This window comes from Leptosomus discolor, chromosome 7 (assembly GCF_034619465.1).
Source record: "Leptosomus discolor isolate bLepDis1 chromosome 7, bLepDis1.hap2, whole genome shotgun sequence".
Taxonomy (NCBI): Eukaryota; Metazoa; Chordata; class Aves; order Leptosomiformes; family Leptosomidae; genus Leptosomus; species Leptosomus discolor.
The window spans coordinates 62294920-62366724 of NC_141397.1; the positions used below are offsets into that span (position 1 = coordinate 62294920).

At 43.7% G+C, this 71805-nt stretch overlaps 2 protein-coding genes across 2 annotated transcripts; both read left to right on the plus strand.

The window, feature by feature from the left end:
- Window positions 1-7639: 7639 nt before the first annotated feature.
- SLITRK3 (SLIT and NTRK like family member 3) lies at window positions 7640-10522 on the plus strand. The gene has a single exon (XM_009957828.2). The coding sequence runs from the start codon at window positions 7640-7642 to the stop codon at window positions 10520-10522; it is 2883 nt and encodes a 960-aa protein (XP_009956130.2).
- Window positions 10523-35335: 24813 nt separating this feature from the next.
- Window positions 35336-52731, plus strand: LOC147415303 (sucrase-isomaltase, intestinal-like). Its single transcript, XM_086468616.1, has 6 exons — window positions 35336-35421; window positions 35517-35685; window positions 45304-45455; window positions 49147-49318; window positions 51849-51948; window positions 52610-52731. Exons 1-6 carry the CDS (start codon window positions 35336-35338, stop codon window positions 52729-52731), a joined length of 801 nt encoding a protein of 266 aa, XP_086324742.1.
- Window positions 52732-71805: the final 19074 nt, after the last annotated feature.

Consider the following 71805-nt stretch of genomic DNA (forward strand, 5'->3'; position numbering starts at 1 on the left):
TTCATCCACGCATGAAATTCTGGCTGCTGTCAAAGGAAGTTGTGCATGCCTAACCATGGCTGTATATCATTCTAATAAAGGCCAAAGAGAAGCTCATATATAAGTGGAGTGCGAAGTTTTTTGACACTGGCTATAATAAATATCAGCACATTTAGAAAAAAATGCGGGCTTACGTGCCTGAGGTGGGAAAAAAGCTATAGCTGTGCCTGATTTACTAGAAGGAAATAGTTAACGCTGTTGAATCATTAGGTGAAAAACTGATCTTGAAATGTCAGGAATCGGTGAGGATAACAGAGCTGTCAATTAAAAACTCCCTTTTATTTTGCCTACTTTTTTATTTTTAATAACAATCCATTAAAAATACTGTGCTCATGGTTTGCTGGTATTTGCTGTTCTATTTTAATCCTATCCATTAGTTCTTTCCACCTTTCTTTTTAATATTTACAGATATCATCAAATACTGGGGCAAAATTTCTCTCCTGAAAAAAAATCCCATGTGTAAAAATCCAGTTACATATCGCTTGTTACTGGGGCATGGCTGGGGTTTCCGTACAGCTTCAGTGTCCTATTGAGTTTAAAGTAGCTGAGGACCTTTACATTAGAAATAGTCCATGATAATATAATTTGATGCATTGTTATTTCTTCACTCCATCTAAAAATAATGCCTCAGTTATGGTGGATGTAACCGCCCTGGGAAAACTCAACATCTATTCCACAGGGTAATATATAGCTGATGATGAGGTGACTAACAGTAAAAATTGTGGCCAGGAGCATCAGTTTGACATAAGAAGCTCTCCAGCCTGCAGGATTCCAGTTGGAAAAGCCCAGTTTAAAATCCTTACATTTTCCTCCGTTTCATGTGTATTCACCAACGCTTATGCAGCTCGAATAATCTGTGCCTGTCCTTACATACAGCGTGTCAAAACCCAGGCCTGTGTGGAGAAAAGGATACCAGCCTGCAGCCGAGCAACCAGTAACAGGCTGAAGGTACCTTAGGGCCTCCTGCAGCTCCCCTTGAAGTCGAAAGAAGGACTGAGCCTCGGCCTGAGTTCTCACAGTCCAAACGCGATCCTCCAGCAGTCAATGAAACTTTCGCATCGACTTGAGGGGGATAGGACAGCCCTCTGCATCAAATTCGGATCCCCTCAAAATGAGTCTGAGTTGTTGATGCCGTAGCAAGAGAGGTCGTGATCCCTCAAACGGGACTGGGACAATAGGACATAGATTTTAACAGAAATATTCTCTTCCAAAGAAGGACTGTAGGTAAATTCCACCTGATAATTTTGTTTCTCTGTCTCTCTGTTTGATAAATAACAGAGTAACAGAGAGGGAGAAAGAAAAGTTAAGCCTCCCAAACTGCTTCGCTACCTGCTATGCAGAGAAGACTCTCTATTCTGATTTCCCTCTACCAACATTTGCAAAAACACTAAAATTTCTCAGTGTGAACAATTTATAATACGCAAACCCAAGAATATTTGAAATGTTCTTTAAAAAAAAAAAAAAAAAAGATGGGGCGGGACAGGGTGGGGGGGGTGGAGGATCTCAATGTTAAACGTATTTATCTGGATACACCAGACAAATGGAAATCTCATGGGGACACAAGAGGGGTCACCAGAGGAGCGAAGGAATTTTAAGCCTTTGCTCCGCGAGGCTCAGCTTTGAACCCAGCGCAGGCAGGCTGATGGCGGTATCAGACGTCTGCCTCCTGCAGCCTTTGCAGCCATAAATGCCTCTGCCCAGGACCCCTCTCTGCCTGCTGGAGACTTACAGCACTGTATTTCCCACAGCCCAGCGCTCCGGCCTTTCCTCCTGTTTCAAGGATTTCTACGTTACACCGACGAGATCCCCAAAGGCAGGGTGCCCCGCGGGAAGCCCCCTCCGAGCCACGGGCCTTGCTCTACACCCCGGTGGGGGGCACACGAGCATCCCTCCCCGGAGCACCCGCCTGGCAGCTCTCCCAAGCAAGTGCATGAGGGGGTTTGCGTCACGGATTAAGCAGCATCGCAGCATCGCTCGTGCCTCTCTGCTCCCCCTCGCGCACTTGGGGTCCCCCGTGTTCACCTGCCCCGATAAATGGCAGCTCGAGGCGATCCCCCCTCCTCGCCGGCGGCGGGCGGTGAGCTGGGCGTGAGCGCGTGGCAGGAGCTGGCTTTGCCAGGGCTTTTAGGCAGAAACGCAGCTGGAGCACAGGCACTGGCTGTATCTAAAACCTTTCAACACTCAGATCCAGAACCTCTAAACTACTCCCTGGCTTAAACAAAATACAAAGAGCCAGGAAGCAGCTCCCATCTATAATAATTACAAGAGAGTTTCCCTTGTCCTTGCACTATTTATTGCTTTTGCCCTTACCATAGATTGCTCGAGACAGAAGAGACTATTAAAGATCAGAATATTTCTTTCTGGACAGGCAGGGCGAGCTTTGGTAGAAAACTCCCTCCTTCTCTCAACCATTGCCACTTCTATGAGAAAGGGAAGGGGCTGGTTTACACTGCAGGCTGAATGAGGCATTAAATGACTGCGTTGCAACGACTGCAGTGGGGGGAATGGTCGCCTCCAGTGGAAACGGAGTGCTGTAAGGATACTTTTGGAAAGGTACAATAATGGTTCGAGCATCCTTTCCTCATTTGTCACAAAAGTTATCCGTGGCTCCTCTCTCCCTTATTTTCACAAGGCTGTCACGGGGGGAAAAGGTGCATTTCAGTAATTACAACTGAGGCTGGAAAGAGGCAGCCAGGGGGGCACCTGCCAGCTTCCCACCCAGATGACATGCATCTTCACAGCTCCAGGACAGGGTTTTGCAAGGAAATAGCTCGCTTGCCAATAATAATAATTATTAATAATAACCGAGTGACGTCCTAATCTTGGTTACATCAGTCCGCCGTACCCTTAGCCAGGGCTCCTGCCAATCACGCTGATCCTGTTCTCAGCAGGTTGTGCCGACACCACGAGCAGAGACAGAAAGGCTGCGAGCTGCTTGGGCTGGAGGGAGACGGGGGGGGGGGGGGGGGGGGAATGGCCCGCCGTGATTTCTGTCCCCTGGCTGGGGGGACGAGGGGACACAGGTCTTGCCACCCGGCCAAACCCAGGGAGAGCCGCCTCTCCGGCGAGCTGAGATCTCCTGGAGGACGCGTAAAGGATGGCAGCAGGAGGTGAGGGGCGACATCCCTCCTCTCCCGCTGAGGGCATCCCGCGGGGGGGGGGGGGGGGGTGGGCTGCCCCTGGGGGACAACCGAGCAGGAGGCGAGGGGCAGGGGCGTGCGGGCAGCGCAGCCCCCCACCCCGGGCAGGGCCGGGAGCCGGGGGGCTGCCCTTGGGATCTGCCAGCGAGCGGGGGACCCGGCGGGGACGCTGCCACCCCCGAGGAGCCCTGCAGCGCTCGCTGATTTGCATTCAAGGACCATCCCCTCCCAGCAGCTCCCCCCCCCCCCCACCCCCCCCACCCCCCCACCCCCCCCCCTCTTTTCCCCAGCCCATCTGCAAAACTTGAAGGCAGAAGCCCTGAAAAGGATGACGGGCGTCATTCGGTGGCATTTCGGAAAGTTGCCGGCCGGGAGAAGGGGCAGTGCAAGGGCAGGGCAGGATGGCTGCAGCCCCCCCACCCCTGCCCGCACGGAGCGCAGCGCCGGCCGCTGCCGCTGGGACCAGCATCGCCCCCCCCCCCCCCCCCCCCCAAATATCAGGGTGCAAGGCGAGGGGAGGGGGGGGAGCGCACAGGGTTCCCTGAGTTGCTGCTCAAGCCGCTTGTTACAAGAACAAACTGTTGTGATTTCCCCTTTCGCCTTTTTTTTCCCCGCCCCCCTCCCCCTTTCTTTTTTGTTTTACCGGGGGGGTGTCAGGTGCACGTTGCCTGCTGGTACCCCATGTCGCTCCCGCGTCAGAAAAATGAATGATGCAGCAATTTAATTAGGAAGGAGCGGTGCGTCCATATTGCACCGCTGAAGGAGAGCTTTCGGAGGCTGGGAAAGATGGTGCATGTCCGCGGGCGCGGAGTCAGCGCCCCTGCCCGCGGAGAGCGCCGTCGGGGCGGCAGGAGGCCGCGGGCCCCCCCGGGCTCCTCTCCCTCCCGCACCTGCGGCTTCGCCCGTCAACTTTTTGCTGCCGAACCGCGGTTCCAGTTAAGTCTCCTCCCGGCCGAGTGGGAAGGGGAGTTTGGGTTCAAGGGGAGAGCCGGGAGCGGGGAGCGGGGGGGGGGGGGGGGGGGGGGGGGGAGCTGCGGGCTGCCCCGGGCACTTACGCGGGGCGCGCAGCCTCTCGGCCCCGCTGTGCTCGGAGATACGCGCCTAGGTGTGCCCGGGGATGGGTGTGCGTGCCTGGGGATGGATGTGTGTGTGTGTGTGTGTGTGCGCGCACGGGTGCGCATGGGCGCGGATGGGTGCGGACGGCGGGGGATGCAAGAGGCACCGCGGGGGTCACCTCCCCTGCCCGCAGAACACCGCTCCCCCCCCCCCCCGACATTTCCCCCCCCCCCCGCCCTTCCGCGCATCTCGCCCGCCAACTTCGGGCGAACCCGCGCAAGCTTCCCGCTGCGCCCTTCTCCGCGGATCCGCCGCCCTCCGCGGACAGCTTCGCCCCCCCCCCCCCCCCCGCCGCGCAGCCCCGTTACCTGCCTGCGGCTCCCGGGGCGGGCAGATACCGGCCGGCGGCGCTGCCCTCCGCGGGCGCGGCCCTCCGCCTCCGCGCACACTCCGCGGGGGCGGCAGCGCCGGCTGGAAGGATGCGAAAGGTGCCGGGTCTCTCCCTCGAGAGATTTTTGGCTTCGTGGCGGGCGGGAGGCTGCTGGATCCCGGAGAGGCTGCGAGGCTGGAGGCACCGGGACAGGAGGGGAGGAAGAGGGACAGGGGGCGCGGAGGACGGAGAGGAGGAGGCGCCGGCGGCGCAGGGGTGCGCAGCGGGGGGAGCCGGGCCGGGACACCGCTGCCCCTCTCCGGGGCCCAGCGGGCTGCCCTCCGCCGCAGCCCCCGCAGCTCGGCTGGCGCTTGCAGTCAGAGCATCTTTGATTTCTTCCAGAGTTGGTCCTTTTTTTTTATTATTATTATTATCCCTTTTTTTTTTTCTTTTTTTTCTAGAAAGGGGGGTTGTGCAAAGTGTGACCCATCCCGGCGGCTTTTTCCTCTCTGATTCTTCTTCTTTTTTTTTTTTTTTTTCCTCCCCCATCTGCTCGTTTCCCACTTCCCTTCCTCTCCGCCAACCAGCCCCCTCCTTCCCTCTTAAAAAAAAAAAAAAAAAAAAAAAATTAAAAAGGCAGGGAGGGGGGGGGGAAAAAAAAAAGCAAACAAAAAAAAGAAAATGTACAGTCAGGGCTTCCCAAATGCGCGCCCCCGACCTGGTGCCAAGCGCGCCCCCTTCATTTGTTCCCCTTCTTGAAGCTCATTTTCATGACGTGGAAAAGCCTGATCCAGGGCAACAACATCACCACACACACACACACACACACACACTCACACTCACACACGCTCACACACACACACACACACACACACACGGAGAAGGAGCGAAGCCCGCGATCCTCCGCCGCGCCCCAGCCCTCCCGCTCCGCGCTGCCGGTGCCCGGAGAAGGCGGCGGCGGCGCTGGAGCCTGCAGCAGCCCCTCTCCTCCCTCCTCCATTGAGTGTGCCAAACAGCAGCTCTGCATCCTAAAGAAGATCATTGAGGGGCTCATTGCATTCCCAGCACGTCTCAGGCTTGCTTCTTTTTTTTTTTTTTTTTTTTTTTTTTTTTCCCTTCTTCTTTTTTTTTTTTTTTTTCCCTTTTGCCTCAGCTTCAGCAGGAGTAGAGAGAGAGAGAGAGAGGGAGAGAGAGACACAGAGAGGGAGAGACAGAGAGAAACCAGCAATCTTTAAACTCGAGCTTTTTTTTCCCCCTTCCCCTTTTTTTTTTTTTTTTTTTCTTTTTTTTTTTTTCGGTAACGATGTGCTAAAATCTCTCCTGCAAACCGGTAAGTACAACCTTTCTGGATCCTTTTGTTACCGCCTAGGGTCAAAGACAGCCCCTCTTCCAAAAAGAAGATATAATAATCCTCTTTATTTATTTTTTTTCTTATTTTTTATTACAGCCCTTGCAGAAGAGAAAGAACTTAAGTGGCTAATATTTTGCAAAGGAGACAGAGAGACTGATACTGCAATATAGCTCTCATCTCTCTCCCTTCTTCCCAATTAGACGCTGGTTTTAATTGCAGAGGGTATTTCTCTTTTCATGCTTTCAACCATCTCCTCTTTCCCACAGGGGAGGGTTTCATTTGCAAGTTGATCCGTAGGATTTCTCTTCCTCTGGCATTTCTCTCCCCTAAATGCATCTTTCTGCTCTTAAGTTTGCGGATGGGGGGCAAAATTCTCTAGTTCTTACACGAGGAAGGCAAAAAGGACCTTTTCTATTGAAAGATTAAGACTAAAAGCGACGATCGCTCCGAATAATTCTAATGGGCATTTCAGCGATTCAAGGAAGGCTGCATCACCGCCGTTATTATCACCATCCTTAGCATTTCTCTGTGCCCATACATTTAAAATATCTGGGGAAAGGAAGGGTGAAACCATATGTTGAAGGAGCTGCATCTCATTAGTACAGTATTATTTTCATCTGATTGGAGAAGAATGGTGTCCTCATTCGGAAACGTATATAGTAGGATAGATAATTTATCGGCTGGTAAGTGTCAAGGTATTTTTTCTTCCACTTTCAGCTTTTTAACCGGGTCTCCTGCTTGGTCCTGGGGGCGCAAAATACCCTAATCCAGGGCAGGCTGAGCGTTTCAGTCCTAGGTGCCTCTTTAGCTGTCACTTCCCTTTAGATCTGCTGATCGCATGGGCATGTGCTTTAGAAAGATTAATCATCTCTAAATGCTTTAATCAGCTAAAATGACTAATATGTGGTATGTATTTATCAGATAATATACCAGTTGCATTAATTTATCGGTGCATTTGAAAGGGGAAGGTTTTCTTTCGAATCAGGGTTGTTAACCATTTACTATTTTAAAGACACTGTGGGGATTTCTGAAGGGAACCGTTTTGCCAGGGACATCAGCAAACCTTGCACATTCCTTTGAACTTACGTATGGAATAGATGGAGCCGGGAGGGAGAGAGATTCGAGGACTGAGCTTCAGTAACTTTGGGAGTTTGCATGTACGAAAGATGGAGTGCGACACCGGAGAAATCTGCCCACCGGTATCTCCCACCCCACCCCCCCCCCCCCCCGCCGCCGCCGTAGTCGATGCGGGGCGACGGTGGCTACAGAGCTAAAATCGCCCACAAATGCGAGATACGGGTCGTTCTAACCACTGGTCCTGCGGTGGAAAACATGTAAAGACGCAACACGTTCAGCCCGTGTGCTCGTGTTGCTGTGTGGTCCGCATGTGCTGTCCTCTTTATAGGTGGCATTAACCAAAAGGGGGGGCGGGGGGGGGGGGATATGGGAGGCTGCTATCGCGGGATTCAACCTTCTAACATCTCTTAAGTACAAATCAGGGCAAGGCTCGCCCATCCGACCCCCCTAGAGTTGGTTGTGAACGTCTGCCCAACCACCGCTGAACTTTCCAGGAGCCTGACACGAGCCTAGCAGGTAGGGGCTTAGCAAAAGCAGTGGGGCAGGACAGAAATACTGAAATCTGCGTTTTTCTTCCCGTTGCAGTTTTGTAAACATCAACCAACGATGAAACCTTCCACGGCAGAGACGCTTCATAAAGGGAGGATGTTGTGGATAATTCTTCTAAGCACAATTGCTCTAGCATGGACTACACCAATTCCCTTGATAGAGGATTCGGAGGAACTCGATGAGCCCTGCTTTGATCCATGTTACTGTGAAGTGAAGGAGAGCCTTTTCCATATACATTGCGACAACAAAGGATTTATAAATATTAGTCAGATAACAGAGTCGTGGTCGAGACCTTTTAAACTTTATCTGCAGAGGAATTCCATGAGGAAATTGTACACCAACAGTTTTCTTCACTTGAACAATGCTGTGTCTATTAACCTTGGGAACAATGCACTGCAGGACATTCAGACGGGGGCTTTTAACGGGCTCCGAGTTCTGAAGAGGTTGTATTTGCACGAAAACAAATTGGACATTTTTAGAAACGACACTTTCCTGGGTTTGGAAAGTCTGGAATATCTGCAGGCAGATTACAATGTCATTAAACGGATTGAAAGCGGGGCATTTCGAAACCTAAGTAAATTGAGGGTCCTTATCCTAAATGACAATCTTATCCCCATGCTTCCCACCAACTTATTTAAGTCTGTGTCCTTAACCCACTTGGACTTGCGCGGGAACCGCCTAAAAGTCCTTTCGTACCGCGGGATGTTGGACCATATTGGCAGGAGCCTGATGGAGATCCAGCTGGAGGAGAACCCGTGGAACTGTACGTGCGAGATCGTGCAGCTGAAGAGCTGGCTGGAGCGCATCCCCTACACCGCCCTGGTGGGGGACATCACCTGCGAGACCCCCTTCCACTTCCACGGGAAGGACCTGCGGGAAATCAAACGAAGTAAGCTCTGCCCCATGCTGTCCGACTCCGAGGTGGAAGCCAGCCTGGGCATCCCTCAGCTGTCGTCCAGCAAGGAGAACGCGTGGCCTACGAAGCCTTCCTCCATGCTGTCCTCCTTCCATTTCACCGCTTCCTCGGTTGAGTACAAAACATCCAACAAGCAGCCCAAACCCACCAAGCAGCCCAGGGCGCCCCGGCCTCCCCCGACACCCCGCGGCCTGTACCCCGGGCCCAACCAACCGCCCGTGGCTGCCTACCAGACCCGGCCCCCCATCCCCATCATCTGCCCCACCGGGTGCTCTTGCAGTTTGCACATCAACGACCTGGGCCTGACGGTCAACTGCAAGGAGCGAGGGTTTCACAACATCTCCGAGCTCCTGCCCAGGCCCTTGAACGCCAAGAAGCTCTACCTGAGCGGGAATTTGATCCAGAAAATCTACCGCTCCGATTTCTGGAATTTTTCCTCCTTGGATCTCTTACACCTGGGGAACAACCGGATCTCCTACGTGCAGGACGGGGCTTTTATCAACCTGCCGAATCTCAAGAGCCTGTACCTGAACGGCAACGACATCGAGCGGCTCACCCCGGGCATGTTCCGGGGCCTGCAGAGTTTGCATTACCTGTACTTCGAGTACAACCTGATCAGGGAAATCCAGCCGGCGGCCTTCAGCCTCATGCCCAACCTGAAGCTCCTCTTCCTCAACGACAACCTGCTCCGCACCCTGCCCACCGACGCCTTCGCCGGCACCTCCCTGGCCCGCCTCAACCTGCGCAACAACCACTTCTTGGCGCTGCCGGTGGCCGGGGTGCTGGAGCACCTTCACGCCATCGTCCAGATCGACCTGAAGCTCAACCCTTGGGACTGCACCTGCGACCTGGTGCCGCTCAAGCAGTGGCTGGAGGCCCTCAGCTCCGTCAGCGTCGTGGGCGAGGTGCTGTGCGCCAGCCCCGAGCGCTTGGCCCGCCGCGACCTCCGCTCCCTGGAAATGGCCGCCCTCTGCCCCGCCGCCCTCCGCCCCGCCGCCGCCGCCGCCGCCGCCGCCTCGCCCCCCGCCGCCCCTCCGCCTCCCGCCGCCACCGGCGCCGCCGCCTACGAGCTGCCGCCGGCCTCCGCCGCCGTGCCGCTCTCCGTCCTCATCCTCAGCCTCCTCGTTCTCTTTTTTTCCGCCGTTTTGGTCGCCGCGGGGCTTTTCGCCTTCGTTTTGCGCCGTCGGAGGCGGAAGCTGCCGTTCCGCGGCCCGCGGGCGGAGGCGGCCGACCTGGGCGGCGTCCCGCTGCGCTGCCCGCGGCTCTTCGAGGAGGGCGGCGGCGGCGGCGGCGGCGGGAGCGGCGGCGGCGGCGGCGGCGGAGGGGGGGTGGGGGAGCGCTCCCCGGAGAAGGCGCCCCCGGCGGGCCACGTCTACGACTACATCCCGCACCCGGTGACCCAGATGTGCAACAACCCCATCTACAAGCCGCGGGAGGAGGAGGAGGAGGCGGCGGCGGCAGCGGGAGGCGGCGGCGGCGGCGGCGGTGGCGGGGAGGCGGCGGAGCTGCTGCGGGGCGGCGGCGATCGCTTTGCCCACGCCGCCGTCGCCGCCGCCGCCGCCGCGCAGGAACCGGGCAGCAACTACCGCACTTTGCTGGAGAAGGAGCAGGAGTGGAGCCTGGCCGTGTCCAGCTCGCAGCTCAACACCATCGTCGCCGTTCACCCCCAGCACCCCGCGGGCGGCGGGTTGGCGGCGGGCGGCGGAGGGCTCGGGGGGGCGGCGGCGGGAGGAGGAGGAGGAGCCCCGCGGGACCGTGACCGCCCGCCGCCCTGCGCCGTGGGCTTCGTGGACTGCTTGTACGGCACCGTGCCCAAGCTGAAGGAACTGCACGTCCACCCCCCTGGCATGCAATACCCGGACCTCCAGCAGGACGCCAGGCTGAAGGAAACCCTCCTCTTCGCGGCCGGTAAGGGCTTCTCAGACCACCAAACCCCCACAAGCGAATACCTCGAGTTAAGGGCCAAACTCCAAACCAAGCCGGATTACCTCGAAGTCCTGGAGAAGACCACGTACCGGTTCTGACCGCCGCCCCGCCGCCCGCCCCGGCACCGCCGCATGCGAGTAGAGGATACAGCTGTGTGCTCTCCCCCGCCAGATGTGCGCGCTGCGGGGAAGGGCCGTTCTCAGATCATTAATCGATGAAGTGCCTTCGCAGACTTTTGCCAGCAGATGTTAATCAATCATTATTTTTTATACTGAAACTGAGACTTTGACTGTGCCATGTCTAAGGTATATTATTATTATTATTATTATCGGGGATCTTTGTATTGATCCTGATTAAGTAAATTCTATGTGTGTCTCTCTCTCTTTTTCCTTTTTTTTTTCCCTTTTTTTTTTTTTTTTTTTCAGTTGCAGTAAACTTTCTTTATATTTTCCCTTGGAGGGGAGGGGGAGGGAAGATGGCATTTTGTGGCTTGCTTTCTTCTTGCCCATCATGGCACAGATTCTGTACATTTATTTAAAAAAAAAAAAAAATGCAAAGAAGCAAACGAGCGCAGTTTGCTGCATGCCTGGAAACTGCAAGAGGGAAGGGAGGGGAGGGTCTTGCTCGAATGTCTCACTCTTGTCTCTCTCCCTCCCTCGCACGCACACTCACCCTCACCGCCACCCCCCGCCGCCAGCCCGGCCCCTCCGCGCAGCGCCCGCCGCCGCGCAGCGCGGGGTCCCGCTGGCCGCGGAGGGGAATCCCGAGGGCTGGGGGAAGCCACCCGGAGCCGAGCAGCCCAAAGGATGTCACCACGTGGCGCACACACTTAGGGGATGCTCAGTGACACTTCATCATGACGCCATGGTTTTTTGGAGGACATCCGCACTTTCCTAATAAAAGCAACATGCAAATATACAGAAAAAGAAAGGAAAAAAAAAAAAAAAAAAAAGCTACTGGGCACCTGTCACTAACAGCTTTGTAGGAAGCACCTTTAATGTTTTCTCTCATACACACATACACGCACACACACAGACACAAAGGTACAACAATGTGCATATATTTATTCTGTAATTTCAAGTGAATATAAATTGTAAAGGTAATGTTTAATCATTGTACAGTGATGCGTCTGGTATAGCTTTCCTAATAAAACGTTTTGAAAAAATGCATATATATATATATATATAAACCCATATATATATATATAGGAATACAAAGCTTGAACCTGGAACTTCAGCTTCCCCCTACTGAGATTTCCTTCCCCCACCTGAACCTCGAAAGCTATTTTATTACTAACGGCTCGATGCACTGTGATGTTAACAGAGGAGAAAAAAAAAAAAAATAGAACAAAAAGCAAAACCCTGTACGGCTATTTTTGCCAAGATACCACCCGAGACTTTTCAAAATCCGGTTTCCAACGTGTGTTCCCACGTTGCACTGTACCCCTGGCGGTTCCCCTCTTGTTTAAAAACCGGCAGCAAAATTCAGACCGCGTCCTCGAGTGGCGGTTCCTGCAGGATCCCCGGCTCTCCGGCGCTGCTGTGGGTGCTTCTGCTGCTCGCGAGTGGCAGTAAATGCGGAGCGAGCAGGCGGAGGCGGGGTGGTGGGAGCGGGGAAATGAAAGCGCGTTTCCAGTTTGGAAAAGGGGTGTGTGTGTGGGGAGGGCGATCTGGGAAAGGATCCCCCGCTGCCCCGGCGCGGCCCTTTGCTCCCCGCTCGAACCGGAGCGAGACCAAAGACGATCGGATTTCCCTTCCCCGGGAAGGTCCCGGTTGGTATCTTGGCCCCCCCCCCGCCCCGGTGGGTAGCTCAGACCCGGCGGTCCCGGGCCGGTGGTGGCGGAGAGAGGCTCCGCGCGGCCGCCAGGTGGCGCCGTAGCTCCAGCGCTGGCGGCCGCGGCGGGGCGGGAGCGCGGGGAGGCCCGGGAAGGCCCGGACCAGGCCGCGGCCTCGGCCTCGGCCCCGCTCCCGCCCCGGCCCGGGCCCCGGCCCCGGCCCCGGCCCCGCTGAATGTACCCCCCCCGGGGCGCCTTATACCGGGGCAGAGCCCGTAGCCGGGCGCCCGTGTCGCCAAGGCATTCCCCCCAACCCTTTCAAACACAGAGTTTTATACAGAAATATCAAATATATCTATAAATGTCGTTTGTCTTAAGGGAAGAGCGGTAACGGTCGTGTATGCGGGTGAATGGAGGGTATGTGTTTCCCCCGCAATGTGTTGTAAAAGCATCGCCCCGGGGCGTTTCTGCTGTTGGGGGGCTCTGAGCAGAATTTCTGGAGCAGGGCAGGGGCTGCCCTCAGACCCAGCTCTCCTTCCATCCCCCAGGGAACGACTTGATTTCACCCAGCACAACCCATTTTAACGGAGATAAACCCATGACTACTTGTTCCCAAGCGTCCTGTGGACGGCTTCAGCCAAGACGCTTATTGCGGGCTTTATTTTTTTGGTCAGTCTGTCTTGGAGAGGCGCCTGGGTGTGACTGAGGTGATTTCCTGAGCCTTGGTAGTCGCCGTGTGTGTTTTGAGATGGAGGGACAGCTCCAAATGTCTGTAGGTCTCGCATCGGCTCCATGCTACCGCTGAAAATATTCTGCGTTTGAAGTTCCCAGGTGCCTCTGTTGAGCTGATAGTGTTCTGTTGCTGCTGCCTCCAGCTCTAATCTGTTGGGGTTTGTTCATTTGTGGGTTTGTTGTTTTTTTTTTTAATGCGTAGTGGAAGAGCATGCACGTGTTAAAAGTAATAAACATCAAAGTGCAAAGGCCAGGTCTTTCTTATGATAATCATAATAATGACGTTGATAAGACCACATGCAGGGAATGTGTGGAGCTGTATAAATCAGGTTAAAGTACAACCCCGAGTGAAAGTGGTGCTGTATACATTTGGTAATGTCACCAAACCCCCAAGTGTTCATACTTGTACCCAAATATAGTAAAGCCAGTTGCAAATAATGTTTATATTTTAATTAAACTGCAGAACGGCAAGAGAATTTCAGCGTAACTATAGGTAGTAATCTCACCCGCGAACGGTGAGGAAATCTATTTATTCAGTGGAAATAAATTTGTTCTATGAGAATGGAATTTTGTATTAAAAGAGATAATTTTTGGCTTACATTGAGTTATTTTTCTTTCCTTGTGTAGGAAACTTCCTCTTCCTTGTGTGCTGGAATCATTTGGGGATGATTCGCTCTGGATTTGTTGACGATATTTCACTGTGATATCTAATGTGTGTTGTGACGACTTCTATTTTGCTATTTCATTGTGTTGAGCTGAGGCTGAGTGGGTGGCAGCGTTACTTTCCACTGCAGGAACCAAAAGTGGATCCATCGTCTCTGATCTGTGGCGGGTGACTCTTTACATGCTTCAACCTGGGTTACTCCTAGTTGATAGGGAGTATTAATGATAATTATATAATTATCGGCAGTATTATTGGTAGAATTAACAATATTGGGAAGGAGTCAAATAAAGTCAAATGATCCGCATTTACACTGGAGCTGTTTGATGGGGTACTATTTTAAATAAATAGATGGTTTTTTAGCTTATTCCATTATTGTACAGCAAGTAGCTGGTATCGGCTTCAGCAGTTCAGCTTGTGCTCGGAACGTGGCGGTAAATCTTTCATCAGGTGTTTGTTTTACCCACTCATTGATTATATTGAAATTCTTCCGACAGGTGGAAAAGAAAAAAAGGCCAGGTAGGTCCCAGTCGTGGCCGCTAATGCCTGCGTATAGGAAAAGAGAAAGGATAATAATGGTGGTCAATTTTCAGTGCTCTTTTGTATTTCCTGAATATTGTCATTGATGTCACCATCATGTTCTACCTGGGTTAAAAGATTTGTTCGAGACTTGGAAATTGCTTCATCGATCTCTTGACAGTATTGATAGTGAGAGGAAGATGTTAAGTTTTATGGTACGAGTAACAGCCTTTGGAAAGCGATCCATCCCTGAGCGTCCGTCGCAGCACGCCAGGGCCCCTGCTGCTCTAGTCAGGCGAATATCGCAGACGGGTCATTTGTTACGGGATTCAGTGCACGTGAGCTAAGCTAAACTCAAGATTTTGTCAGAGACTTTGCCAGACAAAACCGCTTTGGAGCACGTCATCACAGCCGGCCTGGTTTTAAGCTAGAAACGTGCAGTTACGGTCAGCTCGTGTTCTCCGCTGTAAGCGTGTCCAGCAACAGGGCAGAAAGGTCTCTACAGAATGTCGATTTGCAGTGCTCTACGTTTCTGAAGCACTAACGGGTGCAAGCGGTGGCTCACGAGTGCGGTGCTGCTTCTCCTTGGTTCAGGTACCTCCTTCACACGAGCTGTTCACACGAACAGGACGTGATGAATTGGCTTTAGGTGTAACCGAAACCTTCACGTGAAAAAAGCGCGTAGAATTTGGCCGTAAGTTTGGAAGTTCATTGCTTGGCTACGTTACTTAACCAAAGAGTACGACTTCTGGCGGTGCTCCAGCCGCTTAGGTGCGAGCTCGTTCCGGAATTGTGCTTCTTCCAAGGCGTTTGCTTTCACAGCGTGGATTTCTGTACGCTCGGAAGTCAGGCTGCTGCGCCTTGCATATTCCTATTGCCTGAGTTTTCCAGGATTCTAAATCTGACTTCCTCGTAACCGAGTTTTGCAGTGAATTTATGTATGGGTTGTGCAGTACAAGGCGGTTGTTTCCCTGGGAGAGATGGAGAGTAAATTCAGCCAGTATGTACTTTCACAACTTCATAAGCTCTTTGTACAAAAATACGCTTTTTTAAAGATACATTGTAATGCTGAAGTGGAAATACATCTTTTTTTTTTCCCAATTCTTGAAAAAATTCTGGTTTATTTGGGCAAGTGTACCTATGCCCCAATTCGAAGCCTGTTTGAGCTAGTGGAAGAAGTGGAAGGAATGCTTGTGGAACAAACCCTTGTGTGGGTATGGACTGGAGGCCTAATTCTCCTCCTTGAAGCCAGTGACGAAATACCACGTTACTGCTCAGTTTTAGTCAACAGGCAGGAATGAAGAGCAAAGTCTGATCTCAAAAAGTTACAACATACCTTAAGTGGATTCAAGTATTTTGAGACAAGTACTCCACGTGACTATTTCAGAATAAAATGAGTAACAGTGTAGAGAAAATGGTTTTGCTATCAATTCAGTAATTTTTCTCATTGACTTCATTCACAAATTAATCGATCTTTAGCACTTTTTATTTTAAAATAAGAGCATTTGCATAAAGAGAAATATGACTGCATCTCAGCAGATTCAAGAAACGTAGATATTCGCACCAGAGTTTAGGCCTAATGTCATAGGTAGGAAACTAGCCACCAAGATTATTAATGCAACGATTGCAAATTATTTGGAAATATTTTATGAGTGTTATCCTTTTCTTTGAAAGCAAGAATATTAACAGGCACTGGCAACTGGTTTTTATACTTTTTTTTTTTTCCTAATGTCTTTTGCTTGATCCTTATGGTTCCTCACTTTTAAAATGATGTACTTCTATTTTCGTTTTTGTTTAGGGTGTTGGAGGAGTTAGGGGGGTTACTGGTGAGAGCGTTAACTTTACAGCACGTGGCTCCTGGGGTGAAGCTTGTAGGTTCTCTTTGATCACTGCGGGAGGGTTTGGAAACGCTCCCCCGTGGTGGCATTTTCTCTGTTAAGTTGGCCGATATTGTAGTGGTTTTCAGAACAGTGTCAGATGGCTCGGTTTTGTGGGAAAATGATAGGAGAAGGCTCCCAGGAAAGGAGCCACTGGCAGTGCTGTAGGAATTCTCTGTCCCACAGCTGTACTAGGTAGTCTCTGTAGAGTCGATGTTGCATCAGTCTTTGTATTTTTGAATGTTAAGGACATTAATCTTAAGTGTGGGATTATTTTTAGACATTAGGAAGATGCATGTGTATGCAATACTAAGATGTTGGGTGCCTTAACAAGAATAGATAATAATAGAGGGCATAGCACAATATAAAATATTAATAACTCAGTCATATGTCATGTACTGAATCTTTAATGTCCATTTACTTTTTCTAACATCTTTATTTTTCTACTAGAATTTTCTAAATCTCTCAAGAATATCCTCTATATTTTATGAATTGTGAAGAAATATTTTAAGTTAGCCAAGGGTCGAATCTCTTCATGTTTGGGAATGCAAACCGATACCACTAACTGTGGAGGAATATTCCAGTCCATGGCATGTGGCAAGGCAATTTGGCACGTTGTTGTAGCCCTGTGCCAGTAAGGGAGGTTCTCTGTAGCAATGAGATTTTGCAGTAGGGGTTGAATAATTTAAAGCAGGAGCTCCTGAATGGTGATAAATCACTATTGGACTGGCACAGACCTGAGACGTGCTGCTGCTTCTGATGGTGCTGCCATCCCTTCTGCTGATGCTGACCTGCAGCATTGCCAGTGGGGGCTCCTGTAACAGTAATTCTAAACAAACAAACAAACAAATTTAAAAAAAAAAAAAGAAAAAAAAAAAGCAGAGGAAAGGTTTGAGAGTCTTTATCGTACAGGGACCATCTCATCCGAAGTTAATGACTTTCCCCAAACGTTAGTGGCATTAGTATACTGATAATCAGAGAATGTTGGGGTTGTTTTTTCTTGCTTTCCTCAGCTTTACTCTGGTTTTCTGGAGACAGAAGCTGGCTTACATGTTAAAAGAACTGTAGGAATGTATATGTTAATATTTTTTCGGACCGTACTTGTTTGAAACAGTCAGTCACAACAGTAACTGTCCTAAACCAAGATGAGTTTTCTAGAAAGCCTTGGGGTTTGTACTTGGTCTCTGAGTTATTATTACGTGTATATATGTATAATGTCCATTATCTGAATAATCCTTGAACCGGTCTGTCATTGAACTTTGGAGGCTTTGGCTTTGCAAATCAAGGCTAATTAACGGGCGGGGTTTTTTTTTGTTCCACGATTGTTTGGTTTGCTTTTATTCAGAGTATGACTGGCGAGAGGAAAATACTGCAGTGTGAAAATTCTCACTAAACAGTACTTTTTAATAGGACTTTGATATGTAATTCTTTCTTCTTCTTTTTTTTTTTTTCCTTTGGAGAATGAAGGAGGCTATGCTCAAAAGAGCGTAGGAATTGCCACGCAGGCTTAGAGTTGAATTGCGTTCACTCTGCTGCGCCCAGGACTCACTCTTGGAGTGCCCAGGACCCAAAGGAAGATGTAATCAATTCCCATCAGTGAGATTACAGGGCCAGATGTGGCTGGCGAATCTGCTCCACCATTAGCTCTCACCCTGAGCAGTCGGGTACCTGGGGTACTGCACCGCTGGAGGTCCTGGTCGTGTGTGCACAGGGAGCGGGGGAGCGCTGAGCACGTCGAAATACCACGTGGTAGTGTTTCGGTGAAAGGTGAGCTGTAAAAAACTGGGCGTCGCTAACGGGTGCTGGCCATTTAAAAGTTTGTCTCGGCGTTCTGTAGAAAACTCATCCAGATGTTCCCGGGTGCTGTTAAACTGCCGTGCAAGGGCACGTCTGATCAGCCTTCATCAAAGCGCTGCTGAAAGGGCTGCTGGGCTAACGCGTTCTTCGTTAGAGAGCAGCGTTTCTTGTGGCACCGCTTCTGTTGCGGTTTCTTGCAGTGGCCCAAAAACCTGGCTGCTTTGGAAAGTGGATAGTATTGGCAAGCAAAGCGATACGGTAAAGTAAAGGTATTTTTTTAGTTCCAGTTTATGTTAGTGTTTTCTTCAAAGAAAGGGCAAGGCAAAGCTATTGGCTCCTTGTTCTGCAGCCCTCGCTGAGAATAAGTAAAGGCACCGATTTAGGCAAAGAGTCAGGCATCGTTCAGTCCGTGTTTAATTCTCCACTTTGTTTTTAAACCGACAAAGCAAGAAATGTGGATGTGTCTAATTTATGTATATATATAAATGTATAGATATTCCTCCTGTGAGCTATGAGGGGCCATGACACTGCAGCCGGCGGTGCTGATGGAAGGAATGGCCTTGGCATCGCTGGGGGACGGGTTAAGTTGTGACAAGCGGGAGCGGTGCCAAGGCTAACAACGCAAACGGCACCTCGGAGTCAAGCGTCTCCCTGGGTGAGAGACAGTGACAACATGCAATTCTTGTTGAAACTTCTCTTTTAAGAGCAGATAAACAAAAAACCTCACAGAATCCCTTTTTTCCTGCTTTTGGCCCAAGTTCTCAACCGGCCTGCAGATTGTTGGCGTTCTCAGCATTGCTTTTACCTATCTGCATGCACAGATATCCGTTTGGCTGACAATAAGCGTTAACACCCCGGGTTGGGCGTTGACCATGAGCATGAAATGGAGACCAGTGGAAAATACGGTTGTCTCTGTTGGGTTTTTCCGTAGAGCGGTGTTTTGCGCCTCGAGACTTCATTCTGTGGGATGTACCGACTGGGTTGCCTACCTGTAACTCAGCTTTGTAAGCAGCCTCCCGAGGTTAGCCGTGGTGGCGTGACGTACCTTGCGCTTTGCCAGCCCCTACAAGCCAGCCAAACTCTGCTAAAGCCTCCAGAGCACAAATCACTGATAAGATGGATCCCCAACAGGTCTGCATCAGGGATAAAGCGGAGACATTCCGTTTGCCACAACCTAAAGTTAGTCGCTGTTGACTCGAAGTGGTGGTGACTGCCTCCTGGGTCGTTACTTCTGCTGGAACGGGGTGGCTGACGTGTGTGATGGAAACACCTACACTAAGTGTGTACCATATGTACCCTGTGTATATATGTACGTTTATACAAGTATATGCTAGCATGCCGATGTGTAGAAGTCGATTTTTGGAAGGTTCTGGGAGATTCAAGAGTATGGCTTGCTTTGGACTGTTATTAAAAACAGGGGCCTTTTGGTTATGAAGCTAAAAATAGATACGTTAAGACCTGCATTCTCAATGTAGGTCAGTGGAGGCACTTCTCGGATATATTAGCATTTTGGACACTTAATCTTAGCAGCGTATTGCGTCTCCCAGCACAGGTTAGTAGAGGCAATGCGGGAGAAATTGCGGCGTCTCAAGTCATTCAGAAAGGTTGCCAGGTTTCTCAGGAGCTAGAATGGCAGAATAATGAGCATTATATTTAATTCGGGATGGAAAGGCAACCGTGGGGAGTTCGGCAGAGGCAATCAGATTATCTTGGCTCCGTGGGGGAGGGAGAATTTATAACTATAGCTATCTAAAAAGAAGCAAGCTGTGTGTGCATTTGTGTGTGTATATATATATATTTATATATATGTATATACAAATCTGTGTATGTGTATATAACACTGTGTGTATATATGTATGTATGTATATGCCTCCAATGTATAATACATGTATCTATAGATATGTATACATTTATATGAATTTATATTTCTCTATATAAATATCCATGCACTATAGGAAATAACATTTCAACAGCGCGTCCTTTTCTTTAAAACCCAACAAAAAGCTGCTTCCATTAATATCAAATTGGCACAAATGTCTTAAGTTATCTTTTCTGTGTAGAAAGGAGCGTTGCTTAGTGGTTGAGCACAAGCCTGGAAGGTTTTTACTGTTCCAGAGGACTCCGAGTAAGTCATTAGCTACTCCACAGCTGTTCTACGCTTGTGAAATAAAGTGGTGGCCGAAATGATTCAGGGCTGGTTGAAAGGCAAAGGAAGGGGGTTGTTGACTGTTTGTGCTTTGGGAATCTCTGCTGTGCTCAGAGTATTGACGGTGACGGAGCTGCAGCAGTAATTATTGTGGTTGCTGTTAACATCCCAGCTAATGCTAACGGCTTCTGAACCGAGGAAAAAAGATGAATTTCCTGCTCTAAAGTAAGTTATCTGAACTCTGATTACTTTGACTCAGTGATGTATGGATTTCCATTTAGGGTTAGGATGTTAGGCTGTAAAACAAGAATCTTAGCTCGGTGAACGTCTCGTTCAGGATGTGTCTTTTATGTTCTAATTGATTTTAAATAATTTCACTTCATCGTCAGAACAAGCTATACCTTAATTCATGATAAGCTCAAAGAATTTCTCAGCTGGAAGCCCATTCGTACCAGGGTGAATTTTGCACTTGACTTCAGTGGGGTTGAATCAGATCAGAATGTTTCCATTAAGCGCTGACATTAAAGCAATCTTGTAGTTGTGCAACTATGAACTAGAATTGTAATTTTGTAATAAAAGCGAGCCTAAAAAATGACTTACTAGTTACGTATTCTATGATTATAGCATCCTTCTGTCGATGAGACCTTTACGCAATTGCTGGGTGTTGGCAAGGGTTTTGATTTTGTGCTGCTGGTCGTTACTCTGGGGTTTGCCCCTGCTTTGAGCTAGAACTGGCTCAGCCCCTGGAATAAGGCACCGTAAGACGCTGCCGTTCGAAGGAAAAGCTGCAAAGTAACGGTCTCTGTCAGCATCCCCGCCCCGAATGCCGGCTGGTCGCTGAATTGCCACACGTGTCGTGCTGGAATAAATGTAGGTCACAGGAACGTGGATTTTTCACCATGATTTGGGCTCCCGCGCGGCAGAGCCCGTGCCCGTCCCCGACTGCGTGTGGGGACGGGCACAACACGCTCGGGGTTGGCGGCGCCGCCGCAGAGAAGTGCCTTTCTGCCCCCCTCCACCGAACAGGCCTGCGCCTTCGTGGTGGTCAGAGCAGCGTGGCTCTGCCGTGCTGCCAGTCTGCCGTCGTTTGCAAAGCGTAAGGTGATTAGAAAAGGAGGGGACTGGATTATTTCTTCCTAAGTCCTTTGCTTCCTTTAAGGCAGAAGGCAAACAAACAAGAAATAATCGCAGAAATCGAACCAAACACCCAGTGGCTTAAAATGCATGACACTGAGTGAAATACTTCCTTTAAGCTTCTTGATTATGCTTTGCCTTATTATTTCATCTGGAGGAAATAATCACCTTATGGGAAAGGGCTTCCCGATCTCTTTTGCATAAATGTTACAGTGAAACTTTTTGTGATATATAGCTGCCTGTGCAAGAAAATAGGTCATTTCCATACAAATGTCATATTTTTATGCAGAAAATATGCTGAATTCATATACTATCTTCTGGTTAAAGCAATCCTTTTGCTGGTTTTGTGATTTCAGCATATTTGCCTGAATGAAGAGAACCGGAAGGGAAGCAGAAAAAAATGATTATTTTTTAATTAACTCATGCAGGCCTAGTATCAGGCTAACCACTTGAATAGGGTGTCTCTGGGGCACTGAGGAACGCCATCCTCAAACGGCTCGTTTTTTTTCAGCGAGCAACACCAGAATTTGAGCGCGGTGTATCGCAAAGCTCAGAGGGCCGCCGCTTTGCTGAGCGTCTGGAGACTTTGGGAAATAAGTTTTTCTGATGTCACTTGTTAAAGAAGACGCCTAGATGTCCATATCCTCCGGGAAGCAGCCATTCACACAAGAAGCCCACAAACTGAAGGCAGCAAAGGAATGATGAAGTTTGCAAATCTCCTCACACGCTGTAGCAATCTCTTCCACGCGGGATGAATTTAATCTATAATGAACCTGGGCTACTTGCACTGTTGCTCTAAAGAAACAATAAACCAACCCTGCCTTCTATATAGTTGAATTTTGCCACGCCACTTGATATTTAGGAAAGGAACAGTGCGGTTTGAGGATCAGACACTCTCTATAGATAGACTTCCAAATAAATTACGTGACCTAAAGCACGTAGGTGCCTAAGGCTCCACTGGCATAAATCATTGCAGCTCCATTGCTCTCAGCACAGCAGTGCTCATATCCCTGGGCTGGGGAGATGATTCAAAGATGTTTGGTACCCGCTGGTGTAGCAGATTCCCTGGAGGGCTTTCCATGCAGCCGCTAGGGTTTTGTTAAAGAAGTTTAAAAATGAAGAGGAATAATCCCAGCTTCTCGGCTAGTGTGGGCTGGCGTCAGCCCAGCAAAGTGCTTGGGCTACTCAGTGCTGGTGGGGAGCTTGACCGTGTATGTGGCAATCTTATCCCTCTTCACCCAGCTGGTGAATTTCTTCCCGTGGGAAGGCGAAGAGCTGAAGCTATGTGATGATCTTTGGCGACGCCTGTACCGCCTGGCCCGTGGACTCACAAGGACGAGGGTTTTCCAGGCTCCTATCCAACTTCTGCACGAGCTGCTACACCCACCTAAAACCTGCCTTTCTCCTTGTCTGTTGAAAAAAAAAAACCCACACCAGGCAAACACAAATTCCCTAAGAAAATCTCCCTTTACCAAATCCTGCTTAAAACAATCCTTAAAGTAATAGTTAAGTGAAAAGGACTGTGGCGTTCGACTAGAATAGACTGTGAATTTACAGGAATTAGGCTCCTACAATTCATGTGAAAACAAGATGTCTCAAAGGCCAGTTCCAAAGAATAATTATCTGTTGTAAAGCAGTTAACGACTGAGCAGCTTTGGAGCTGAGTATTGATGTTAACAAAAAAGAATGAAGAAAAAAAGAATAAAAGATAGCATAATGTTAGCTGTGGCTCTGCGGATGCAGTGGCTGAGCTCGCAAAGCTGCAGTTGTGATGGTTATAAAGGAAGGCAATGAGCAGAGACAGCAGCCGTCAGGAAAGCCGTGACAGTTTTATGGCCAGGACAGAGCACAAAGCTACTCTCATTACGACTGTTGCCAGCATTGAGATGGGAACGTCTGCTTTTTCTGTCGTGGTGTCTCTCCAGAGCCTTGAGGCATGCCCTTGCTGTTCAGCCTCACCCGAATTTTGCACACCCTGTCCATGGAGGTCGCGTTTACGGGTGTGTGATCCTGGAGAGCAGCAGCCTTTGGGTCGAAACTCCATCCTGAGTCAGCAAAGCTCAGCTCAAAGACAGCAGTGACCTATAGCTTATCGGTAAGCAGGCGATAAGTGCTTTCCTGAATGGGGACCTGAAATCTCACTCCTTTATTGCTAAAGATGTGATAAACTCCTATAAAAGAAAATTGTATAAAAATAAAAAATATAATATAGAGATACTTTCACAGTGATGATAAAGCCCTGTATAATACATTTTGTTAACAAATAAGCAGGTACTGACGACCAAGGTCTTGTCTGGAATGTAAGAGACAGCTACCATTTTTTCCTCTGACAAAGTCTTTATTTTTTCCTCCTCTTCCCTCTCTAAATCATTTTGGTACAGGCTCATCCTACTTTAATGAGATGCCATTTGTTGCCCCAGTAACATATGTGAAAGGAAAGTGATCTTAAGAGGTTCCTGTGTTAAGCAAAGCAAAACATTCCCGAGGAGAGGTCTATCCCACCCATTAGTCTCACCTGGAGCTCTGGGTGATTCTGTTGTAACTAAACATTTGGATATTTAAAATAAATTAGAATTTAACTGGAACTAAGCTTCTGTTCCCAATTTCCTATCTCCATGGGGAAGACAGCGAAAATTTCCTATCTCATAAAAATATTATGAGCATAATGTGTGTTATTAGATGTCCGGATACATTATTTAATGGAACATTGCATATACATAAAAAATAGAAAAAGAATGTTACTAGTATTTCTTTCTGTAGTGAAGGGATTTTAAGAATTTTGTAAAAATTAAACAAATAAGAAGTTAAATTATTATTATCAAAACAATTATTAACTTATTGAAATACTGATTTATGGTAATAAATCACTGACAGCTCTGGATATTCAGGTGACAGTGTGAGGCCCTGATGGAAAAGGATTAAGTTCTGAAAGTTGAGATAGGGATTTAGTTGATGAAGATATTTCATCTTCGAATTTTTCCACTGAAAAATGTCTGCTTTTCATTGGAAAACAAAATCCTCAACCGGATTTTTTTGTGGTTATTTGATAGCTGAAAAAAATGTGACTCCTTGAATGTTGCTGCAAACCAAAATCTTTTCAACATTGATTTCATCTTAGGAGACCACATTTTTCAGCTTAAGAAAACTCCTTCCTTGAAGCATAGAGAAGCTTTTTGAAAATAATGCTGATTTAGAAAGAACCTTTTTTTTTAACAAGACTTTCTACTAATAGAAGTAGAGATTTATCTTTTTTCTCTTTTATTACAAAAAAAAACGTACTAACTTTTATGTGCTTTGGTTCATGTAAATTTTATTCGTCGGGAAAAATAGTGTCTTCAATCTCGGTGGTATTATGGAGGAAAAAACACCCAGGCACATGAAGGTTTGTTATCTGTGCTCAAAAAATTTGTCCATCTGTATCAATTTTTCTAGTAAAAGGTATTAGATGTTCCATAATTTCAGTAGTTGACTACTGTCCTGGTTTGGCTGGTTCATTAGCAGTTTCCAGTCAGCCAGGGCAGCTGCCCTGAGTGAGCTTCAGGTGTAGCCCATCCCATCCCGTCATGGTCAGTATAAAGGGGGAAGGTTTGGTAGGGAGAGGGAGCTCCTGGGGGGTTATTTCTGCTGGGATTCCTCCTGCTCCTCCTCTGGCTTCTCCCTGCTCCTGAGGACTGGGTATTCACCTGGCTGAGTGTAACTCTGTGTATCTCTGGTGGTGGTGGTTCATTAAATCTGTTTCACTTCTGCTCATGGGTCTGTTCTTCTTTTTCCCAGTTCCCCTCCCTGGCGGGTGAGGGGTCATCAGGTAATAGAGCAACTATTATAGTTCAGCCCTGGGTACAGGCTACATGTAGACAACCACTTTAAGGATGAACTAGAGGGTGGATAAGAAATAAAGGAATGAAGTATTGAATGAAAGAATAACAGAAGTATTGCTGGCAAAGGCTTTAAAGTTCCAAAACTGGGTTTCCATTGCCAAGAAGTGTGGCTGTAATCAGCAGGGGCTTGTGAATGCGTAATCCTTTTGAATGAATATCAGACAACTTGCTGCTGTTATTACATTATTCCAAATGCAAACTATGACTGTTTTTAACCTTTGTTGCTGTCCGACTTTTTGTTACTAAAAGAAATCATTCTAGCAAAATGAAAGAGTGAGGGTAGTAGAACCTCAAGAAAATTGCAGTTACTTTGCTTTTCCTCACGTGCAGCACTAAAACCAGGAGTTATAGTATGTGTGTCCAAATTAATGAAGTAACAGTAAAATTGGATGACCAGTCCCAGAGAGAAGTGGAGGGGTAAAAGTCCAGGTATGTTTAGTTGGCACGTTAGCATTCACCCGTGCAGGGGCAGGTCCTTGACTGCTGGGACTTTCTAACACCAGAAATAAGATGATTTTTCTGAAGTTTGACTCTTTTTCACAGATCCTTTTTTTCCTACTGCGATATCAGGAGGATTGTCTCAATGACCTAATTTTTTTTTTTAGGTTTTGTGCAGCATCTATAGTCCTCAATAATGTAGTGGTCCTTGAAGTGCATACAAACAGATTTTCATCTGTGTCTTTGTTCATGAAAACATTAAATGTTCATCTGTATGTGCATAAGACAGATATGGCAGCATAATATACATATATAAATGAGTGCTTGCTGGCAAAGTCATAGTCTTAGTACGCTCCAATTAGTCACTGCGAAGACAAAGCATGTTCTGTACACACTTGCAGGTGTGGGTAAACGTTAAAAGAATGAACATTGTTAAGCTGTTAATGCATTGAATTTCTTTACCTTCATTATTGGCTGGTTTTCAGTACCTATAATTAATGTGCTTCGAGTGGGTGGATCTCTTTACATTTGCCTGTTTCTCTTCACGGCTAAATTGGGAAACAAGGAAAACTTAATTACAGTTCTGTGCAAAATTTCCAAGTTTCCTAGTGCTGTGGTGGGCTGGGCAGAGAGAGCCTGAGCAGGGAAATGCACTACTGGAGATAAATAGAAGTTTGAGAAAAAAGCTGCAACCTTGAAACCTTCCAGAGGAAAAGCTGCTTGCATTTTGGAGTAGTTTGTAATTCTTAACTTTGCAACTCCTTATAGTAAGTAAGGAAAACTCAAATATTCTGGAAGTCCCAAACTTTAGAGCTATGCAGCTGATACCCAGTAAGTTTGGTACCTCTAAAATTGTATATAACAATCTAGCTCTATAATTTTTGGGAGAACTAACATTGGATATCGTGTGAGCATGATAACATTTAAACCTTTAAATATTACCGTGTTGCTGAGAGGACTCACGCATTAGCATTGGTGTTATTTGCAGGTGATGGGGAGTCAGTGCTCAAATGCGAATTGGCTCTGTGTGTGTATTTACAGGTGTGTGTATTACAGGTAAATATTAGTAAAGACAATCTTAACTTCAAATATATCCTTCTTCAAAGCAATGTCCATCACCATATCTGATAGAATATCTTGCATGTTATGTCATGCAAAAATAACTGTACTAATTTTTACAGTGACAGTCTCAAATGACACTGCATTTTTCAGTCCCCTAAGCTCCAAAAAGCTTTGGAAGCCAATTCATGGGCCCCTGGATTCACAGCAGATATCCATGTCCTGTGTCTGAATAAGTGCCTGTCACACTCGCCGTGAAATTAATCCCTTGGCATCATATTTCTCATGTAAAAAATATATTCAGCATTTGAAATTGTTCATTCTTGTGATTGTGCTTGAAGAAAATTGTTTCTGATGGAGTATAGATGTGTGTAAGTTTTGTGTGACTATAGTGACGTTGTTCATTTAAACAATATCCCAGCCTTCCTGCAGCTGGTTACTCTTCACTGTGGTGGACTTTGATTCAGTTGCTCGCTGATTGCTGTGATATGTCACTCCTGGGCACAGAAGGCATTTGGTTGGGGTGTGAATTCACTGGTTATCTTGAAATGAAACTGCGGAGTTTAAGGTGCAATTTAAATGTGTAAAGTGAGTTTTCCATCAGATAAGGAGGGGGGATACATCCATGCCTGTGATCTGCCATACGAGGAAGCCACTGGTAATTTTCCCATGTTCTTAATGATTTCAGAGGATCAAGTCCCTGCTAAATCAACCACAACATTAATTTAGAAATTTACATCTTTACAGCCTTAGTTTATTACAATGTAAACATCGCAAAACCCCTTAACTCTAGCGAATGAAAGTGCCAAAAGCATAAATCAATAGAGAAGAGTCTGATGCTGGGAACATAAAGCTGGACAGAGGGTGACAGTCACTGATTAAACAATATACTGCGGAGTCTGGGCGGACAGGCATGAGGTGAGTAGCGAAGACACAGCCCGGTTTGTATCGGGTGGTTTGTTGAATTCTGGGAGAGGGAGATACTGGTGACACGTAGAGTCATTGCAGACACTAGCTGGAGCTGGTCCAAAGACCAAAGAGCTCTCTGGGTCAGTCGCTGTCACCTAAATGGGCACAGTGACTTGATTACAACAAATTTGAACACCAATTCAGATTTTGAGGATATACAAGTGTTGTATATTTGTCAGGAGGCAGAACCTGGGTTCTGCAAGGAGAAATTAGTAATATTTTAAGCCTCTTAAGTTCTCTTCCACTTTAGTGACTGGTGAGTAGCTGAAAGCTGAAAGCCAACTGGTGGCCCATACAGTGCTGGTGGCTAGTTTAATTTAATTCCTAGCTCGTTAAAAATCTGTCTCTGAAATCACTAGTTGTCTTCATCGCTTCTTAAGCTGAGTGGCCCAGATCAGATATTTTTGAAAAATAGGAACCAAAGTTTCTATTCCTTTTCTCAAGTAAACACTTTATTTTTTTTTTTTAAATGGAACTGAAAAGAACAAGTGCTTCTACAATGCTTGAGTAGGAAAGTGGGAGACAAGTGCAGGCTCTTAAAGACTAGTCCCTCTTGTACGCAATTGAAAAAAAAAAAAAAATAGTCTTTACTATCTGCTCGAGAACCCTGACAGTAGCCTGGATATGCACACTGCAGAGCAGTAAGAAAAGGCTGCAGTTTATTGTGTTTGGGAGAGATGATACATCCAAAATCCTCAAGCAAGGTTTTCAGAGGAGGCTATCAATTACTTTTTTGCATCAATAACAAGTTGGGTTTTGAAGAAAAAAAAAAAAGTTTAATTTGAGAAAAGCACTAAAGTGGATTAATTATCTGTCTGAGGAAGGGCAGGAAAAGAGAAACCGCTACTAGACAGAGAAGCGCTGGGAAAAAATGCATTAATCCATTTCTATTAATTTTGTGGGTTTTTTAAACTCAGAGGTGTATTATATCTTCAGTGATGAACCTGGCTGATGGCTTCATTTTGGAGGATAGCAGAGAAAATAAAAAATATATTCAAAGTGATGTGCATAGATTGGATTTGGTGCCTCTAGGTTATTACCACATGCTCTGCAAAGAAGGCTAAAGTAATAGGCTGACAGTATAAGACTAAGATCAGAAGCCAAGATTTTTAAATATAACTATTTGAGGGGGTGACTAGGTTTTTTGATGGGGAACTTGGTACACAATTCTATTTATCCACCTTCTAAAGATCTTGTGAAATATGACATATCATCACAAATCATTACAGTCAGTTTTGAAAACCGTGATCAGAAGTTATATCTAATTTGGTCACATATTATGGCTGAAATATGGATGTGTGTGTTAAGGAGAGATGTTCCTTGTGGAAGATCATGTTCCTCTGCTGGGCGATACTGTTAGCAGAATAGCAAGTGTGGACAACATCAAAAATTGCTGCAATGGTTTTTCCTTAATCACATTCAAACAAAGGCTAGACGAGTGCTTGCTGTTGAGCTGGTCAAGTAAGCGAGGAGCTGGCAACTGGGACCTCCTGCCTTCCTCCCAGCCCTTGATACTGATTTGCTGTGTGGATTTATATTAAATCCTTTAATATTATGTTTGTAGTTTACCTCTCTGTAGAATGCTTATCTCTGTACCATGGAGGCATGGTGGAAACATACAGTGCTGCTGTCCATGTTGAGAAATATTTATAATATATTATAGATGGAGCTAAATGTTTGCAATGAAATCCCAAAATACACAGACTCTAGACTTGTGCACTTGCTGAAAGGTTAGCACCGGGGAAGAGCTGGGCAATACCTTTATCAAGTACTGATAAATATTGTAAGTGGCACTGGAGAAGTCACACACAGGTATTTTCACTTTCAGGTGACCTTTTAAACACATCTTCTGTGGCATGGGAAATAAATGGTAGCATTGCTGGGCACTGGCACAGCTCTATAAAAAGGAGGTTCCCAGTGGGCCTCAGGAAATATCAGAAACTGTAGAATCATCCCTTGAGTTTCTATAAGCTCGTGTGAGTGTAATTTAAAGCAGAATTTACCTAGAATGTTTTTCTGAATTTAAAAAGTAGCATTTTAGTTCTGGTTTAAGAGTAAAAATTGATTTCTGTGGTTTCTAGAGTTCAGAAACCAGATGATGCTCTTTGCTACGCTAGATGCCTTATGGGGAGAGGGTATTTCATCCTGCAGTGGTCAGTGACCCCCATACCTCATACACAAGTACAGCCTGAAAGAAAAGATCAGGCTCTTGCTTAGTGCTTCTGATTGGGTTTAAGGAGACAGTTAGAAAGAATGCTGAGACCAGTCTGAATCCAGTGAAAAATTGCCCTGGTTAGAGACATTGTGTTCGTATTTACCAGTGTATGAGATACATCCACATTTTCATTGGATTAATTGCCTTGGATTACCTGGAGCTGCTTCTGAGTAGCTTTAATGGAGTGAAGACCAGATATTATTTTATCTAGACAGGGCTCTTAGAATTTGTTGTAAGAGAAGTATCAAAACAATTTTATTGTCTTTTACCTTGTCTTTTTAGCAATGGCAAGAAGTTGGGAGTCTGCAAAGAACCCATGAAACCTGGTCCCCAGCCCTCGATGTAGCTCCTTTTCAGTGCGCCTCGTTTCCAGTAGTCTCAGCATCCTCAGTATAAGTAACCTTAGCCCACTGTCGTGTTTATTATGACACTACATATTTCACATTAAATGTTATTTACTGTAACTCTGCACATAAACGACTAACAGTGTGATTGGGAACTGTCCTTTGCATGCCTTATGTCAAATACAGATGCAGATCACATTTACGACTCAAAACACATGCAATGTAGATTCATAAATTATATAAGAAACAACACAAAGTAATGAGAGATGTGTCATCCTTAGTTTCTCGTTTCAGAGGCGGCAGTATGGCGTGGAAGATTTATTTACTATCCCAGCCACTGGTGTTCTTGTAGTCAATAGCTCATCACTTTGCTCTAAGCCTGCAAATAGGAGTAAAGATGTTTTGCAAGAAGTAAAGGAGTAAGGCAGCAGCTTGGCCCAAGCTGGGGTGGGGTACTTGAATTTTGGAGATCTAGGTCTCAGCCTACATCAGCCACCTGGAAAAATCATGTAGTTTTTTCCTGTCTCCCTCTCCTGTCTACAGAACACTGGTGACATCTTTTGTTAAAGCACCAGTTGGTGTATGGAAAGCATAACATAAAAGCTGGGAATTAGTCACGTCTGCTCTAAAGGGGGCACACTGGTCCCCAAGAGCCAGGTACAGAAATACTGTGGGCCTGAGTACTGCCAAAGAGCAGAGGTACAGACATGGGGAGTGGGGAGGGAGAAGCTCAAGCGGGGACCAGTGACACCACAGCCATGGCAGCTCTGCAGAAACGCTGGGAAACGTCCACCAACAAAGACTGTGAGAAAGAGGATGGGGGGTTTCTATTCAAAGCAGTGTGCTGCCAGCTGGAGTGAGGAGAAATTAGAAAAAGAATGTTTTGGATCTGATTAATACCTTAGCCCGCCTTAAGGGGGTTGAAATAATGGCTGCATTGTGTTCAAGCGCAGGAGTCGGAGGTGAAAAATCCCGGTTCTTCAGCCTGAGATTAAATCAATGTAAAAATGATTCCCTCCCACCTTGGGTGAGATCTGTATTTAGGCTAATCCTTCTGCATTAGCTTCCCTACCTGTGAGACACGCGGTGGGATATACCTGTGAAGCAACAGCATGTTCTCTCGGTGCCAAGAAGCCAGGCTAGGGCTGGCAGGCGTCAGCAGCACTGCACAGACCGAGCTGCACCGTAGCCTGGAGGTGCTGCCACAGATGATCTTCTTTCTTCCAGGACTGTGGAAACTGTGTGTACTTAGCCAGACCGAACAGATTACATCCCTGTGAGTCAAGGCAAATCCATGGCTGCAGGGAAGACTGATAAAGCTGCATGCAACATGCATGTTTGGAGGCTAAACTTAGTCCTCAGTTACTGCGGATGTCAGCTTGCATCATCAGTAAACACTGAATGAAATCAGGCTAGAAGGGATTATGGATAATTGTGTTTTATTTTAAATATTTTGTGCAGGCAAATTTGAACTGATGATTGCAGAACAGTCCTGAAAAAAGGGAACAAAGATGTGATGCGTTTCCTCTTTTTCTGTTTAATTGAGAAACAATAACCGCTTAGCAGTAGGTTTACAAGCAGAAAGGCATTCTTCAGATTACTGCGTTTCTAGGGCATGGTTCCTCACATGATTTTGTGTGGGCACATCCCTGTGGAACACACAAAGCCCCAGCAAAGTGAGGTCTGATTACTGCATAGCAATTCATAGAAACAGGCTGCAAGAAGAATCCTTTCAATAAAATAAGTTCCTTTCCAGCCAGTAAAGCAGTTTGCAACATTTTGGAAAAAATTGCTGAAATGATTTCCTGGTGGACTCGCTTACCGTTTTATCATAATGTGCCAGACTGTGCATGTTACTGATGAAAAAGTGAAAATTCACGAAAGTTATGTAGGCAAATAATGCTTAAAATTACTAGCTGTGTTTTGAAAGCTTGCAATCCTAAGGGTCAGGTTTCACTTGGTTTTGTCTCTTTTGTAATAGTATTTAGTATTATTCAATAGAATTTCCCATCTGCAGGGTTGGAAAACCTCAGTAGATGATGTGGATTTATGTGTGATCGGAATTTCCAATGAGGGTAACCAAGCAGTCAGAGCCACTGAAAGACCGATGCTGTATTGATCATGAAGGTTATATTTCAGTGACTAAATAAAGAATCCACTGTAATGCAAAGTCTGTATTCAACAGAAAAATGCATAGACATATACAATACAGAGAAGAAAAACACATCTTTAGTTCATGCGAAGTTTACAATTTGTAAACTTTTTTACTGAAGTTTGTAGTAATTTGCGAGAACCTGCTTGGCTGAAAACTCAGAATGTTTACGCTTTCAAGAAAATAATACTCATGTAAAATCTATATGGTATTTTTGGAGCATTTGAATGCTCGAAGTAACTGTGTAAAAGTTGAGTTGTTGGATGTCACAATTTCTTGCATTATTAATAAAAGTAGTAGCTTTGCATCTGCCTAGTTCTAATTAGTTCTTATTATTTCTCTAAATATCTCCAGGAAATATAACTATAAAATAGCAAGCATTTAAACATATTGGGTAAGCATCTTTTGGAGAACATGCCTATAAAAGGAGTCATGCTTGTATTTACAGTTTTAGATTGATTTTTCAAGTCATAAATTAAGTACAAGATTACTAAATGGCCAAATCGAGGCTGTTACTGTGAAGTCACAATTATGAGTCAGTGGTATCTTGTTACACAAGGATCCCCACTACTATCAATGAATAACTCTTGTACTTGGTTATTGATGGACTTTTGAAACTAACTGAAAAAATATGTATTCCAAGAAAAGAAACCGCACAAACCCCAGACCATTTCAGTAGTACTGAAGCAGTTTTCAATCAAATAAAAAGTCAGTCACCTCTCAAAATTCACTTATTTTTGCCTGTGAACTCAGGACCAAGCAGTGGACTCTCTGCTTTCCTTCAAGTGCTGTACTTATGGTAGTTTCATTATTTGTTAATATAATAGGAAAGGAAAACTAACTTCTTGTCTTTTTAAGACAGACATTTTTTGCATCTCTAATCATTTCTCTACATTGGATCACATATTTTACAATGTAATTGTAATACAGTCAATATAAAATTGATAGGTTATTCCATTTTAATTTACAGAGGTGTAGCAGACTGCCTTCACTAAAACACCACCATAACGAGCTGAATTACTTTGATCTTAATTTTCAGTAGATGTGACTTTGATGGAAAGCACTGAACTGTCAGAAGAAAATTCCCAACGTACAGCCTTGGTTTATCAACAAGCATTTGTGACAGCAAATGCTCACCACATTTACACCCTTGTATTGTTGTTTAACATTTTTCCTTGGCAATCAACATATGTTCAGCTGTGTTCAGCCATAAATACATACGGGTTAGAAGGAAATCTAATCCCCCACTTGAAAATTATACTGAGGAAATGATACGCTTCTACTGGTGAGGTCTCTCTTAAGGTAATACTAGTATACAGAAAAACCTGAGCCTTTTCTCCACTGTGTGTTTTATGAGTTTTATCACTGGTGGAACCAATTGCAGATCTCAGTTTTTTTCCGTGAAGCTCACCTCCATATTTCTGATAGTTCCTTTTTTTTTTTTTTTTTTTTTTGATGGAGACTTCATATATTTTCCAGAGTTTGTGAGGTAGAGGCTTACTTTATTATGAACCAAAGGTCAGGAACACATGAAATTTTCCAGCTACATTTTCCCAAAGGACACGAATGAATTGCTCATTGTAGCTGGTGAATTGAAAGTACCCAGCGGTTGCAATACCAGAGGCTCTTTTTCTTCAGTTGTCAGATTGGAATTCTTTGGGTATTATTTATTCTCAAATTATTTCTTTCTCTTTCCAGTCTTAAGCAAATGACAACCCAAAAGCTCCGGTTTTCATGTAAGATAAACATGCATAGAACATTACAGAAAACAGATTTTTAATTAAAAAGTGGTTTTAACACGAACTTGAAATGTGAGAGGCATTCAACCTTGAGTGGATACTCAGGTATCCACTCACATCCAAGTGGCACATGGATTTCAATGCACTTGTAGAAAACATCTTGGTTTAAATTATATGTTTAAAAAAGTACATTCTGTATTTAATTACAAACAATCATTTTCTTAAGAACTCTTCAAATTTTGTGTAAGTACCACAGAAGCACAAAACTGAATGAAAATGAGATTCAAAAGTACAAACATCAAATATTTCACTCAGTGAAACACTCAAGTTCTGGAGAATTTGTGCAAGAACAGATGAATTGAGACTGGGGTCTGTATGGGGCTTTTTCAGGTGCAGTGAGAAATTTTTGGTTACCCTAAAAATGCACAGAGAAGCCATGAGCCTAAAAGATATCTATAGTTTCCAGGCCACAACTTCAAACTGAAGATATGAATCTGGAGAGGGAACTGTAAAACATCAAGACAGGCAGTGAACTTCTCCAAAAAATTGAATTTCCAGTGTCTCATTCATGCTTGCTGACATCTGAAGGGCTTCCTGGCTTTATATAGCTTTTGTTGAAAGTGGGCCTGCTGTTTAGGAAGGACTCACGGTAGAGGTCCTTCTGACTTTGGACGATAGCTGACTGGTTCTTCCAAGACTCATGTTGCAAATGTCACAGTTTGTTTCTTCTTTTTCTGCTTTAACCAGAAGATGTGATATATGTTTGTTGGAAGAGGAAGCAAGAACCTAATCCTTTTTGAAATGTCAGTATTTTTTTACCAGTACTAGATCCAACTAGATGAATTTTCTATCAATTAATTGATTCATTCCAGCAGGGGCAAACATGCCTGATAGATATTGAAGAGTTACGTTAATTAACAAAATAGATCTCCAGCAATGTTGTCAACTAAACTGCATATTCTTTTCTGAACAGTAGCAATATATACCTGAAAGGTGGAACTAGCTCATCAGTTATAGCAACAGCTGACTAAGCTGCGACTTATTAAATCAACAGAAACATCTCTAAAACCTTAGGCAATAGAGTGTGCTTATCTGTCTGCATCTGCTGTTTTTCCTTATTTTCAAATGCTTAAAATCCTAACTGAGAAGCAGCCTTGATGTTCCTCCAAGCCTCTAAGCAAAGCTTCATTACTCCTCTTGCTACCAACAGCAACTCCTTCAGGGGCAGGAAGAGGATCATGTCGCAAACCACATGCACATGCAGTCAGGGGGAGGAAACTCCTCCTCCAGCGATCGCTGCAATGCCACGAGACCTTCTGGTAGAGCCAGAAGGTGTAGCTCCTGCACACTGTAACAACAACCGTCCTTGAGGAAGTTCTGCCAGCTCTCAGCTAGGACAAACAAAATTCCTCATCAACCATTCCTCATCAAGGAGAAGAGACCCAATTTAAAGATGTTAACAGCAGAAAAGGCAGGCATGGACCTCAAGAATAACAGTCCCATCCCACCCTACATGGATCACCATGACTGCTTAGGTCAGACTACAGCAACTTTAAGAGCAAGGTGAAAGAATAATTTCAGGCTTCTGCAAGACTTATTTGCAGTATTATTTGTGCTGTAAACAAGTCTGAGCTTTTGTGCTGCTGCACATCTTTCAGATCAACCAGCAACAAAGCTTTGGGCCTGGAAACTCCAAGTTGTCCCTTGCTGCTGCCAGGGAAGAACGGCAGGAAAAAACACAAGAAGTTCATTTCTCCAGAGCTTGAAGTCATCGACAAGAACAACCTAAATAAAGCAACTGTGGCCCCACAGTCCTGGATTAAGTGTGTATAAAAGACCAAACCCCACCAAGAGATTAACCACTGCACGAGCTATGAAACCATGAGTTGGGCCAAGGGGAACACCCATGTAAAAGAAAAGCAACTAAGATGGGAGTTGCTGAGGAAAAGGTTTGTTGCTGTCTCCTGGAAGTCATTTCACCTGAGAAAAAACATGAGATAGTTTTGTCCCGTGAGAATCCCCAAGGATTCTCTGCCTGAGCTGTTGGTACATGCAAGTTAAATTCAAGAAATGTGTATGGGTCAGGCATGCTCTCTGTCCTGTCTGGCAAAGCATTTAACCAGCTTTTACTTTCACTCTTGGGGTAGGATTTATTTTAGAAAATTAGAAAAATCTGTTTGTGTCAGTCTTCAGATACCAAAAATTACACGTTAATAACCAACAGTTCATTGTCTAAAAATAATTCGCAATTACATTATGCCTTCCACTTTCAGAGCAACTTTCATATTAATTAGGCCTTTTAACACCTTTTTTTGGTGTTTAAATTTAGTTTAGCATTGGTCAAAAAGTTGTTCTGGTTCTTTCTCTATGGGACTAGAGTAGTTGGCCCTGGTCAAATTCCCCCTGTCCAAGCACCAACAATGCCGTTGTCATTCGGTGCTAACTGGTGCCTTTTGGCAGTGATCGCGCAGGCTGAAGGTGGGAACAGCACCTGAACTATCCCTGCATTTTCAAACCAGACTTCCCAAGGCCGGGCTCAGGCCTCTGGTCCCTCTGCTGTGTTTTCTGTCATGTGCAGATGCCAAATCTCAGCCTGCTGGGCTACAGCAAAATAGCAATCATGACTTTGCTTTTTCTTTGTTTGTTTCATTAAAGTAGTTTCAAAACAAACAATTGAGTATTCAAATGTTTTAAAATGTTATAATTTCCCTTTGAATTGATTTGGTTGGGCAGTTTCCCCCAGCAGCCACAGCATTTTGGGAGGGGAGCCAGCAGGACAGGCTGCAAGCACTTTTTCTCCAAGCACCATGCACATTGGGGGGTTTCAGCTGAGCAAGCCACCAGTAAATTTGATGTGCTGATTTCACCTCACCCTGAGGAAGCCAATTTTTCACTTGCTCCTTTTACTGTGCAAGGAAGAAAGAGAAGAGGAAACAGCAACTAAAGGAAAAGAAAAGATCCATCAGTGTCACCAGTTCAGGGCCAGGTCACTCGACTCCAGAGCAAGAGCCATGCCTGCAGGTGTGATACTACAAAGTGTGGCCGCTCCCTGGGTGTGTGAAAAGCCGCTTTCTGCAGCTGTCAGCCACCTGAAAGCTCCAATACAAACTGTGCAAGCTGAAGGCACGAGAAATGTCTGAATCCTCCCCTGGAGCAAATAGCAAACCTGAAGACAAGGCTAGGCCCTCTTTGTGCAAGTGGTAGGGACAAGGACAAGGCAGGAGGTTAGTGACAGGTCTCATTTAGTCTATCATTGCACCAGAATGTTTCCAACACCGGGTTGTTTCTGCAGAGACTAAGCTGCAGCAGTAAGCCCTTGGCCGCAGAGAGGAGTGACAGCAGCTCTGAAAATCAAGAAGCCTCGTGCAGTATCAGGAGCACCACGTGTGAGCAAGGGCACCATGGAATAACGGCAGCACAGGTGACAGGAACCACTTACCTTATCATCTTCCCAGGAAGAGGGGATATATAAGCACAGGACACCAGAGAAAGAATCTAATTTTTTAGTATATTGCCAGCTTCTGGGGGCTGCATCTTCTGGTTCCTGACTTGCAATCCTGAGCGAAACAGGTGACAAAACAAGTCAAGAATTACAAGTGAACGGAACAATTTTTCCTCCCAATAGTCTTTTCAAACATCAACTCAGTAAATAATTAGGTTAGATGAAATATTATTATAACCTTGTCCTTTCTCCTGTTTCTTGTTTAAGTAACAGGCTTTAGAGGTGAACAATGCCTATCATAATTGTCTTTTTTTTTTTTTTTTCCCCAGTCTTTTAAGCTTGCTTTCACCATCTGTACAACACAGGTTTGGGTTTTTTTATCCTCGTTGCTTACTTCACCTTATTTCATGGCTACCCATATCCCTTAGGGTTTGGGAAAGCATCTCTAAATCTTTCTCCCCATCGCCTCTGCTAGTAAAACATGTGGATGTGCTTAAACCTCTGTAGGGGCTGGATATGTATCTGCCTCTTCTTGGGTGAGCAAAGCTGTTGTACGTGGCTATACGATTCCCTAAAACCACAAGCTTGGCTTGATAACAACCGAACTCTTCAGAACTTGTGTCTGGGCCTCTGGTCTGTAGAAGCTGTAGGTCACCAGCAAGTTGAAATGCACCTGGTTCCCATCCAATCAGGTTACACAGTTTGCCTGGCCAGCCAATCAGCATGCATGTAAACACCCATCAACAGCATGTGCTCCACATTATCTTTTGACCAACAGGTGACCAGGCATGAGGTCGTTGAGCTCCAGGTTTCTACTGAAATAAGAAGGAGCTGCAGATGACATTAGGGGAGGTGGGAGTGTTGATCTTCTTGAGGGTTGAGAGGTTCTACAGAGGGGCCTGGACAGGCTGGGTTGACGGGCCAAGGCCAACAGTATGAGCTTCAACAAGGCAAAGCGCCGGGTCCTGCACTTGGGCCACAACAACCCTATGCAGCGCTACAGGCTTGGGGAAGAGCGGCTGGAAAGCTGCCTGGTGGAAAAGGACCCGGGGGTGCTGATTGACAAGTGGCTGAATATGAGTCAGCAGTGTGCCCAGGTGGCCAAAAAAGCCAATGGCATCCTGGTTTGTATTAGGATTAGTGTGGCCAGCAGGAGTAGGGAGGTGATTGTCACCCTGTACTCAGCACTGGTGAGGCCACACCTCAAGTACTGTGTCCAGTTTTGGGCACCTCAATACAAGAAAGGCATTGAGGTGCTGGAGAGAGTGCAGAGAAGGGCAACAAAGCTGGTGAAAGGCCTGGAGAATAAGTCTTATGAGGAGCGGCTGAGGGAACCGGGGCTGTTTAGCCTTAAGAAAAGGAGGCTGAGGGGAAACCTTACTGCTCTCTGCAACTACCTGAGAGGACCTTGTAGAGAGGCAGGTGCTGGTCTCTTCTCTCAGGGAATTAATGATAGAACAAGAGGGAATGGACTCAAGCTGCACCAGGGTAGGTTTAGGCTAGAGATTAGGAAAAATGTTTTTAGTGAAAGGGTTATCAGACATTGGAACAAGCTGCCCAGGGAGGTGGTGGAGTCACCGTCCCTTAATGTGTTGGAAGGTCGTTCAGATGTGGTGCTTGGAGAAATGGTTTAGGGGTGCACTTGGTAGAGTAGGGTTGGTGGTTGAACTCGATGATCTCAAAGGTCTGTTCCAACCTGAACGGTTCTAAGATTCTACCAATCCATAGCTTGAAAGTGTGACTTGGAGTGGAGAATGTGTTGAGTTCAGCTTTTCTTTTTCATGCAAAAAGAGTGCAATTGCTATTTTATTCTGAATAACTCATAAAACCCAATGAAAGAATATTTTTTCAAGTAAGGACTGGAATGTGTTTGCTCCAGAACAAGGCAGGATCTCGTTTTCGCACGACTGTTTCCACTGAGGCCCAAAGGAAAACATTGCCTCCACAGGAAAAATCACGTAGCTGCAGTGTTGGCATACCCTTCGTCCTTTTTTTAATAATAATGAGGAGACAAAGGAACTGATATTATGGATCCAATCCGTGCAAATAAAAGTAGCAGATCTTAAAGTACAGAAATAGCAGATAAATACAGAAAACATACTTGTACAGGGAAGCCTATTTGAAATAGCCAATGCCATTGGGGAAATATATTGCTGATACCTTTTCTTTCTAAAGTCAGTTGTTTTTACACTGCTAGTGCAAAACCTGCAGCTTAGTCAGAGGTTCAAAGAATACAGAGGAATTTTTTTTTCTTTTTTTGGTTATGGGGTGTTGTGTTTTTTTTTTTCCCAGCCCATCCTTTCAGAGCAAGTGCAGTGCTGATGCTATGTACAAATCTTCATACCCATAAACGCATGCTTTAAATCTCCTTTATGTTTTTTTGTGTTAAAGTTGGAAAGAGGGATATCTGAGGATTTCTGTTCAAGGGTTAGGTCTCACTAGCTTAATATCAGTTTCAATGTGTTGAAATGTTTCAATGTTCATTCAATTGAATGAATGAAAATTTGGTCAATGTTTCATTTTGATAAAACTATAAACAGGCTAATTTAAACAGTGATTTACTCATTTTTAATTACGATGATTTTTGTATTTTTTTTAAATCATTGTAACCTGAGTGGCTTCTAGGATATTTTGGAAGTTCTGCTGAAAACAGATAGCAGTTCAAAGCAAAAAAGAGAATATATATAGTCATACATTTCCTGAAATACAGCCCTTAAGGAATTTAGGCAACACTCTAGAACCATTTTACAGAAATACGTGTCTCCAGATATTAGCATAATATTTCATTGGGAGCAGTGTGGTATCCAGCATAAAAACAATCTTTTTTGAGTAATGTCACACTTGAAACAAGGATACTGTAATATCCTCCACTTTCTAAAGGGATCTTGGTTCATATACTCAAGAGTAATTTATCTGATGGTAGCAAGTGTCTCCACGACAAGGTTACACCAGTATTACAGCTATTCCTTCCTTGGAGTGAAGTTTTCCTAGAGTGAGCGATGCATTGTTAAATCTGTAGAGTTAATAAAAGATTGAACCATGTTTCTAAGGAAGTATTGATAAAGAGGCAGTATTAACTGTAAGGATAAGTATGTTCCCACAGAGCTGCTACTGTTGTTTTGGTAATTTAAGGCAGATTGCTCAGGGTGCTTCTTGCATGCTGGTCACTGTGAAAGTAATTGCCAACTCACCTGGGCTCTAGCGTAACCTGCAGTTGTCCTGTTCACCCAAGGATGTTGCAGACGCTCCCTTCTTCTGCTGGTGGTGTAGCAACCTGGGCTGCTTATGGGAGCTGCCTAAGCACCCATCATAACTGTTCTTTTTCCTCAGAGCAAGATAATGTCTATCAGCATACATGGCCAGTTTTCCTTCCTGTGGAGATCCTGATCTGAAACTACGAAATGATGAGGCGTGATTACAAACTCTACATCATGCACAGTGAGGTGCCATAGGTTATTTTTTGACTGCCACTAACCATAAACACCAGAAACTGTGGTAATGCCATATACATGTGCATTGGTTGACGTCCTGTTGACAACCTCTTTCATGTAAGTAGTATTAAGAAGTTTTCCTTTGGAAAATCTTTAATTATTTGTCTCCTTTGTGCCAGCACAGAAGTATTGTGTAGAAATGAAGGGGTGCTGGAACCCATGGGCAAACTTTAATAAGCTTACTTACAGGTGTTTTCTGCTGTCTTGGTGCCGGTATTATGAAAACTGTTTTCAGCACAATTCCAAAACATGACCCCATACCAGCTACTATGAAGAAAATTTACTCTATCTCAGCCAAAACCAGCACACTGTCTTTTTATTTGTTTCAAGAGACATTGTCTACTGCTGATCTAGTGGGACACGTAAGTGCCTGATTCTCTGCAGATTGTGTCTCTGTTCAGGCCTTCCTGTGCATCATGGGGTCACTCAAGTTGCAAAATCCTTTGGCTGCAGGCTAGACTGGGAGCTTTGCTCTCCCAGCAGCCATCAAAGAGGAGAGGATTGCCTGGTCCAAATAGCTGTCTACCGCAGATTAAATCACTAGGATATTTTCCTCCCAATGTCATTATATTAAGTGACGGCAAGAGATTGAGTCAAGGAATTGAGTGTTATAATGATTTCCTATGCAAATAGTGCAGTTTGGACTCATGATTTTGCGATGGTGTTTAAAGGAGAGGAGATTGTATGAGAGAGCATCTTAGAATGGAAATAATGTGTCCACAAGATAATATACTGTGCTGGGAGATTTGTCATGTGGAGAGCGTAAACACATCTGAAGAACAAGGTAAAAACAACTTATATTAATGGGATAGAGCAATGCAAAAATTTATGGTGCTGAGCCTTGCGGTGACAGTGGTATTAAAGAACGTCAGATGAGCTGCAAGATCCATGAGCCTTCTGGTTAACGAATGATGGTGTTAACACCTCAAGAGGGAAGGGGTGTTTGTGTCTTCCTTGAACCTGTACAAACTGTACCTGCTCATTGTTGGAGCCGTTTCTATCAATTTTCAGCTGCTGTACCTTGAACTGGGTTTTCCTGATGTTTGCTGTACCCATGATGTGATCATAGTGTCAAGAAATAAACACTATTGAGAGAGAATGGCAGCCCAGCGAGAGCTCCTCACCATGTACCTGTGTGTCGTTTGCTGCTTCTTAGGACTCAAGGAAGGACACGTGCACCTGTGGAGCTTGCAGAGGAAGATCCAATGGGCCGATGAAAAGGATCATATTTTCTAATCTGGACATCTGGAAGAAGGGAGATGAGTAGTAACCTTCTGCTGAACACATTGGATCTTCAGTGGGTAGAAAGCAATTCAGTTAAGCAAAGTCAGCCAATACACACAGGTTTGCAGAAGAGGAAGGCTGAGGTTTCTCTGCACTGGGTGTAAGTACAACTCACCCTATTAAAAACTGTAAAAAATGAGTTGTTGTTGTTTTTTTTTTTTTTTTAAAAAAAATCTTCCAGCTGTTGTGTTTAGAGGGAGAAGCTTGAAATCAGTATGATCAGAATCTTTAAGGATTTGTGAGGAATGTGTGTGTAAAAAGGAAGCATCTAAGGGGATTATTTAACGTTTCAGGATTTTAATCCTTCCTTGTAGTGATACAAACATTACCTCTAGGTGCAGAGCTACAGTCCGGAGGTCACTGTGTAGGTTAAATGGCATGGAGGGGACTTCGCTAAGGGGGATGGCCTATGTAGTTATTCCATATCTATTTGTTGGAAAATAAATATTTAAGATTAGATCCATTCTGAGGAAAAAATAAAACCCAGTTACATATTAAGATTTCCTGTTTCAAATATTATTGAAACTTCTTCCCTTTAAACTCCCTTCCATGGTAATCGTTCGTATTTTTCTTATGCTTTTGACGTTTATTTTTAGAATACCATTAATTCTGTTTATACAAATTATATCGTTAATAACTCATCATGCATTCCTTTGTCATAAATTTGATTGTCTTACAGCTATTTTAATCGATCTTGTCCTCATTTGGGAACGTTTAGTGACTTCTTGCAGCTACCCCCCATCAGGGTGGGTCAGGCGCCCTTGAGCCGGGGCTCGGGAGGGGCCCACACAGGAGCCAGGCCCCAGCGCAGCAGCTTGTGTAGACGGGGGCTCAGCTGGGTTTGTGCCACCATTAACTGCCTGGTGGTGATGTGCCCCAGAGCAGTTTGCCCTGAGGAGGGCTTTAAACTGAGAGGGAGGGAGTAGCTTGAGGCCCCAGGAGGGAATGACAAGATGGGTGGGTCAGCAGGCCGCGGCCTGGGGTGATGTGTCAGAAAGGGATCACCACATCAACAAAACGGGCTCTCGCTTTGGAAGACAGGAGAAAAACAAGTGTCACCGTTATCGCCAGAAAGGGCAAGAAGGAAGAAGCAGTGACCTACAGGCTGGTCAGCCTCACGCCCGTCTCTGGGAAGGCAACTGGCCTGTAATGATGTCCGTGGCTGCCGTTGGTAGGCGGGTTGGCAAACAGCAGTGAGCTGATAACAGCAAAGCGTACGCCGTCGGGTTTGGTGTTGAGGTTTACAGTCAAGAGCAGCAGATGAAGGAAGCAGAGAGGCTTTAAGATATGTCATTCCTTCTGTTGCCTCCAGGTTATGTTTTAAGGCTCCTAGTCGACATGTATTCAGGCAATGTTAAAGGGAACTCAGGAGAGGAACTGCTGGGCTATCATCTCCTCATCATAAAGAACAGGCCTTAAAATGTATGCTGTTCAATGTGCGGTGTAGTTGCAGCCTTTACATACAATATTCCCTGTAGTAGTAACAGTCATTGTAATATTAAGAATGGCTACAAATTTTGATATTAATGGACAAAATACGAGTAGCACTATGTTATTTACAAAAGCTTCTTTATTCGTCACCATACTGAAAAGCACCTGGTTATCTACGTACTGGCTTTACTCTTCTGGGGACTGTTGATGGGCCAGTATTGCTTCTGCTCTTTGTTCATTCCCGTGGCTGTGGGTTTTCTGAGTAGGGGTGCAGGTGGGGTGATAGCACGTACATCACTGACCGGGTGCCTGCGGGGTTTTTTCCTCACACCTCTCTCTCACAGCTGCTGTGCAGTAGGGTTTTTTTGGTCCTTTCTGAAACGTTATCACAGAGATGCAACCAGCATTGCTGGTATGCTCATCGTTGGCCAATGGCGGGTCCATTTTGGAGATGGCTGGCACTGGCTCTGCCCGACATGAGGCAGTCCCTGGTCTCTTCTCACAGAAGATGCTCTGCAGCCTCCTGCTACAAACACTTTGCTACGTAAACCAAATAAACCATGTGAACGTGTTTTGATATGTTAGTGCAATGCACATGTATTCCTGCTCTTTCTTGCTTTAACTAAAAAGAATCAATTTATCTGTATTTAAGGCAGTTTTCTAAGGTTAAATGTTCTTAACCAAATGTTAAATGCAGTAGCAGCTGCCAATGTATATTGATCTGGATGCCGGAGATTAGTTTTAATTAGTTTTATTGCTGATGCACAGTTCAACATTAATGGTACAGTGCTGTTCGTCACACAGGGCTGAGCAGGTGGCTCTGCAGCCAGCACAGCACCCCTGGGGGAAGGGGGCTTTTATCCCATCCTCCAAAGACTGATTTTTAGTCTGTTTGCTTATTTTATATGATTAAAATACTTTTTGAATAGAAAAAAGATAACACTGAAAAGAAGAATAGGGATCAGAGAGACTACGTGGGAGCAGACACACTGTGTAGAAAGAAAGCCCACAACCATAAAAGCCTGCACTGGTACATTAGAAACCACTTGTCTTCCAGGGATGTGATATGGAGCACCCTGCTTTCCATACAGTCCCACTTTGTGTCAGTAACCCCATTCACACACCGGGACTGAAGCAAAATTTTGGAGGTGAAAATGGCAGTAAAATAGAAAGAATTGCTTATACAAAACAAACATTTTGATGGTTTAGGATAAAACTGCCCATGCAGACTAATATCTGCGTCTTTTCTGCCTGTTTCCGTCTCAAGATGAGTAGGAGTCTGCCTGAGCAAAAAGTACGAGAGTGTATATGGCAGATAATGCAAACAGGCGAGTCCGTGTATTTGTGTGCATCTCAGCCTGAGACTGGATTTCTACACATCATAGTTCTCATTCCAAACATACACAGTGTTCCAAAGTATATGTAAAGTAACTTTCAGTGTTGGGAGAAACTGAAAACGACCATAGGGTACCCTGTCGTCAGCTAAAGTGGCCAAGAGGTCACCTCAGATTTGGTCTGAAAAACCTGAAGTCCAATGGAGCTTCCTAATGGAGCTTGGAGGTGCTTTTACCTGATGCTGTGGAAGAACGGTATTTCAGGGGAAGGAGCACCTGTGAGAGCAGCAGCCCAGTGCCATTTCAGAAAAAGAAAAGTCCTTCCAGTTTTAATTTGCCATGTATTTGCACAAGAAGCAGTGCATATTGAGCCACAGGTCTGCGAATATCCTAAGTCAGAACTATTTGTTTATGCTGGAAAACGTTATAAGGTCCGACACTTCTGATATTTCGATGTGTGCAGATCACGGATCCTAAGTCACAAAGATTTGAAGTCCCTCATGAGAATGTGCAATCGTTCACTGGATCTGCAGCCTCCAATTTAAACTACAAAGTGGATGTGAGGCAGAACCCCTTTGGCATCGTGGTGACCAGAGTGAGGAACGGCGGAGTGCTGTAAGTAACGTTGGTGCTTTTTCTGAGTGACACGGGTGTCACTGGTTTTCTCTGAAAGCCCCTGTTGCAAGCAATGTACGCACAAGATGCCACGTGTGAGGAGCCCTCTTGGACATGTAACCTATTTCTTCTCTTTACACTGACGGATGTTCTGCAAGGACTTCTGTGAGGGCTTTGGAAACAAATTCTGTGATATGGAGAGCTCTGTCTAAAAGGTTTGAGGTCTGGTGCTCTATTCACTTTCCCCCAATGGTAGGGAAATATACAGCTGCTTTACTTCTTCAATTTGGGGAATTTTTATTATCCAAAGAATTCCTTGCCAGTGCTTCAAATCGCACAGGAACACTCTTCACTGCATCTTTTATCTTCTCTGTCACAATCATGCTGAAGCCCTGAACCACCAAAACCAGGTTGCCCTTTAGACCTGTGATATCCAAGAACAGCTGGTGCAAGCCACTGAGAAGCTGGGCATGGGATGCTGTAGGAAATATTTGACGGACTTGTACGTTGAAAGCTTCCTTCCCGTTTGAGTTCTAAAAGCCAATGAATAACCCTACAAACCTACGGCATGGCTTTAGGTCCCGCTAGAGGGGGGAAGTGTCAGGATGAACATCCTTATTAATTCAGGCCAAGAGCGATTACCCGCCAGAGTGCTGGGCCAGGTGGATTATCAGTGCTTCAAGTTTAATTAATTAGCGATTACTTTTGTGCTCTTGTTAGTATTGTTTTCTTGGAATCCTCTGTAATGATTGATTTGCAATTATAGAGAGCACAAAAGGTGGACTTGGTATTCAGCAGTGCATGACTGATTAAACAGGTGTATGGAGGGGAAATAAGAAACCTGGTCCGATAGAACCATATTGAAACGGTGCTCCGGAGGACTGTCTGTATTTTCCTTCATCTTTTGTTTAATTTGATAAAGGTGGTTGCACTTTCAGTCTTAAAAAAAAAAAATAAAAAGCAATGATGCATGACTCTGAGTTTTACTATTATAAAGAAAGCTGTTATTAGCATGGGATGAGGGCAGTCCCTCAGGGATAAATCCTTGATAAGTTTGTTTACACAAGATGAGTGTTTGTCCCCAACTCTTAAACAACCAACCCAAAGGGAGGTCTCTTTGGAAAAAGAAGGGTGGGGACAAATGTGTTATTACACTTCTTTAGAAAAATCCTAGTATTTGTTTTGATAGTCACAGAGGCTGCGACCTTCCATCATCGTTTGTTACACTTGAGCCCCACAAAAGTGTTAGTGTTCTGACAGACCTATAACCGTCATCATTTGCAAGACAACCTGAAAATTGTAACTTTCCTTAACTGCCATAGTTACATTAGAAAGACAAACTTCTTCCCTCCCAAAAAAACCCCTAGTCAGTACAGTTTGTGAGCAGATGGGCAAGATTGTCGTCAGAATCATTAAAACTGGACTGAAATACATCAGATGAGGGTTTGACCTATGAAGTCTCTCTCAAGTGTCAGTGTTTGTAACTTAAAAAGAAAAAAAGTTACTATGAGCAGATTAAAATTGTAGTAAGCCCAAACTTCCCTGCTTTTGCTGCTTGTTTGTGCTGTGTTTGTAGTTGCTAATGCACCGTGTATTTATCTAATTGTTTAAGAACCTCTTTAGGCATAAAAGATTTTATTGATAATGATATAATTAAAGTGATGGATGCAGTTATAGTGTACTAATACTTCTGAAGTGATAAAGTCCCTTAAAATTAGTATGGCTGTGTTTGCATAAAGTCAAAAAAAAAGTTAGTGGTCTGCCTTATATGAATGTCATGACTATTAAATGTCACAAATATCACATGAAAATACAGTTGTAAATAGAGTTTCTAACTGGAACTACATAAAGTGAGTAGACAAAATCCTATTGCTTTGAAATTGTGTATGACGTTAGTACACATGGAGGTAGTTCGCCATCTCAAAGTAAGTAATTTTCTCTGCTTTCAGGGCGAGACTGGGTTTCTGCAGATCCCTGTAAGTTCTTGGCTTAATGGAGCTGAAGAAAACCTTCAGATCTGAGGAACAGCTTCATTCCAATTGCTCGCTGCTTTTAATCTGGTTTAACTCACAATTACATTCTATTTATGATTGTGTCATTTAAGAAGAGATGACTGATGGAAAGTCAAACTACGTCTGGGGAGGGGTCAATTTTGACACATCTGCCTATTGGAAATGTTCAAAATCTTAGAGGAATGAAAGAGGAAAAATTAAAAAGATCAAAAGGAATGCAATGTAATGTTTTGATAGATTCCATGAGTTGTGGGAGACCTTTACCCAGGTTGGTATTTGGTCTTGCTTAGGAAATGCAAAGCGATTCAACTATTCTGGTGCATTTGGCTTCTTAGGGAGACATTTAATTGTGTCGCTGAGATAAACGTGACCAAAATCCCAGCATTCTTGTCATACGGTAGAAAATGACCAAGTTTTGGTGGTGGTGTGGGCACACCCCTGGCTGTAGAAAAAATCCCTACGGGTGGTCCCCTCTGTCCATCAGGAGGGAGGATGCCTAAGATGCCCAACGAAGCCTTTTTGGCACCGTTGGGTACCGCAGGTGGGGTCACAACCTGAAGTATTGCTGTTCAGGGGTGTCTAGAGTCTGGCTCACCGTTACAGCCGCAGTAGCTCAGCAGAGCTGAAGGAAGGCGAGTGAACCAAGGAGTCCATTGCCTTGCAGCGAGCTGCCCCTCGGTGCAGCCCACGGCAGGAATCGGGCTGCCTCCCGCTGCTCCCTGCCTCAGCACCGCCCAGATTTCCCCACCACTTCCCAAGTCCTCCCCATAGAAACAAGGAGTGAAATTAGGTTTTGCCTGAGTGTTTGCAGCTCTCGTAATCCTTGTTTGGAATAGGAACTGTTTGTCTGTAATGAAAGGGAGTGGTGAAAGGTGCAAGATTACATTAACACAAGAAACTTTATTAATTAAATTGACTTTTACTATGTCTTTTGCTAATAGATGTAAAGGAGGAATATTGATCTCTGGCTTGTTCTCTTTGTACAGATATATACAGTTGTCTCTCGGTCTATTTTCAACACCACCAACTTCACGTTCCTCAAAAAGCTGAGCAGTTGCACTATGTAGAATTTGCCCCAGGAGGGGTGATCGCCACCAGGTGGGATTTGGACATGTAAAGGATCACGTTATTGCCTTGACCTGTTCTCATCTCCGCTGGGTTTATTTGCGAGCTCGCGCAGAGCCATGGTCTGCCTTTCCCTGCAGGGACTGGCCTAGCAGGGCTCAGGAGCACGTCTTGTTCATTGTCCCTGGCACGCAAAAGCTGCTGTTGATTTGCAAGATCTGATGGAGCGGATTCTTTTTGTGCTTCTGCCCACCCATGGGAATTTTCCATCCGCCCCCTTGCTGCGAGTGGCCACAGAGAGTGGGTGCAGGATTTGGCCCAATGGATGTGGGGTGGGAAGCTTTGGTGGAAGAGGGCAGTGCGGACGTACCCCCGCAAGCAGATGGGCCGCTTGTGTGAGAGGCATCTGTGGGATCAACAGGCACCGCTGCTCTTGGTGTCGGGGCCGGCGGCGCTCTCCTCCAGCCCCGCACCCTCCCGCCGCCCTCTCCTCCGGGTCTCTGGATGGAGACCTGAACCTGCCGGCCAGCTGGAACTGGAAGGAGCGGAAACAGCTACTGCACCGGTTCCTGGGAAAAGGCGTTTTTGTCTCTTGTTTTAAATCGTTTCACCAGGTTTGATACCACCATAGGGCCACTGCAGTACGCGGACCAGTTCTTGCAGCTGTCAATCAAACTGCCCAGCAGCAACATTTACGGTGTGGGAGAGCACGTGCACAAGCAGTACCGGCACGACGTTAACTGGAAAACCTGGCCCTTATTCAGCAGGGATATTGGCCCCTCTGGGGTAAGGACTGGTTTTATTACCCTCCGTTCTTTGCAGATGACTGCTGCAACCCAAACCTCGTACGCAGCAGACGCATTAATAAAATCCAGCGGGTTTTTCCCCAGAGACCTGTCAGGCACTTGCGTGTTATTACTGGAAGATGGTCCTGATGAACGTTCCCCAATTTCTGATTTTTGTGTTGATGTGCAGTTGAAAACCCGCTGATAAACATCAATAAATGGGAGTGTGCGGAGTCTACTGATCAACAGAATAAATCACAATGTGTCCTAATGCATTGCTGTGTGGAGCATTCAGTACCGATGACACATGCTTCTTCAGTCAACTTCCTTGTAGCTCGGCAGATGATGGAAAAGTTCTCTTTAACAGCTGTCTCTTTACAAGATAAAATATGTCTGTCAGCTGTAATTTGTTTCTATAGTCTGTATGGATGTCTCTTTACAAACCAATTTCCAGGGCACGTATTTTTCCATAATTACAAGAGAAGACTCTTACATCTGCAGAGACTTCCTCAGGCTTTGATCCAAGTTCTCTTAACAGTTGCACACACAGGTACATGTGTTGCTCTGTCAGTTCCTCCCTGCAGTGATCTGTTAACAGAGATACACTGAGTATTTGTGGGTTAAAGTCTGGTGAGGTGCCGATTCAAACAACGATACTCATTTTCTGCTTGTTGCTTTTTCTGACTTTGTATTCCCAGAGACAGTCTTTGCTGTACTTTGGGGATGTAAACAATCAAATCTCATTGCTATGGTCATGAATATCTTTTGCTTTGACTAGGAAAATATTTGCTAAAGCTTGTAAGCACTCACTTGAGCTAATCTTATGCAAAAATCATTGAAAACCCTATATGTCTGGTACATAATCAACACATTATGGACATTTTGGAGAAAGAAATCAATGTAGAGCGTGAATGAAAGAATCTTTGTTAACATTAATATTTTCTGTTTGCTTTTTGAGTTCCTGAAGTACTTTATTTATATCTAGCTAATGAGCCTTGAATAAACACCGTTTGTCACTATTACCTCAGCTCCATAAAGCAACAATCCATTTACATTACCTTGAGAGAGCACTTCAGCGTTTTGCTGAAACATGAGCTATGAACAGGAACTAGGGGGAGAGACCACTGTCTGTAATTAATTAATAATTTGGAACTCATACCCCTTACCTTGGGACCTCTTCTCTGGGAGTGTTTTCTGAGATTGCGATGTTGGGCTGATGCGCGGCAAGGTGAGTGCTGAGCTCACTGGAGAAAATGTTAGTGTTGGACATCGATATGAGCTAAGTTGTTAAAATAAATTAGGCATCTAAAGATGTATTTAGATACTTCTGCAAGTAAGCCATGGAGATTTGTATCTCCTTACGCTGTCCCTCCTGTATTTGTGGTACACGTCTGTCCTCCCCTGTTAGTGGGACACTCAGGGGCTCAACAGGACCTGAGCCTCCTGCTTCTTGTCTAGATCCGGCTGGAGTTATGACAACTGTAATTATATTTTAGCAGCACTATGTGTCACTGAAATAAACACTCACCACACACACTCACCTGCTTCTATTTCTCATGTCTTCTGAGTCTTCAACCTTTTTCAATGTTTTGAGTATATTTTTTATTTTCTTGGCAAATTTGATAGCTGTGGGGGATTTGACAGGAGAAACTAATTATGCACTGTCAACATATAATTACTAGAGAAAGTGACACAGAGTATGATTTGGCCTGGTGAAATGTCATGAAGCTTGTTTTCGTTTTCAGGATAAAAAAATCTAAATTAGCTCATATTTGTCTCACTATGAACAAGCTGTATTATAGCAATAATCCCGTTTATTTTCTATCTCTACTAAATATTCTGCTTACAAACTGCCTCTTCTTAATAATTACTATGTTGAGGTTTGAAGACGGTTCTTACCTGAATGGCTCTATTGAGTGTAGGCTCACTAACAGTGAACAGAATCAAGTTCGGCTCATTTCAAATTGCTCAAGTTCTGTTTCTCATTGATTTGTTACGAGTTTTGTTTTGCAGTTGTTAAAATTTCTAAGGTTTTTGTTGCTAATAATAACAGGAAAAAAAAATTAGAAAGGAAAGAAAAAAGAAGCAAGGTACTCTCTTATTTCCATAGATTAGACATAAAAATGATTATCTTGCAGAATTAATAGAGATATAGATTAGATGTAAAATCTAATCTCTGGTGAAAGGTGATGAAAGCACCTTTAAGTTCTGTTGTGTGCTCAATGTGCATATATATTACCCAGAAATAGGACTGCAATATATGCAGATTTGCCTGAAAATCCATCATAGCTGCTTGCTGATGTTATCTATGTATTTGGGCAAACTTTCTTTTTAATGGAAAATGTTCTCATAAAGGAGAAGAATGCCAGGAAAGGGAAAACAGAACTGTAGGAAGGTGTCAGGATTTTTCTGTTGGTGTTTGCTGTCTGTTGAGGAGTTTCAAGTTCTACCTGTGATATATTTTGAAATATTCCAGAAGAGATACTGTTGTTAGATTGTAATCAGCTTTCTTTTTCCTGCTACCCTTTAAGGAAATGCATAACTTATATGGAGTTCAGACTTTCTTCCTGTGTTTGGAAGACAGCACTGGAGCCTCCTTTGGTGTTTTCCTGATGAACAGCAACGCCATGGGTGAGAAAGCTTTCTCTGTAGCTTTGAGCATTGCAGTTAAGTATCTTTGTAAATGATCTGTTGGACTGGGATCAAAACTGAGGTGATATACATGTCCTTTTTGTTTAAATACTGTAGCATGTAATCCTTTAAAGAAAGTCGTCTCCGGATATCTGATGGCAGTCATTACTGGAAGGGTTTAGCAGTATTTAGCATACACAATATAAGCAGTGAGTAGCTTTCACTTAACATTGTGATGGAAACCTGAGGGTCAGAAAGTTACCTGGAGCCTGTGTTAATCACTGGAGGCTGAGTTAATCATGAGTTAATCATTTTACGCACAGAACAATTTGAAGCACATCACCCGTCAGCGTACTCAATTCCACTGCCTTAGCAAAGCTGCATTTATGGAGGTGTTAGCAGGAATGGATGGATTCTTTCGCTGTTTGTGTGTTGTCATGAAGTATACAAAGATCAAGAGCAGAAAACATCACAAAGCAAAGATGAATCAAACCAGCAGCCAAGAGCAGCAGTTTGGTTTTGTATTAGTAATGCTGGCCTTAGTGCAAACATTAAAGAGACAAAAGGGCTTGAATGGCATGAATGTGCATTAAAGAAAAGATTGGAAGTAGTCACAATCAAAATGTGCTTTAAAACTGATATTTGTATTCCTTTATTGAAGGTATTCTTGATAAGCTCGTGTTTTCCAAGATGCTTTGTATGGATACAGTGCAGAAATGGGGGAAACGTTATGATGTCCACAGTCTTTATGGATATTCCATGGCCATATCAACACAGAAGTAAGGAATGTGTCTTAAAATCCTTATGAAAAGATTTCAGAACGGTACATGGCCTGCATTTTCCAAAACAGCAAGAGATTTCACTTCTAAATTAATTCCCTTTAGGGAAGAAAAAAAAAAAAAAAAACCAACCTTTTTTTCAGATATTGATTTTTGGTTTAGGCTACTTATTTTAATACTGTTGCTCTGTGTGCATGGTGAGATAAATTTGGTTAACAAAGGTGTTATCTGATATATCCCAATCTACCTGTTACTTCTAGTAATTTTTAAACCCTAATGATCAATGTGAAACATTTTGGTGTGTTTGTTATAATTTCAAATGAAATAGAGACATCCTTTTATAAGGGAAATAGCCAAATTCCTTTCTGTGATTTAAATTTGACTCTTGAGCTTTTTTCCTAAATTATGCATATTAGCACCAAACAGGAAGGTAAAGGTTTGGAAGACATAGAAGTATGGGCAGCGTCAGCTAGTAGTCACTTTAGCACACAGTTGAATTTGAAAGAAGAAAGGTAAAACGTGTTGAATGGCTCAGTCATTGAAGGTGGGCAAGGAGGGATGTGCAGTGCAAAACAGAGTGAGCCTGGAGGAGGACCTCAGGTCCCACCACCCAGAAAGCAAACACCGTGCAGATGTTTCCATTGAATTTCAGACTCTCTGAAACAGCAGCCAGTTTTCACACAGTTGGCAGAGGGTTTTCTGGGTGAAGAAAACAATAATAATTTGGTATTTGTTTTCAGCCGCAGGATCCAGCTGCCTTTGGACCTGATTCAGTCTTGGTGAAAACCTCCAAGCATTACTTGAACATCCGCTACACTTTGCTGCCCTACCTGTATACACTCTTTTACAAAGCTCATACTCAAGGAGACACAGTTGTACGGCCAGTTTTGCACGAGTAAGTTTGCTTATCAGCCTTTGTGGTAGCTCTATGAGGAATAAAAAAACTCAGACATATTAAATGTTCTTAGAGACTTTCTAAAGACTGATGTAGCCTGCGAAAATGCACACTGGAATATATATAGACAACTTCTCAATTCATGAAATACCATTTTGGAGTAATCAGAAGAGCAATCAGAAACCGTCTGTAATTTCTGCATATACGCATATATTATTGTCAGTCACTCTTATGAGTTGCTATGAGATGTTACTGTCAGCTAATCAAATTAGTCTCCACCATCATATATATGTATATATATATATGTATAAAAGAATATATATTTCCTTGCCATGTAACTCTTGAATAAGGTGTGACAGAAACACATACACATCTACACTTTAACACAATGGTAGAGATATTTATTGATGGATGTATGCACTGATATGCAGTTGTTTTATCTTTATGTGTGCATTGGCACGTAGATATTTACACAACTTAAGTCCCTTTCTAAAAAGAAGCATTAAGATGAAACTCAGGATGTAAGAAAACGTTGACAGCAGCAAGTGATGCAACGTACTCATTCTTTTTTCCATCCCTGTCAACAAGGGGGCACAAATCTCAGTGAGAAAACAATGGACCACGATGTCCCTGCCAGCAGAAAAACTGGGTCTCCATTTGCGAGGAGGATACATCTACCCTACTCAGCAACCAGCAAACACCACAGTGGCAAGGTACGCTTCGAAACGGAATGCTGTTAAGGGGTTTGCTTTCGAGAGGGGGCTAAGGACTTTCAGGTCACAAACCAGCAGCAGCCCATTGCATTCAGCATTTTCACCTTGAAATACGGGAATCCCTTTGAGCCACGCCCCCTTCCACGGCTGTTTAAATTACAAGTTCAATGATTAATTACAGGTTTATTTGCATAGCATTCTGTAAACTTGCCATGTATTTTAATCCGCTTACATGAAGACGAAAGGCAACCAAGGACTAATCTAAGGCAATTCTCAAAGTATTGCAGCCCTGTTGAGTGTCACGTTCTTAACATGAACACGAAGGACGTGTGAAGATGTTTGTTTAGGTAATTGTTACACGTGCCAGACAGAAAGTCTCTCTTTCCTCAGCCGGAGGAACCCAATGGGACTTATAATTGCCCTGGATGACAACAACGCAGCGTCTGGGGACTTGTTCTGGGATGACGGAGAATCCACAGGTGAGCTGTTGTCAACAGGGAAAGAAGTCTGATGAACACAGCTTTCGTACGTGCAAGCTTCCGTCTTCCTGCTGATTTCATGGAGCAAGAATAAGTCATTTGGAATGCTGTAACGTGCTATTCAGAGTCAGTGGTTGCTTTTTCACCACTTTCAAGTGGAAAACTGTAACTATTATTAATTTGTTTTCTTTTTGTTCAGGTTTCACTGTAGACTTGCGTATGTACAGGTTTGGTATGGTAGCATGCTGACTGTTATACCATGCTGTCAAGACTGATATGTATTCTTGTGTGGATCCAGATTAGTTTCAGTGGTGCAAGAACACAGATAACTGGTGTTCAACACTAAGAATCAATAGAAATTGAAAAACTTGCACTGTTATTAACTCTCTGGAATTATTTAAATTGCTTATGAAAACAGTTGAAATTTTGTTAGCTGAAAGATATGGTATTGCAGCCAAAGGTTTTTCATGCAATCTGGTTTCCACAGCATACTGGTGCATAAGCGTACAGGCTCTGTCTGTCACGTTGCCAACCTCGCCTTTAGTAAAGCTGCCGGAGAACTTGTTTGCCATGGGGGCAGTCAGTATCGTTATGCCAAGGCCTGTCAAGCTCATCACTGGCATCAATACTACCTACCTCACCAGTCTTTTTCTGTCAAACAATTCACAATACACATACCTTTTTTGCTTAGGGTAAGATTAAGGTCGCAACTTAATCCAACTGAAGTTAAAATTAAAAAAAAAAAAAACTAAAACAACAAACAACCAACTACAACACAAACCTGTAATATAGGATTAAATTTATTTTGGCTTTCAATAAAGTTAATGCTTTTGGAACACCCGCATGTCCAAGGAAAGCTGAGTTCATTCAAGTTCATGCCATTATATGTCCGTAGATGTATTCTTCATTTTAATCTTGAGATGAGGGAAGTTTTGAAAAATGGAGTGTTGTGAACAGTGGGATTTTCTCTGGTATTTCTGAGGATTTAGTTACAGTACTGTGTGCAAGTTTCATTTGTGCCCCTGAAAACCAGGCAGAGATCCTGCAGACAGAGACTCACGGAAGTATTTCATACACAAGGTGTCTAGCTCTGCGTGCATGTTTTCAGGAGCGATCTGTAGGTGTTTAGTTGATGGCAGAGGTTTTCCCTGGTGAATTAACCTCACCACTGTCCATCCGCAGGCAGCAGCTGACATGGTACTTTTCTGCCTGTTTTCTGATACAACTAACCACCTTCAAGATATCAAAGTGATCCAGTTACTCTGGCTTATCCTCCAGCCTCTAAAAGCTACCTTTATCCTTAGTCACAACCTATTTGTTTGACTTGTGCAGGGCTCGGGGCTCTGACTCAACTTCCATGAAAGCAAGCAGCTCTTGGGGTTCAACACTGCATCCCCCTTTCCTGACTGCATAGCTGCCTTCTCCTCTCCTCATGCATTCAACCTGAAGAACTCCCTGGGTTTTAATTTTAACTATACCAATCGTATCTCCAGAAAAACTTCCAAGGCTTTACTTTTTTTAACTGTTGTGCAAGTTAGGGATGCTTTTAAGAAATAGAGCTGTGATTCAGCTGATTATTGCTGCCATAAATATTGAAGGCCTGGGGTGGCTGCTGTACGTGTGGGTGACAGCTCTATGTCCTCCTTTGTCAAGGCCTAAAATAACGAAGCTATTATGGGACTCACTTCTGTTGAGAAACAAAACAATAAAACATCTTATGATTTTATTTCCTGCCCAAAACTTACAGGCTGAAGTCTTTTCAGGGAAATTGTTTACAATTCGCGTGCGATGACAGTATTTTTCTTTTCATACGTGGCAAAAAAAATGCCAGATTGACTCAACTTTTTTATTTGGTTTTCTCGGTGGTGTGTTATTTCATCTCTGATGGTTCTGTGGCAGAGATTGTTGATATTATTGTCATTTTTGCATGAAAATCGCTTATTTAGGGTATTTTTAAGGAATAATTTTGAGCCCTACATCTACATTTAATAGAGCCTAAAAGGAATCAATATCAATAATTTTTTGGAATAATTTGGATCTCCTGGGAGACCAGCCTAAGAAAAGAGACATGTAAGATAGCTGTCAGTTCTCAAAGGAACATTGGTTAGAGGAAAACTGAAAACTTTCAATGGAAATTTTAAAGACTGCTTAATGTGGGTAAATCAGGAGCTTCTTTACCTTTCAGGTACAGTTGAGAGTAAAGCCTACGTTTATTATGAGTTTACAGTTTCCAATGTAAGTATGTTATTTCAAATGATCTTATTTTCATTGACAATTTTCATTAATATCTTCAAAGCACATTCTTTTCTGCCTCCTTATTCTCCTGTAAGATTTACTGAGAAGCAAAACATTTGACAAAGTGGAAGCAGAGTCATGTTCGAATTACTGTAATTTAACTGGGATGAAAATCTGCTCTTTGTCTTTTCTTCTCCTAGTTAATGTAAGTGTCTAAAGAACTCCTGTTTGCTTCTACATCATAAACTCTGCAGCAAAGTGTGTTAAATGAGAGAACTATAAAGCATCCGTGGCAGTTAAAACAGAGTCAGAAAGGAGGTGAATGTAGTGTTTGTGATCCTCAAAATATTGGAAATTTGAAAAAAAAGTCTTTGTATACTGTGAAAATATAGCTGAATGTTTCCAAAAAGTGAGGAAGACCTCTGTCTTGTCTGAACCCACGGAACCTACTTCATGATAAATTTTAGCTTTTAAAATTTTAAATTGATACTGGCTTGGCAGGGTTAATTTCTGTAAGGATGAATTCCAGGTAGTGTTTCTTGTCAATATTGACTGGAGCTATTATATGACAAGGATTCCAAGTAATATGATAACTTATTTTTGGTATAAATATCAATGAAATGCTTGTTATAGAACACAAGAAAAATGTGAACAACTAGGCTGTGTCTGGAATGATTTCTTTAAACTAATTAGATACAAATATTTCCAGAATCACTGCTTTCTCTCTGTAGTTGTTACAGTGGAAAAAAAGTAGTCTGACAGATTTGTCAGATTTAAATAAATGGGGGCACAGGGATCAGCCTGCCTGTACTAGAAGATTTTGTTTACCTCACTAAAACTAAGGTAGTTGGCGACCATGTACACTCTTCCAAAATCTATCAGAAATTGAGGAAAATTGTGGTGTTTTTTGAAAGATAGAAAGAAATAATATTAGAGCTATGAAAAAATAGAATAACACCTTCAGCTACCTCTTTTGCTTCACTGGCACTGTGGCCTGCAAGGCTTACCCCCTTTGCCTCGCCTTCATAGTCACTGAAGCACGTTTTAAGTCAAACTGATTCCTCTGGATCTCAATTGGAGAAGAACCCCTCCTTGAATTCCCTGGAAATTTTGATTATGATGAGAACTTAAATGTTTATATCCATGTTGAGGAGCTCTTTCCAACCGTAATCCCTGACACACAGTTCCTTTACCACATGGTTTCGTTTATGGGCATCCCATGGCTATAAACATTCAGTAGCAGCGTGCCCTGGCAGGGCTGAACTTCAGAGGGTCCCTCCAACTAAATTACTCCATGCCCCTCTAAACCTGACCTTTACAGCTTGGACACATGTCCTAGGCATGACAATCAAAATGTTTTGAACAGACCCAGTTTTGAACAGACCCAGTTTTGAACAGAACTTCGCTCAAACTGAAAGGCACTTTCAATTTGGTGATGGCAGATGAATAAATACTCATTAGCAACTAAGATGTGTGGCACAGGCAGTTTCATTTGACCAAGTAGTCAGGATCGATGGTGTTTCCAGAGGTGGAAGGCTGATGCATTAACCGACAGCAGCTCCTCTACCCTCAGAATATGTAGTTCGAGTGTTTCTTTTCAACGGTAGAAGGAAACTGAAAGTAATTTTGATCTTGCTGTCAGGAGATCTTAGACAAATAGGATGTAATTCTCAGTGTGTATTTTAAAGATAATTTGTGTGAATAAAGCCAATGGAAAGTTCCCATCTGATGTTTCCTGAATATTTAATGGGTTTTGGGTGCATCCCTTTACTATCATCTCATTAACATTTCTCTACAGAGTAAAATAATTGAAATACTTAGGTTTCTTAGCTTGGATTTATTTAAGTACTGCTGTAAAGAAGTACTTATTAACAATTACTTATTAATGGTTTATTAAAGTACTGCTGCTACTCACCGTTATATTCAGTTATTATGAATGGTTTCTCAGGATTTGTCAGGAATTGACTATTCAGACATGGACCTCCAGGTTTTTGTTTATATAAGTGATGTGGCAGTGTTTAAAAAGATTTGCAGTATCTTCTGAACTAACACATACTCTGCTTATATAGTCTAGGTGTTTTCAAAATCTGTGGCAAATGAGTATTCTGTGGCTATATTCTTATGGCCAGTTTATTTAACATGCCTGAGAAATCTTTCAGTTCGTTCTGACATCCTCGATCCTTCACTCCAGCTAGAAGTGGGGTTGGATGTTCCCAAGTTTGAGCAGCAGTGCTGTAGCCTGGCGGCTGGTGTTCCTTCAGCCACGTTGCTGCTCGCTCAGCGCAGTGATCTCGCCTGGGCTGCCCGCAGGGTGGCGTGAGCCTGAGCTGCTGGACGGGTGTGCAGGAGAAGGTGAGGTGGGTCTGTGTGGGTCTCAGCTGAAGCTGGGCAAAGTCCTCCTTTTGAGTTTAGCAGCTTTAACATCACTGACCCCGAGCAGCCGCTTTCAAGGTTCGTTTTGCAGACCGTTTACCCAAGTCTGGCACTAAAGAAGCCTACTGCTCACCCAGCTGGGGAGCAATTCTGGGCACACCAGTGCTGAGGACTTCATCCCTATCGGTGTGACGTTGTGCAAGCTGAGTTGCTGACCAGTATTATGAAATAAGGTGGCCACAGCGCTGTTTCTCATACAGTTTAATTTGGGTGTAATTACTCACCGTTGGGCATTTCCTTGTCCCAACACATTCGGGCACAACTTGTTGCCTTTGCAGCAGAGGTTTCTATCAGGAGGCGCCGCCAAGGCCGTGCCGGGGCGATGCTCTGCGCTGTAAATGGGAGCAACCTGTCCAAAGGTGCCGCTCGGGGATTCATTCACAAGGAGAATGGAGAACAGGTCTGAACATTCTGATCAGTAATTGGGAACAGTAATTACTCAGGGATAGTCTCCCATAATTACTAATTATGTTTAATTAAATATAAGTCATTAGAATTAATAATAATTAAAACAGAAAAGGATTGCTGTCCCTAGGTTGTGCCGGGACAGCCTGGTTTACTCCTAAGGTTGATGCTGTTTCAGCCTTACACTATACATCCAGTGGTGGACAATGAACACAGCTTTTTAACAATCTCAGTTTAAGAAGGGCTCAGTTATGTTGTCTGTGTAAAACAAACTGAGTAGCAGTGAAAGGAGGAAATGGTGACTTTTAAAATGCAAAGTGTGTGCATAAGGCTTTCCCTTTCGGAATTTATTTTCTCGGTTCCCAGGCAGACGCCGTTATCTGTGCCTTTCTGAATAGCACCCCGGCCTCCTTTAGATAACGTCTGATCTAATGATAATGTATCTGCGCTCTTTCATTTCCCATTCAATGAGTAAGCAGGGAAGAGTGTTACTTTATAGGTCTTAACGACCCTAAAGCCCTTGGTAACTTTGATATTACCATAAAGGAAGAAAATACCAAGGCTGCTTGAGTTTTCGACTGAGTGGCTGTTGCATTTGGCAGCGTGCCGTGGCAGCGCTGCCAGTCAAGGCGGGAGCGAAATTGCTGACAGGACAGGAGGGAACGTCTGGTACCTCTGCTGTCAGCCGAATCGGGGCGACCTGGGCGTTGTGAGCAGACACCAGTTGGAGAGCACGAGGAACATGGCCGTCTTTTCTGTGTGTTACGTGTGAACTCAAGTGTAGTGAAAGGTTTCCTTCTGTTTTGAGAGGTACCATAACAGACATGGCTGCGATAAATTACGCAGATTATACAGATATTCTCACACTTGAGATGTATAGAAAAATGAGAGATTAAAAAAGAAACGTCCACATGTATCAGCTCCCCAGTTATTCTTTGGTAGTGACTGAAGGAGCACTTGTGCAACTGAAAACGTGTTGTAATAAGACTTATTCTAATAGTAAACCACCCAAACAGGGAGATTGTTTGCAGGCCAAGCTTGCAAAAGCCTGTCACGTGAAAGTGAACCTCAGGTTTTTTATGTAACTTGATGTCATTTCGGTTCCCCATCCATTAGACAGAGGGAGCTTCTGGGTGTTGCCTTAATGCTGCTGTTTGTAAAGGGGCTTTTGCATCGACCTGAAAAGTGCAGAATACAGTAACCATGTGGAGTTGATATCGAGCTTTGTGACATGGGCACGGCTTTGGCTCAGTCCTGGAGCAGAGAGCTGGCACCTCGAGTCAGCAAAACACTCGGGCCTTGCTCACCCTTGAGCAGTTCCATGTGCAACATTGACTTTCTGTACATTTGAAGTTTTTGCTGCAATTTCCAAAGCATTGTGGAAGTTTTGTGATCCAAGCAGAGGCAGAAACTGTTTGATAGTTTGTTACAAAGAAATAAGAGATAGCAGAAAACTTGCTGTTTGTCTTGGAAGAAATAATTACAGCACATTAGTCTAGTTTAATTACTGCGGTAATTTAAGTGACTTGTGTATTTTTGCTGTAATTATAGTGTCACTAAAGCTGCGAATCCTGTAGAAAAATAAATAAATAGTGCCTTATTGAAGCAGCTGTTTAGGCAATTATTGTGGAGCTAGCACTGGAGAGCAGTGCGATTTAATCAGCGAGGCTTTCTCACTAGTATTGTGGGTGAGGTTTTGGCTGTCCTGATCCACAGCACGTGTGCAGGGCTGCACAGGGATCGTTCTCAGCGGAGCAGTAATGCACCCGTGCCGGTCCCATGGCATCGACCGACAGCACCTGCTGCAGGGAAAGCTGCTCGTGTCCTTGGCGGGGCAACGACAAAGCACAAATTCCCATGAACTCAGCGATTTTTGGGGTTTTTTCCCCCTAAATCTTACTTGGAACTTTTTGGCAATGGCCAAAGCTTTCTTGAACAAAATTAAATATTTTTTCAAATTACTTGTGAACGGGGTTAATTCTTGAATATGTATTATCTATGTAACAATTAGCATACCAAAGGTGGGAAAATTTAATGAATTATTTTTCCTTTCAGGTCTGATGGAGTTCAGTCTCTTTGGAATACCTTATGTAAGCTAATGAGTTATTACCTTACATTTAATTATCTTGATGCTGTACAGGATTTTCTAGTGTGCCAATCGGATCATTTTAAAAATTTCAAATTTTAAAAATGGCTCAGAGTATGAGCTGTGTCTCCGCTGGATGCAGCTGGGTGCATTTTACCCGTATTCGAGGAATCACAATCACAAAGGAACGAGGGTGAGTTGCAATTTCTAAATGATTGTTAACGGCTGGGCCTTCACAACACGCATGTCGAGACCGGCCAGAACGTCGCACAGGCCGGCCTGCCTCAGAAATAGGGACGTTCCAAGTAAAACGGGCGAGAAAAGAACACTTTTGGCTCTTTATATATATATAAAAAAGTCTTTATTTATGCGCTCGCTCTGCTGTGAGCCTCCCCCTCACCTGGGAGGTTTTATGCCCACCGAGGGGCTGCTCTGGGATTTGGACCGCTTGAAGGAAGCCTCTTCTAGGTTTGCCCTGGCCAAATCAAACTCCTACGTGTTTTCCCCTGTGAGCCTTTTTTATTTAAATGCACTACACGGGCAAGACTAAAATAGAGCCCTGTTACAGCAAACACACGTAAAGGAGCAAAACTGACCTTGGTGCTCTCAGCCCTAATTGCCCATAATTGTACAACAAATGAGAAAATGGAAGAGTGTAATAAGATTCTGGAGTAACACTCAGCACTTTCTGTACTTTGCACATTCACCACCATCAGATACTGTATTTCTTTTAAGTAAAAAGGAAAATAATTGCCGAAATGCTGGTCTGTGCTGGCTAAGGACTATATTGTAGAAAGCTGTAAAACAAGATAACTGGAAAATAAAAAAAAAATGGAAACAGCACTTCTATTCCAGTTAAAGCTTCAGGTCTAGGGGAGTAGAGCTATTTATACGGCATATATCGAATGGATTAAAGTCTCCTTTTCAAAACCCATGTGCTTTATCTCGCAGCGGCACACCTTTCGATAGGACTTTTAAAGCCTTTAAAAATGCAGATTCAGGGTTATCATGTTGCTTCCAGTCTTACCCAATTTGCCAAGGTATTGTTCAGTCCATTTAATAGAGACTGGAAGTGCTCCCTGACATCAGTCATTAGTGCTTCGCTCTCTTCTTGCAAGTCCCGAGTGCTGCCCTGCAGAAAAGAGGGATCGTAAATTATGGACACTGCGACGTGTCACGCGTTTGGGACACTTTGCATTAAGCGGGTTTTACCCTACTCCCCCCGCCCCAGGTTTTTCTCACCTTCCCTCTTTCTCGTTCCCCTCTCAGGGCTGACAGTGATACCTACTGGTTTTAGTCTTGCTTACTCCTCAACTGAGGAATAAATAGATGAAGGGGCTCTGGTTCAGCGGAGACATTTCTGTGGCTTTTTCTCGCTATCTTGAATTTAGTTTTAGCTTTCCTGAGGAAAACCATCCAGCTTGACTGACCACAGGCTCTTTTCTTCCAGAGGCAAGATCCTCTTTCTTGGAACTCAACATTTGAGGAGATTTCCAGGAAGGTGTTGAATATAAGATACACCCTGTTACCCTACCTCTACACGTTAATGTACGACGCCCACGCCCACGGCAGCACCGTGATCCGCCCCATGCTCCACGAGTAAGGGCAACTCCTTTGCTCTCCTTCTCAGGAATTTCCACTAAAACCTCTGTAGTTGCAACCCTCTGACAACAAAGTTTTCTCTTTCTTACAGCAATTTTTATTTAAAAAAAGAAGGCACAAGATCGAGACTATGAGCTTTCAATATCAAGTCTCACTTGAGCAGCACTCTTAAAACCATTAGGTAATTACTCCTGCAATAACAAGAGGATTTGCAGTAACAACTCCTAATTAATCTGTCTAGCAAAAAATTATTATTTCATTCTCAAACAACCCTCTAATGTGAAAGCAATTCAGTAGAAGACTTTTTTTATTTTTTCACACATAGGATGAAGACATTGGCTTTAGGGGACAATTCAAACTTCTACCAGCTCCTTTGGAACATATCAACCTGCATATTCGAGGTGGATACATCCTTGCTTGGCAAAGACCTGCTAATATAAGGTTTTACAGGTAAAAGTAACTGAAATTTAAAATGTAGTTTTGCATAAAGCCATAAAAATGCTACCAGTCCTCAGAGAAGCTACTGGAATTTTATGGCTGGTTTTTCCTTTTAATTTCGTCTTAATGGTCGCCTTTGAATTTAGCAGTATGGGCTTAGGAAGACAAGTATGGGACATTGACTGGCATACAATATTTCTTTAAAAAATCTAACATATGAAGTGTCATTAGCTGAGGAAATTGAGGAAAAATTGTTGTGTTTTCCATAGCCGAAAAAACCCGATGGGACTCACTGTGGCTTTGAATGACACTCTGTTTGCAGACGGGCAGCTTTATTGGGACGATGGAGTTCGCATTGGTACGTAGGATGCTTCTTGCCTTCATAAAATCCTTTTTTGCCGGGAGGATGGTCAAACAGTGCAACAGGTTTTCAACAATAACACAGTTGTCAAGGTGGAAAGTCCAAGCTGTAAGAAGCGGCATGGCTTAGCCATGGCTTTGGAAAAGAACTGGTGGTTGCTTCTGCCTTCGAAGTCCTCAGGGTAGAGTGGGGTGTTTGCGGAGGAGCATCAGGAGCAGATGGAAGTGATGGACTCTGGGCAAAGCAGTCACATTTCTGGAGGACATATCTGAACATGCTCCAGAGACAAAACTGAAATTAAACCTTCAGATTAGTGTAATAGTAAAATGATTTTTCCTGATTTAAACAGCATAATGCTATGATTTATAGCATTAATATGGTGTGTAACTGAATCTGTGCCCTGGACCCAAGGCAAGACAGATAACAAAGATTTGTCCTCAAACCTATGGGAACCATAACCACCGATTGTGTGGGAAGCCTCAACTAATTTCCTCACCATCACTAAATGTAAACTGCCGTCAGATAAGAGATACTTCAAAGCCATTTGTCCTTTCCATCCAGAGTGTGTTACCCTGGTAGTAACGACAACCCATCACCCACAGCGGCTGCAAGTAATTCAGAAAACGGTGGTTTTTTGCATGATGCTGCGCAGGGAGGTTTGCAGGGTCTGTTATTGTGTCTGTTGGCGTGCTTCACATACAGCACCGCCTGTTAGCACTGGACTTCAGCAATGATGGCTCTGTTTGTGGAAGTCTGATGGTAAATGAAATGTGACCTGGTTTTTGTAGTGCAGAAAGGCAAGAACCTGCAATGCCCGTGATCCTCGGCCCTGCTTTGAGTGCAGTCAGTGCTGAACAACGGGACTGACCAAATACACAACAGCGACTTCAAAGAAGCATCAACGTTTATCATGGTCATGTGTAATCGGGCAGTGAATCGAGGTGGATGTAAGAACTGACTCCCACGCCTTCTTCAGTGAGAAACATTCTTCTCTTGCTGGTCTTAACGCCCTTGATCTTCCTAATACTGTTTGATTTCCTGCTTTTGTATCTTACCTCTAAACTGTTCTTATTTTGTCCTAATTTAAATAGCATGCAGTCCTATATTGAAACTATTTTATGTCTAAAAGTATACATCTTCTGGAAATACAGAACTTTATTTATGCATAGATAGACATACCATATATTTCTGTATAGTACTTGGACACAGTTCTTGAACTGTGCATAATTCATCTCCCCAGACCATAAAGTCAAGCACTGCTAAAGGCATCTGAAAGAAATGTGTAGAACTGTATAGCCCTTCGAGATGGCACACCCCTGTGGAGCAATATGGACAGCACTGCTGAGGCGTTCAGTCTTGCCGCTTTTCTGGCAGAGGGAGACGGCCTAAACCTCCTCTGTCACCAGGATCGTACTACCCTCCCCTTGAAACTCAGGGCTCTGATAAGTCTGGTAAGTTCTTCCTCTCTTTCCTGGAAAGCCAGAACTACGTAAGTTCTGTACATAGCCAAAAAGATGAGTTAAAAATGTAAAAGAGAATGGAAGCGTTTCATTCTGCTGTTGACTTTTGGATGGGAAAAAAAGGGAATTCATATGTGCAGTTGAATTATAAAAGTGGCCATAACACTGAATTTTCTTGTTGTTTTAAAACTGTCTTTCAACTTTCATACTGCCTCTTTGTCATCTTAGAATACTTCTAACTATAAAGACAAACTTGTTACAGTCAGATCATATTAAGGCATTATGTGTATACCTTACATCACATTTCAGTATTACTGAAGTTTTAAAGGTCTCGATGTGATGCAAAATCTGCATTGTAAACAGTATGGCACTTCAGTCTAACCAATCTTTCAAAGCTGAGAACTGAATGCAAAACTCTGTGTTTTCTCAGAGTAGAATTTCTGGCTGACTTCATGCTTGCCAAATTTTTTTTAAAAAGATACGGTTGGTATTACGGACATGGATTTGGAATTCTGCCCATAATTTCTTTATGCCAGGTCCAGTCTCACATCGGCTGCCATGAGGCATGGATGATCAACTTGGATGATCCTAAGTGGTTTGCTTCTAAGTTAGAAGGTAATCCTTGCTTTGGTATGTTTTTCTTAAAGAAGCACTGCCAAACATTTTGTCTTTCTTTAATGTGCCCAACTAGACAAATTTCACATTATGTAGTCAAACCTCCAAAGATACATAAAATTTTGCTATTAAATTTTGAATGAATGAAAATTTTGGGAATGTTTGGTTTTGGTAAAACTGTGAGTAGTCTAATTTACATAGCCACTCATACATAACTTTGTGATTTTTTTATTATTATTATTATTTTTAATATCATTGTAACTGGAGGGACCACTAGTATATTTTGGAAGTTCTGCTGAAAACAGATGGAGGTCCAAAGAAAAAATAAGTGGAGAGCCATATGTTTCCTGAAATATAGGCCTCAAGGCATGTAGGCAACATTCTAGGACCATTTTACAAAAATATATCTCTTCAGATATTAGCATAATATTTAGTCAGGAGCAGGGTGATATCTGGCATGAAAACAAGCTTTCTGAGTAATGCCACCATTCAAACAAAGGATACTGTAATATCCTCCACTTTCTAAAGGTAACTTGGTTCAAGTGTTTAAGAGTAATTTATCTTACAGTGGCAAGAGTGGCTCCACAAACCCATGTATCATTCCTGAGCTAGTTTTACCCCTTTCTGATTTGTTGCACAAGTTGTTAGACTTTCAGTTTTGAGAATTTACCTCATTCTAATTACAATAATGACATAGGTGGTGACATTGATTTGACAATACCTCAAGTTTTTGAATCAGACAGTAAAACTTAAGTTATACAATATTGTTTTAAAGCGACTAATGCTGTATTGCTTCAACATGGTACAAATAGAGGTACCAGACAGCCATTACATTTTAAATTAGATGCTCTAAATAAAACAGACCTTTGCTAGCAAAAGGGGACCAAAAATTCCTTATATCCATGAGTCATCATTGTCTAACAGTATCCAATTGCCCTTTGCTTTATTATTTTTCCAATTTTTAATGGCATTACATAATCCTCATCATCAACTTTGAGACATTTATGTCTATCTAAGACAATTTCTTCCCACAATACTCTTTTCCTGTCTTTCTCTCTCATACTTATCACCTCTGTATGTCCACCCAAACACTTGTGGCCACAAATGCTCAGCTCATTTTCAGTGATCCTGAGATGTTTCCTTGTGGGCAAATAATATTTTTTCTGTCAATAGTATCACACCAGTTTTGGATTTTACTTATCGTCACTGAGATTGCTTTCCATTCCCTTTGGACGTGTTTCACCAGCTGCACTTCCTCCGATTCATGCAGAAAATCTTTCATTTGACGAGGTCCTTATTTAATACTAATTTAGATCTAACAGTCTGTAATGCATATCCCTCCATCACTACTGGAAATGCATTCCTGGTACAACTACACTGTGATTCTGCTGTGGCTGTGTAGTTAAGAGGAGTTTTTATCCACCTACAATCTCAGTTGTATATATCCTTTCCAGGCAAAATAAGACTACAGAAAGGATGCATTCCTGACCCTCTGGTGTTTTATAATTGATAAAGTCTAGACCTGAGCTGGTGTTTACAGCAATGAGATTGTAAGGATTTCAGTAGTGGTCATTGGACTGGAATAAAAGGGAAGGAGGCAGAGGTGGAGAAGAACCCCAGTTGGAAATCTGGGGAGAAAAGAAAGTCAGACTGAGGCGCAGCACCATCTGTAGGTCCTGGTAGCAAGGTCCCAGGGGAAGAAAAGTCTATGATAATAAATGAATTATAACAATAAACTAATAAACTAAGTGGAAGTCTAATAAACTAAGTGGAAAATTTCCCTAGATACATCTGGAGGATACAGTGATCCTTACAACCACAACTCTGAAACTAGTACCTTTGGAAAGATTTTAAGGAATTTCTGGATTTCATGTTTAAAAAATAAGAAAATTATAGAATATATTTGGAGAGCTTGTATTTTTTTCTACTGCTATTTGTTATTAAACTGTTGTTAATAAACTAGGTACACTCTTCTATATGCCCTTGTGCAAACGGAATATTTTTTTTAAGACCTACAGATTATTTGATAGGTAGAAGCATTTTCAATGAGTATGATCTGTCTTTTAAAGGCATTGTCTTACAGAATTCAGAATTAAGACAAGTACTCCAAGTAGTACTTTCCTTTGGGAGTAATTCGGAGATCCTCATTCTCCCTTGGCTTGTGTGTGACAATGTCATGTAAGACAATGACAAAGCTATTGACGTGCAAGGAAGTGTCCTGTGTTACAGTTAGGTGTTTGATTTGAGATAAATATTATTGGAATACAGCTTTGGGATAATAGTGCTATACAGAACTTGAATCAGAAGTTCTAAAAGTGACCCTATGTATTCTGAAGCCTACATTTTTTTCCTTCATACATAAAAAGATATTGAAAAAAAAATGTACAGAAGACTTGATTCATCCTACACTACGTATAGGTGTGACGCCATACCTATTTTAAAAGACTGTACCTATTTCTAAAGACCACCTTACCTTTTCTTTTCATCCTTCCTATGCCACAGCAATACCATGAAACTAGTAGATATGACAAAATATAAACACATTAGCATTGGGAGATCTTGGTGATGCTTCAGGGAGAAAAATGTCATACTGCATTCCTAATTTTGAAAATCTTTCTGGTAAAATTGCTCATCTGTGGGGCCCTTTGTTACAGGAAATAGGATTTCAATAAGCTACAAAAAAGCCTTCTCAGGCTAAAATTAGGTAAAGTTACTCCTTTGTGAAAAGATGACATGTACCGAATTTATTAGCTTCCATATTTCCTTCATGATAAATTATGACTGTTATGCAAAGTTTTATATTACTACACTAACAACTTCATTTGCATTCCCAATTTATTTATTCAATTTAATATTTAATTTGGTTAATGGTATGTATTCACAAAAGTGTATTATCAACTGAAATGAAATTCTTCAGGTCTAGTAAACTTCATAGACAATACAAGGTCATTCTGGTAGTCAAGCTACTCCTTCTTTGGAGCAAAGCTTTCCTAGAGTCAGTGATGCATTGTTAAATCTGTAGCGTTAATAAAAGATTGTTTCTTTATCAATAACTTCCCTAATAACGCAGTTCAATATTAACTGTAAGGCTAACTATTTACCAAGGCCCTGCAGAGCTGCTGCTAATTTTTTGGTAATTTAAGGCAGATTGCTCAGGGTGCTTCTTGCATGCTGGTCACTGTGAAAGTAATTGCCAACTCACCTGGGCTCTAGCGTAACCTACAGTTGTCCTGTTCACCCAAGGATGTTGCAGACACTCCCTTCTTCTGCTGGTGGTGTAGCAACCTGGGCTGCTTATGGGAGCTGCCTAAGCGCCCAACATAAAAGCTATCCTGCTCTCAGGAAAAAAACATTATCAGTATGCTCTGTGACCACTTTTGCATTTGTTGAGACACCAATTTTAGACAACAACAATTATGGGATCAGGTTTTTTTCCTCAGTTTGGCTAGTTCTCTGCTCCTGTCTTTCCATTCTCTCTCTGTGTCTCTCCTGCCTTTTTCAAGAGCCATTGTCTACTGCTGATCTTGTGGGACACATGTCTGATTCTCTGCAGACTGTGACTCTGTTCAGGCCTTCCTGTGCATCATGGGGTCATTTGAGTTGTAAAATCCTTTGGCTGCAGACTAGACTGGGAGCTTTGCTCTCCCAGCAGCCATCAAAGAGGAGAGGATTGCCTGGTCCTAGGCAGGCTGAGTCACTAAGATGTTTTCCTCCCTATTTGATTATATTAAGTAATGGCAAGAGATTAAGTCACGGATTTTGCGATGGTGTTTAAAGGAGAGGAGATTGTCTGAGAGAGCATCTTAGAATGGAAATAATGTGTCCACAAGATAATATACTGTGCTGGGAGATTTGTCATGTGGAGAGCGTAAACACATCTGAAGAACAAGGTAAAAACAACTTATATTAATGGGATAGAGCAATGCAAAAATTTATGGTGCTGAGCCTTGCGGTGACAGTGGTATTAAAGAACGTCGGATGAGCTGCAAGATCCATGAGCCTTCTGGTTAACGAATGATGGTTTTAACACCTCAAGAGGGAAGGGGTGTTTGTGTCTTCCTTGAACCTGTACAAACTGTAATTTTCAGCTGCTGTACCTTGACTGGGTTTTCCTGATGTTTGCTGTACCCATGATGTGATCATAGTGTCAAGAAATAAACACTATTGAGAGAGAACGGCAGCCCAGCAAGAGCTCTGTACCACATACCTGTGTGTTGTTTGCTGCTTCTTAGGACTCAAGGAAGGACACGTGCACCTGTGGAGCTTGCAGAGGAAGATCCAATGGGCCGATGAAAAGGATCATATTTTCTAATCTGGACATCTGGAAGAAGGGAGATGAGTAGTAACCTTCTGCTGAACACATTGGATCTTCAGTGGGTAGAAAGCAATTCGGTTAAGCAAAGTCAGCCGATGCACACAGGTTTGCAGAAGAGGAAGGCTGAGGTTTCTCTGCACTGGGTGTAAGTACAACTCCCTCTGCATCATCATTTGTAGAAGGTGGGATGTGCAGCACCTACACAACAACACTTGCAGCCTTGCTGGCCCCCAAAGCTTCCTTCAAATTCTGGCACTATTTCATGTTTTCATTCAGATTCCCACTTGAGATTACAAGTGACTGTAAAAATATCATTAGTTGGTTTTGGTTTTGGTTTTTTAGAGAAGGCTTCCAGCTATTATGTTTAGGGAGAAAAGTTTGAAACAATGATCAGAATCTTTAAGGATTTGTGAGGAATGTGTATGTGTAAAAAAGAAGCATCTAAAGGGATTATTTAACATTTCAGGTTTTTAATCCTTCATCATAGCAATGCAAACATACCACTACGTGCAGGGCTACAGTTTAGAGGTCACTGTGTAGGCTAAATGGCATGGAGGGGATTATGGTAATGGAGATCATATGTCTTTGAACTTTGAGGTTTCCCACATCTTGATTGATGTAAGTGTGAGCTGATCCATACCGCCTGCTTGAGCTCTCGTGTCACTTATGCAGGCCAGCCTGCCTGCTGAGTGGTTACTAAATTACCATGTAGAAACGGAGATGTAAGAAAATTAGATTCCTGGCACTGATGTTATTCATATCTTTCAGTTATTATTACTAATATGTGAATATTAAATATTCGCCCTTTCTTAAAAAAGCTCCTAAGCCTTTAATCCTTTTGTTTTCTTACAATGAACATCTATTATTTTCACTGGAAAGAAATGCAAAGCTGAATAATACCCTGTAATAAAACATCTAAATAAGTAAAAAGCTGGCAAGGAATCAGTATATAATAATGGTGGCTTTGCTTTGTTTCCTGCTCAGTAGCAGCAAGAAGCACAGGCACTGGCTGGAGGACCATCTGCAGCAAGGACAAGGAAA

What these genes read in the sequence shown, in the direction of transcription:
- SLITRK3 (XM_009957828.2), top strand. Translation starts at nt 7,640, where the DNA reads ATGAAACCTTCCACGGCAGAGACGCTTCATAAAGGGAGGATGTTGTGG.
- LOC147415303 (XM_086468616.1), top strand. Translation starts at nt 35,336, where the DNA reads ATGGACCTCAAGAATAACAGTCCCATCCCACCCTACATGGATCACCAT. An exon ending in ACAGCAACTTTAAGAGCAAG is followed by an intron (nt 35,422 to 35,516) that starts GTGAAAGAATAA and finishes CACATCTTTCAG; the next exon opens with ATCAACCAGCAACAAAGCTT. An exon ending in GGGATATTGGCCCCTCTGGG is followed by an intron (nt 49,319 to 51,848) that starts GTAAGGACTGGT and finishes CTACCCTTTAAG; the next exon opens with GAAATGCATAACTTATATGG.